General features: G+C 39.3%; 4 protein-coding genes and 2 long non-coding RNA genes across 14 annotated transcripts in view; 2 read left to right on the forward strand and 4 right to left on the reverse strand.

Moving 5' to 3' along the window:
* Positions 1-579: 579 nt before the first annotated feature.
* NR2C2 (nuclear receptor subfamily 2 group C member 2) lies at positions 580-40,057 on the forward strand. Of its 8 annotated transcripts, XM_053989658.1 has the most exons (16): positions 680-854; positions 3,983-4,066; positions 11,858-11,968; positions 12,788-12,988; positions 14,230-14,332; positions 15,372-15,551; positions 17,309-17,456; positions 19,103-19,196; positions 19,605-19,738; positions 23,574-23,751; positions 24,023-24,144; positions 24,668-24,807; positions 27,740-27,877; positions 29,410-29,515; positions 31,703-31,779; positions 33,552-40,057. In XM_053989658.1, exons 2-16 carry the CDS (start codon positions 4,007-4,009, stop codon positions 33,590-33,592), a joined length of 1,833 nt encoding a protein of 610 aa, XP_053845633.1. In that variant the 5' UTR covers positions 680-854; positions 3,983-4,006; the 3' UTR covers positions 33,593-40,057. The 8 variants fall into 8 exon arrangements, with proteins under 8 accessions (XP_053845632.1, XP_053845638.1, XP_053845633.1 ...); XM_053989657.1 differs by lacking the exon at positions 680-854 and adding an exon at positions 580-649 and having other exon boundaries at positions 31,703-40,057; XM_053989655.1 differs by having other exon boundaries at positions 31,703-40,057.
* LOC128814087 (uncharacterized) lies at positions 10,531-13,528 on the reverse strand. Its single transcript, XR_008439261.1, has 3 exons — positions 13,218-13,528; positions 11,609-11,667; positions 10,531-10,731 (listed from the first exon to the last, which is right to left on the reverse strand). It is a non-coding gene; the product is annotated as an uncharacterized LOC128814087 (long non-coding RNA).
* LOC128814088 (uncharacterized) lies at positions 22,598-24,956 on the reverse strand. 2 transcript variants are annotated; one of them, XR_008439263.1, is made up of 3 exons: positions 24,885-24,956; positions 24,719-24,785; positions 22,598-22,640 (listed from the first exon to the last, which is right to left on the reverse strand). It is a non-coding gene; the product is annotated as an uncharacterized LOC128814088 (long non-coding RNA). The 2 variants fall into 2 exon arrangements; XR_008439262.1 differs by lacking the exon at positions 22,598-22,640 and adding an exon at positions 23,554-23,650.
* Positions 40,058-40,526: 469 nt separating the features above from the next.
* On the forward strand, positions 40,527-42,447 carry MRPS25 (mitochondrial ribosomal protein S25). The gene is made up of 4 exons (XM_053989664.1): positions 40,527-40,748; positions 40,868-40,974; positions 41,301-41,388; positions 41,614-42,447. Exons 1-4 carry the CDS (start codon positions 40,615-40,617, stop codon positions 41,798-41,800), a joined length of 516 nt encoding a protein of 171 aa, XP_053845639.1. The 5' UTR covers positions 40,527-40,614; the 3' UTR covers positions 41,801-42,447.
* Positions 42,422-56,138, reverse strand: RBSN (rabenosyn, RAB effector). Its single transcript, XM_053989654.1, has 11 exons — positions 55,839-56,138; positions 54,428-54,568; positions 52,515-52,615; positions 51,846-51,891; positions 51,590-51,751; positions 50,450-50,691; positions 49,562-49,632; positions 47,799-47,885; positions 47,268-47,370; positions 46,761-46,835; positions 42,422-45,874 (listed from the first exon to the last, which is right to left on the reverse strand). The coding sequence occupies exons 1-11, from the start codon at positions 55,999-56,001 to the stop codon at positions 44,795-44,797; spliced, it is 2,271 nt and encodes a 756-aa protein (XP_053845629.1). The 5' UTR covers positions 56,002-56,138; the 3' UTR covers positions 42,422-44,794.
* Positions 56,139-63,349: 7,211 nt separating this feature from the next.
* The window catches only part of TRH (thyrotropin releasing hormone), a 3,909-nt gene continuing 3,172 nt past the window's right edge, over positions 63,350-64,086 (reverse strand). The window contains exon 3 of the mRNA XM_053989377.1: positions 63,350-64,086. This exon is cut by the window's right edge and continues 923 nt beyond it. The gene's annotated coding sequence lies outside the window, so the exon portion shown is untranslated.

Here is a 64,086-nt window from a genome sequence, read left to right on the forward strand (position 1 = left end):
AACCTACTAGAAGCATTAAGATAAGAGTAGGTTAAGAAATAGCTAGTTACGACGGGGTGAACATCTGATAGCCTGTGAGAAGACAAGCACTGAAAGGTGGTAAACTCCTAAACCACCTCAGCTACACCCAAACCTGTTTCGTGCCTATCATTGTGTGTTTGAAGGCACAACATACCTCACAGCCAGCTTTGCCTTAAGAGCCCTAATCAATGACATTGACTTTACAAAATTAAATAAAAACTCGACAGTCTGGCGGCGGCGTTTGTGAGCGCTTGCTCAACTGTGAGCACACCTTTGATTGCATCGTCAGCGAGAATCATACCATACTTCTTCAGCAAGGTACACCTGGAACATCAATACCATCAGCGCAGTGGACAGTCACCGCCAACCCACTACCTCGGGCTTCCAGCTCCTGAGGAGCCTCCCGAGCGAGATGGACAAAGGCGGTGAACGTACCTTCCCCTCGCTGCCCCGGAGGCCAGGTTCCTCCCGGCACTTCCCCGGCCCGGCCGGAGCGGTGCAGGGCTCGGAAGGCCCAGGTAGCCCGGTAGCCCCTCCCCGCCGCCGGCCCCGCCCCGCGGGGGATGGAGGGGCCGCGGCCGGGCTGCCGCTGGAAGAGGAAGCGGGGACGCGCTACCGGGCGGCGGCGGTAGGGTCACGAACTCTGACCTGTCACAGGGCACGGCACACGTAACAAAACACCCCCGACCCCAACACAGCCCCGGCCCCCTCCCCTCCGCGGGCCCCACAGCCCCTTGCAGCCCCCGCGGGGGGAGGGAGGGCCGCTGCTGGGCACCGGCCTGCCCGGGCCCGGTCGGGTCACCGCCACTGCACCTTTGGCGCCCATTCCTGAGGTAAAAAACATTTTTTAAAATTGAAGCGGCCTGGTGGGTTTGTCTCGTGGGGGCCAGGATGAGGGAGGGGGCGCGGGGAGGCGGCAGCGGGCCCTACTCTGGACACCCCCGCGAGGGGAGGGGTGGGGTGACGGTGGGTTTAGGGGAGGGGGATTGCACGGCTCCGGTATTTGTCTGGTAAGCGAGCACCAGCCGTGGTCTGGCCTGGTCTACAGCTCCTGGAGAGAGAGGAAACGACCATTGTGGCGTGCTGGGTCGATCGGCGGGGCAGTCCGGTGCCGGAGCCGCTGGTTGCAGCGTGGGCCGGCTGAGGTCGGGGCTGGTCCGGTCGCGGTGAGCAAAGTCTGCTGTCCAGGGGGTGTAGGGCGATGGTCGCGGCGATAACGAGCGCGGGACGCACAGACACAGAAGATGGAGTCTGAGCGGGCGGAGGCGGCGGCTTGAACCCGACCCTTTTACCTTTGCCACCGGGAGGGCGGAGGGGAGGGGGCGGCGGGTACTTTGCATACGGGGCTGAAACCGCCGCCATCTTACCGGCTGCTTCCTCACTGCCATGCCTAGGCCTCCTCTAGGCGGACACAAGGCTGTACCGGAGGGGAGGGGAAGGGGCCTAATGGCGGCGGCAGCAGCCCCGCCTGGGCTCTGGCGGGCGGCCAGCGCCGCCATCTTGTGCTCAGTGAATCCCCGGGGGGCTCTCCCTCTGTTCGAGGGGCGGTACCGCCGCCATTACAAGCGGGCGGCTAGGCCAATGGGCGATCTGCGGGGGAGCGCTGCGCCTGTCGTGAGGTCATTGGTCGGGCCGGGGGCGTGGTTTGGCGGCGCGCGGCGGGGAGCTGCCGAAGGCTCTTGAGCAGCGGACGGGGCGTGGCACAGCCAATGAGGGCGGGCGGCGCGCGCGGTCAGCCAATGGGGGCGCGGCAGGCCCGGCGCGGCCCGGCCGGGGTGGGAGCGCGGCCGGCGCCGCTCGCGGGGCTCCTGCTCGCTCGGCGGTGTCCGCGTGTGGGCGGGCCTCGTGCCGCCGGGACCATGCACCGGAGACTGCCGGCAGGGCGGTACCTGCTTCTCGCTCGTCCCGCCGATGGCGGCCTGCTGGAGGCCGCTCGGTGTAGCCGAGTCGAGCTCACAGCGTAAAGAACCTCGTTTCATTAAGACAAAGGAACAAATTTCAAGAAGTTTGAATGTGGCCTTTTGCCGTGTCTTGTCAGTAGGGGCATACCCTTGGAACCTCTCAAGTAGAATTTATGACTTGCTTCTGAGGTTGCGCTGCAGCTTAGGGAAAGATTAGTGATTCTACCCAGTGTTTTGGACAGCGTATACTGAGCTGGCTGCCACCCTATTATGCTGAAAATAATTTCCTGGTGCTCAAGGTGCCTCTTACTAGTTTTTTGTTTTTTTTTTAATTTCACCTCTTGTGTTGGTTTGGGGGGGTTTGTTGTGGTTGCCTTACAAACTATTGCTCGGGGCTTTTGCTAGGGAGCTGATTTTGCCTTCTGGGAGTTGACACCATTGAGAAACTTGGCATGGCTGTGTATGGTCTCTGTGCTCAAAGCTGGATTTGATCCGATAGCCTCATCTTGAGGTTCTTTTATGAAAGTCGAAAGTACAAAAAGCCTTGGTGATAACACCAACAACAGAACATATGTCAGACTCATTCTACAGCAAACACTTGCGTTCTGTGTCTTGGAAAAGTACTGTTATGAACAAAGTATCTCATCTGAAGGGCTTCTGTCATCATAAAGTGCTAAGAAAACAGCATATTATGAGCATATGATTATGCTTCTTGTGCTTCTTGCTGAATATTAAAAAAAATAAGAGGAAACACTGAAAAGGAACCATTGAACAACTGAGAAACCATCCATAAGCTGAGTTTGGTGGAAATGGTTCATAGTCTTGATCAAGTGCAATACTTCAATAAAGTAATGACAAGCTGTAAGAGAACCTAGCATAAATACAAATTCCACGGGGATGTCTCAAGTTTGATTATGCATTGTTACAAATAATCTTTACTTGACAGATACAAAATTACTTTCATATTTGTCGCAATATAAGTGAATCCATTTAACGTAATGAATTTTGAATATTTAAGAATGTTAGCTTTGTAGAAGTTACATTTAAATGGGTGCTACAGACATGCATACATTTTTCTGTTACCTGTGTTGCTATTGTTTCCTTTATTTTTAAATTTTATATTAAATGACTGCTTTGCAATTTTAAGGAGGTTTCCAGTGAAACATCAAACGAGCCAGCATTCAGGAATGCCTTTTTACTACCTACACCTGGATCAGAATCTGAAGTCTAGCTCTGTAATTAGCAAGTCACAATTAAAAACTGAATGCATTAATTGAAAATCTTAATTAAATTTACCTTTGAAGAAATACACCCGTAATAACGATAATTAAAAATACATTGGAAATGGTTTTTAATTGTTTGTCTTTGATTTCTTTGTATTTTTTTAACCCCTACAGTTCAAGGTGGAGTTACTTGGAATAGGATAAAATGATTCTGCAGTATTTTCTTCTCATTGTGATAATAGTATCACATTATAATAAAGAAATAGTTTAAAGAATGGAAGATACATTTTTAGATGTAATTGTTCATTTCCCTTATTGTATAAGATTACTCTTATACAATACAAGAATATGGATGAACTTGGTGGTTTGACAGAACGACTCAGTGAAATTTTATGCCAAACAGCATTCTTAGCTTGCTGTTCAGCATGTGGCAAGGTTTCTCTGGCCTGAGCTGAGGAAAGTGTCTTTGAGGTCTATGAGTTGCACAAACTGCATTAGTACTTGACTTTGAAATTAGTCCTTTCTCATTTATGAAATTAACATCTCTTCTTTACAGCTTAAATAAAGGAGTGGAAAAAGTATATTAGAGGCTTAGTAAAGTTAAAAAACAACTGTACCTCAGCAGTTTGAACAGCATGGTTCCAGTATGCATGTCCCATATGTGTATATATGTGTGTATGTATATGTGCACACACACACATCAATGGCATCTTCTTTTATTTGCCAGATATTTCAGAATGGTGAATTTTCAAAAAGTCATAGCAGAGCTTTCTTTAATACTAAGAAAGAACCCAAACTTTTGTGCCTGATAGAAGTTGCTGGCATCTTTCCAAACAGGTTCTCTAATGGTCTTGTTTCACCATGGCAAGCAATATGGAGGTGCTGGCTCAGCAGGTAGTGGAGACTCAGCAGGTGGCTGAGGTGAGTGACAGATGATATCACAAGAGTTGGTATATGAGATTTTGAAATTAAAAACTTATTAGGGAGTCCCTACTGTTTACAATTAAGCATAAATGGAACAGAAGATCTTTAAAGAAAAGTGCTGCTTTACACTTGGGGACAAGTATGAAACCAGTGCATCTGGGACACATTTTGTTCACCCTACTTTGTTCTTGTGGCCCCCATATGAAGAATGCAAGTAGAAAGTTCAACATGAGCTATAGAGAAACTTGGCTGTATTATGAATTGTTTAAAAAATTAATACAGCAAAATTTCTTGTCATTTGATCATTAGATTGACAATTTGGGACATGGAATGCTTCTGCACCTAATTGGAATTGTAATCTAGCTCCACCACAGTATTTGAAGTTACCTGTTTTACTTATGTGCTATGGTGAATTTACAGCAAGGTGGTTAACTTAAATCAGTTTTTATATTTTGTGCCTACACTTAAAAGAAAAAAAGTGCAAAACCTACTTAAAGTGATATTAAGTGATGTCTTGATGCATATTCATTGAAGCTTGTATGCTCAACAGCTAAAAAGTTTAAATCAACTCATAAACACAAACTGCAAGTGTTCATGGCCATAGAAAATAATTTATCTCCCTCACTATGCAAACTTCAGTCAAAAAATAAACTAGATCTTTTGTCCGATTAAAATTATTTGGTTTAGTATCCTTGAAGTTTACTGTGATTTTTCGTATGGTTATGTAATTAAGGGATTTAATAAATAATAAAGGGCAAATGGGCTGAGAGACCTCTGTAGATAAGGCCACTTTTCAGACATTAGTTTGGAGTTTTCTTTCACCTATTGAGCCAAGATTACGCCTGTATATTAAAAATATTTTTAGTTCAATAATAAGTCCTATATAAGAAGAAAATATAAGTTTAATTCTGTTTTTAGAAGTGGATTTGAGATTCCCTACTTAGAAGTACATTTTTAAAAAAGAAATTTCATTCTTTTTAGCATGGAAAATGGCCTGGTGCGTGTCCTGGAATTAACATCTATGGAATAGTTTCAAAAAACTTCCTAAGTTTCACAGTGAAAACCAACAGAGATTTTTCACTCTAGTTTTCTGTACCAGGTATAAATTTGGCAAGCTGCATTTTTTAAAAACACTTCCAAATATACTTGGAAAGAGAAACCTGTAATGGAAATACTGACAAACTTTATACTATTTTGGTATAGGTTGGGTGCTGTAATAACATCTAAAGCACATAAAATATGTGACATTTGTAATTCCTCGTGCAGGAAATGCACCGTGGTAACATAGTGTGATGGTTGTATCATGCCACTGGAGAGATCGCTCCATCTCAAGAGTGTATGAAGCTCTGTGATTTCTTCCTGGCCGGTGGGTAAATAGAGGGCTTCATCTCTTTATAGCATTCAGCTGCTGCTTCAATGACATGCCTGTCCACTGCGTAACACCATGGAAACTTTGTTCATGGAAAACCAGTTGTAAGCAGCATTATCTCGTTAGGAATTCATTAATACTATGACCATGTTAATATTGAATCATTTCTGTATGAATGGCTGGCTGCCTGCTATTTTTGTTTTCTGTCAGATAGTTTTTAATACAGGTAAATACATCACACCGCAACAATACATAACTAGTTTTCTTTAAATATGCTAAAATTCTATATTTGTACTCACCATATCTTAGAGAAAATGTAGAATCAAACTTGGCACTGGCTTCAGAAAATGAGAGACTTTCGGAATATCAATTTTTTGGATGAAAATTAAATGGAAGAAGGGGGTCATTGATGATGCATTGAATTTCAGGTTATGAACTGTAAGAAGTTGCAACTGGATAATCTAATGCGTATATTAGCAGCTTTACCTATATTGGCATCACCTTTTCAACATAACTGCCATGTATGTAGTGCGTGAGTTTATTGAGAGCTGCTATGCCAAGCGCCAAATGGGACTGTCATGCAAGTAGGCTGCATTGTTTCACTTTCTTGAGCAAGAGTTCATCAACGGAATGTTTCACAGAAGTTGCTGAGTGCGCTCCAGTGTTGCATGTATTTTTGTACTTCTTCTATTTTTAGGACTTTTAAAAATTGTTCTTGTAATGGTTTCAAATGGTTTCACTGCTTTTGCTTGCTTCTGCTTTATATAGTGTTGCTTGTTTAAATTTTTTTCCAATTGTGCATTTCTGAACAGATTGGATGAGAGTTCCATTTTTAGTGTTTGAAGTTGCCATTACTTACAGTTCATGAAACTGAAGAACAGAGAGCAGCTAGGGGATTCAGAGGGGATTTCAGCAGTTCCTCCTCATCCTGAGCAGCTTTTGAAAGCAGGAAAAATACTTATGCCTTAATGCAAAAATAAGTAATGCTGTTTTTCTCAAGTATTTATTTAGTACTGTCACTGTGCAATATGCAAGTGGCCTAGGTGCAGTCCCAGCACCAGCTTAGATCTGACTTAAATACTGTTTAAGAAAAATGTTTGTTTTTAAAGTGGAGGTGCATTCCCTGTGTAGTACCTGTGATTTTAGTGCAAAATGTAAAAAAAAATTTAAACAGAGCTGTCATGGGCAGGGTGGGGGAGAGGAAGGGGAGGGAATGGGTGGTGGTGGTGGAAATAAGGTCTATTTCATCTTTCCAAAAGCAGCTCTGGTGTAACCAGGAATCATTTTTAGTAGTTGCTAAAACTGTCCTTGGCCAGCTCTCTGGCAGCCACAAACTATTCCCAGTGCATCCTTTTTCCTGTCAGAGGCTACAGGGAGAGAGTCACATGAAGTGACTGTTGAGCCCTGTTCTTCCTGGATCTTGTTTATGCCAGCTGCATTGCTGGAGAATTTTGAGTTGCTTTTAGTTCCCTCAGTGTCCTGATAGGAAACTATCAAAGTCTGGTGCCTTTTGGAAAGCATGTTTTCCCATGGAGCTCAAAAAATACTGGATATCTTTGTCACATAAGATATTTTTTTGACCCTCTTCAGACATCTCTGACATGTTACATCATAAGTAGTTCTGCAGTTCAGATTTTGGTCCAGATGAAGACAGTGTGCTGGAAAAGGAAAGTGGAAACACTTGTTCTGATGGAACAAGTTTTTACTTTGTTTTAAGAATTAATTAAGTGTGTCATAAGACCCTTTATATTTCATATTTTATTGCTATCATTGGTTACTTGCTCATTTCTGATGATTTTTCAAAGTGGAGTTTTGATGCAAAATCTTCTCAAACAATTTTTGGTTCAAATACAGCTTTTCTCAAGTTCCTGTTAACAGTAAAAGACCTAGACATACCATGAGCCTGAGAGGTATCTCACAGAAAGTGCAAATGGGAGTAAGATCATATCTGGTTTAGGCAGTTTGGCAGCATTTGAACTGAAGACTGTTGCCAGATGTGGCATAGCTGCTGGTGTAATAGAAGTGTGGGGTGTTACATAAGAGGTGGTCTGAGATTTTCTTTAGCATGCAGATGTGCCAATTGCAGTTTCTTCTGTGGTTGTTGCCTTTTTATGTGCTATCCAAGATCTTGCACTGGCATCTTATTAGGGCAGTTAAACTAGAGTTCTTTTAGTGGTGAATTCAACTTTAACTGCCATCCTACAAAGTACCACTTGGGAGAGATCAGGAGAGCTAATTCCAAGGAGAATAATTGAAAAGTTTTTTAGATGTGTCTTTAGCCTGTGAAAGAAATATATCTGGATATACATTTTTTTTGTAACAACCTATTATTAATTTAATAGCTAAAGATACTCATTAGGAAAAATATATATGGAAGAATAAGTCTTTCTGATTTGATTTGAATTGCAGGTGTAAAACTTGGTACCATATTTTTCATTGAAATTCTTCTGTTGTTTTATGTGTGCAGTTAAAAATTTTTGTTCTGTGATTGCTTAATTATGCTTTAATTAATATAGGAAAGAGAATATAAATTATTGTCTCTGAAATTGATTTACACATAATGTATTCAAGTAATACAATTACTTTGGCTTTTACTGGAGTGAATATAGAAAATGTTTTTCTGCTTAAGTTAGAAAATATTAGAGACTTTAAAAATTTCTCTCTATGTGGCCAATGGATTATTCCTTCAATTTATTTCTCAGATATTGCTTTTATAATCAGTGTGGTAGGGGGAAATAAGCTACAGAAAGTATTGAAAATTTGGTTAGTCAGGACGAATATTTATTATATATGTACATATGCTCGTACAAACACACATAGATGCATATGTACATGATGGGCAAATAAGTAAATTACTGTACAAACATGACTATATGCTTATGAAGAAACCTTATTTATTTCTAATGTCATAAAATAAATGCTTGGAGAAACTTAGCTTCAAACTACTGATTTTATATATACATACATATTTTATATATATACACCCATCTACTGGAATTTTAATATGATTTCATCTAAAATTTAGAAACTGAAAAAGTAGAAAAAAATAAGGTAAATATGCAATTATATATATTTATGTTTAAAAGGGGGAAAATTATAATAATTTAAACAGAAAAAAAAGTTTAATTTTGCTAGCCTTCAAAATGCACCTAATTGCCAAATACTTGGTTTTAGTTTAATGATGAAAGAGGTAGATGCATATGTGTTTAAGTGTATTTTTGTATTTCTTGAGCTTTGTGCAGATTTTCTATGTCACTTAAGGCAAATCATTATTAGTTTCTATAAACTTCAGCATATGAAATTGTTGCTAGTGGTGCTAGTGGTACTTACTGGTTTGAGAGCCCAAGCAATTATATTTTAGATACAAGTAATACTTTCTTCTACACTAGATCACAGTTAATTGACCTAACATTTACGGTGTACCCCTGCTGTAAATACACTCCCTTAGATAATTATGTATAGAAACTATTTTTAGAGAGATGTACAATATATGATTATATTTTCTGTCAAGTGCTTAATTTTAATAGTGAGCATATTTCTGTGCTATGGAGTCCTCGAAATTAGAAGAAAATACCAATGCTACTTAGACAAATAAGTTATTCATTTGCTGCAGAATCTTTTGTAGTGGAGGTCCACTGGATTTTGTTGTTTATTGTTGTTAATAAGTTTATTGTTGTAAAACCTGTCAAGTACATGGTCACTGTCTCAAAACTTCATGTACCATAACAAATTTAACTTTTGAAAATCATAAAAATATTTTCTGTTTTCATCCATTTGTCAGCTTTCACTGCAGCCTCATAAAAATGTTTTGTTGTGGAATGAATTTTTAAAGCTAAAGATGCTCTACAGGAAATATAATGGATTTTCCTTTCAATTTTGCTAATTTAAATTAATTTTCCTAAGTGAGATCACATGGCACACACAGGACCAGGGAATCAGGCCTAGCTAGTGTGGGTTTGGGAAAGGCAGGTCCTGCCTGACCAACCTGATCTTGTTTTATGGTGAGGTGACCCACCTCATGGATGAAGTAAAGGCTGTGGATGTGCCTACCTGTATTTCAGCAAAGCCTTTGATGCTGCCTCCCAGCACTGCCTCAGAGAGGCTGCGGCCCATGACTCGGACAGGTGCATCTTTGTGGGGTGTAGAACTGGCTGGATGACTGGGGCCAGAGAGTGCTGGGGAGTGGTGCCACAGCCACTATTCAATCGCTACTGGGGTTCCTCAGGGCTCAGTTTTGGATGACCTGGATGAGGGGATTGAGGCCAAGGCCAACAATGTCAGGTTCAACAAGGCCATGGGTCCTGCTGTTGGGTCACCACAGCCCCACACGGTGCCCCAGGCTTTGGGCAGGGTGGCTGGAAAGCCACTCAACAGGAAAGGACCTGCAGGTGCTGGTCGACAGTGGCTGAATGTGAGCTGGATGTGCCCAGGTCACACAAGAAGGCCAGTGGCATCCTGGTTTGGATCAAGAACAGCATGGCCAGCAGGAACAGGGTAGTGACTGTTACTCAGTACTGGCCACTGGTGATGCCACCAATTCTTGGGGTCAGTTCTGGGCCCTGTGGTGCAAGAAAGACATTGAGGGGCTGAACTGTGTCCAAAAAAGAGCAAAGGAGCTGGCGTGTCAGTCATTGAGGAGTGGCTGAAGGAGTTGGGTCTGATAGGCCTGGAGAAAGGAAGGCTTAGGTGGGACCTTTTCAATCTCTACAACTCCCTGACTGGAGGGTGGAGTCAGGTGGGGGACAAAAGGAAATGGCCTCAAATTGTGCCACATGAGGTTCGGGTTAAACATACTTTGCAAACCCAGAAAACGATGTGGCTGTTCAGTTCCAAAATGTTTAAAGAATTTCCATGCAGGTTCCTTATGTCTCTCTGTCTTTCTCCTTGAACAATATAGAAGAATAGACTATTCTTTTTTTCCAAGCTGCCTGCAGTACATTGTGGTGTAAGGTTTGAACATGCATCAATGAAAGGCTAAGGATTGAACAACTGAACAGCTGTAAAACAACTGTAAAACAACTGAACAACTGTAAAACAGTTTTAAAAGACCACCTTGCTCTAATTTAGATCTTTTAAAGGGCGCATAGCTTTGTTAATAATTTGGCATGGAAGACAAGAAGATCATCAATTAAATGTGTCCTCTAAGAGTCTGGATTTTTGGGGGTCTTTTTCCTCTCCTAGTTATCTTGATTTCTGCAGCTGAAAACTTTGAATCATCCAATAATTAGAAGACGCCTCTTATTTCTACATCTCTCCTGTCTGTTTTCTTCATTTAGCGTGCAACTTTTGTGACCTGTGTATTAAAGATAATTGGAGATTGTATGTTTAATTTAGATTACACTTTTACAGCATGTGGAACTACTTATGGTACAGGCAATAGGGGAGTAAATAGTATGATTTCATTAAGTCTTGTGTATTTTAATACCTCTGCTTCTCCAAAGAGACTGTAGTCCATGTTCCTTGCTATCTAAACTGTTTTTCTTAATGTCATAAATTAACTTTTCTGTCTGTTAAACAAAGATTTTTCAAAGCAAGCTAAAGTTGAAACTGCCCTGTTGTCCAACTGTGGAAATTTAGATAGAATTCCAAGATTGTTTAGAAGAGGATTTGATAAAAACAACTTGTGACCATCCTGGTTTTGGACATGTTACTCCAGATAACAGGTTCACAGAATAGTTTGGGTTGGATGAGACCTTCAAGATTGTCTAATCCACCTTCCTCTATCCCTGGGTGCCCCAAGCCCTATCCAGTCCAGCATTGGACACTTCCAGGGATCCAGGGGCAGCCACAGCTTCTGTGGGCACCCTGGGCAGTGAGGGTAGAAATTCTTCCCAATATCCAATCTAAAGGTTATCATCCATGTTTAATTCAACATTTAACATTTTTTCTCTGAAAACAGCTTTGCAGGGGGTGTTTTTCAGGCTAAGTATTCAGAATTAAATTTGCATTATAGTTTGGTAGTCTAGAAAGATATGGACTAGGACAAGAAACAACATTATTGAGAAGCAGTGTGAAAGTTAATCTGTCATTCATAAGTATTTTGAAATTATTAAAAGGGGAACTCCTTAACATTTTACTTACAGAAGCAAAAAATGAGACAAGTGTATAATCAAAAGTTTAAAAAAAGTATTTCTGCATTTCAGTAAGCTAAAGGATCATACAGTACTTACCCAGTAATTCATTTGAGCAGAGTGGTGGTGGTAGTGGTGGTTTGGTTTTGTCAGGTTCACTCCATTTCCAGAAAAAGAAAATACTCTGATAATTCATTGAAAGCCAATCCAAGGTGGTTAAACGACTGTAACCTTTCCAGTAAATTTAGATTTTAAACTATAGGGCTATCTGATCTTTTATAAATATAGGTATTTTTAAAAGTGCTCAATACCTTAACACTGAATTAAAATTCTGTATGTTATTTACAGGTGCCGACTGTTCAGACTTCGCTACCTGAATCTCCAGTGATGACCAGCCCTTCCCAGCGTATCCAGATAATTTCCACAGACTCTTCTGTAGCTTCACCACAACGCATTCAGGTAAAAATCCATTAATTAACCAACTATCATATATTTTCTTTTTTTCTTCTCCTCCTACTTAGCTTTATACGAAAGCATGCTAAAGACTGTGTAATACTTCCTTTAATTCTTGTGAGATCAGATAATTTTTAGTGAAAATTAGAATTCTTTTTCCCTCAGTATTGATGCTGACTAGATGGCTGTATATAATAGTTAGCCAGTGAGGAGTATTAACACAGGTTAAACCTTGCCTACACAAACAAATTTCCTGAGCCCTGGCCACAGCAAAGGGTGAGATATTGTCAATAGAAATCTTCTGAGATTGTCTCCACTTCCCACTTATTTAGGAGCCAGTAGGAGATTAATCTATTTAGCACAAAGTTGGCCTTCAGGAATGCTGCACAGTGGGACTTTGTTACTGGTAGACAATAAAAAACTGTCATTAATGTATCAGAATGTATTCAATGGCAAATTATATAGGATTTACTAAATTTTAATTAAATACTAGTGCAAATTGATACGGATAACTGTACCAGATAACTGTATCGGAAATAGAAACCTTCCATCATAAGAGAATCTTGAGAATCAGAATGTGAAACAATAAGGCTGCCTGATTCCATCTTTTGTTGATAACTTTAGGGAGTAACATCTTACATAAAATATGTAGGTAAAAAATGCATTGGTAAATGTTAACTGGGGAACATCTCCTTAGTGCCATTTATAAAGAAAAAATTTGAGATAGCTTCTTTGTAATTTTTCACTGATACAATTCTGAGATGGAATGAAAGATTTTAAAACATAAAATGTACTGTGGTCACTAATTTCTTCAATGTTTTACAGATTGTGACAGATCAGCAAACAGGACAGAAAATTCAAATAGTGACAGCAGTGGATTCAGCTGTGTCTCCAAAGCAACAGTTCATTTTAGCTAGTCCAGATGGAAGTGGTGCAGGAAAGGTGATCTTGGCAGCACCTGAGACATCTAATGCCAAGCAGCTTATCTTTACCACCACAGACAACATTGTGCCAGGCAGAATTCAGGTAAATACAGTAATATTTAGATAAACCATGGAATTTTGTTGTGTGGGGTTTTTTTTTGTTTGTTTGTTTTTGGTTTTTTTTGTTGTTGTTGTTGTTTTTGTTTTGTTTTTTTTCTAAATTAAGTCTAAATTGCTTTAAGACCATTTGCAGTAGTTTTCTCATGACATGGATCAGACATATTAATTTTAGGCTTCATTTTTCAATCATAAATCCTTCAGTCTTCACCTACCTCATGTATTCCATTGCACTTATCATCCCTCGTTGTGTGTTCTCGTTCAGGTTCCAAAGACATACGGGAATCTTTAAGATAGTGCTTGTGAGAAGTGCCAGGATTTCTCAGTCTAAGATTCACTGATATGCAGAGATACAACTCACCTGAGCAAATCTACATGAGTTCGTACTTTATATTCAGTATCAAGACATTGCAATAAAGCTCTGTTATGTTATTATTTATGTGGGTCTTGAGCATAATATACATGAACAGAAGCTTTGCAAAGCCAATGATGTAACAATAATCTATGTCTCATGAAATTTCAGATTTTTTCCTAGCATTCTTAAAAAAAAGAATAAAACAAATGAGAAAGTGCATGGTGTCTCTTGTTACTGTTACAATAGAGAATATTTTACAGGAAGAAGAGTAACTTTTACATAAATATTTTTTAAATGTTATTAAACATCTTCTAAAATTAATTTTTCCATGCTAAATAGGATATCTGACATTATAGAGGGGTTGGGTTTTTAAATTTTTCTTGGTTAAATAGAATGTTCAGAACAGAAGTTTTGGGATCCAAGGCCTTTGGAAGCTAAACTGTTTCTATGGTAGATCTGAGCTCCAGGCTATCCCCTCTGAACCATACATCCCTAATAGCTAGAGAAGAGATAGATGGGAACAGCATCTAAAAGCCAACTGTCTTAGGCTAAAATAGAGCAGCTGCTTGAGAGTATTTGCAAGAAGGGAAAAATACTGTTGATTGCACAAGTGAGGAAACATTTGTAATAAACAAAGCTAGCAGTTTTATTTGTAATTTGTTTTGATATGACTGTTTCAAAAGTCTCACTATTGTCAGTAAGAACTCTCATTAAATTGCATTTTACACTACTTAATTTCATTCCACATGCCATACTTACTCATAAATTCAGTCCTCTCTTCCTAGCTGATACACCAATCTTGTTCTATAGGCAAGACTTCTTACCTTTATATCTGGCTAATTACATCTTTTTATTCCGGAATTTTGCTTTAGATAGTGACAGACTCTGCTTCAGTGGAACGTCTACTAGGAAAAACTGATGTTCAGCGGCCCCAGGTAGTAGAATATTGTGTAGTCTGTGGTGATAAAGCATCAGGTAAGGAAGCCTATGAAGTGGTGTTGAAGAAACTTGCTTGAAAAGATGACTGGGATGAAGAGATTATTTTTCATGTGCTTTAACTGATTTTAGTTATGCTCATGGCAAAAGCAATTGTGTTTTTAAATGGAAAAATATATTCTGTATGTATACACAAAAAATAGCTAAACTCTGCTTGGAAGAATATTAGGTTTTCTCCTTGACCATATGATAAATTGGCTTAAATAGAAAATAATGATTAAATTGCTTCTGGTAATTGAAAAAGACTGTTTGAAGCATGTAGTCAAGTTCCCCACAGTGATACGCAACCATCAAATAAACATGTCACCTAAAAATGTCTAACTACTCCAAGAAAATGCTTCTTAGTGCTCTCTAAGGAACTTAACACTTCCTGGTAGATTTTGTTCTTCTACTATCACGAAACAAGGCAAGCAGAGATTATGTGAATCCTCAGTGCTTCAGATTCATGCAGTAACAAGGAGTCTTAAGATAAAATTTTTATATTAGTCAATTTTTATATTAGTTCTGTGCTTTCATCCTAGAGAGAAGACACCCTTCTGTCTTTTTTTCTCACTTTCTTTTACTTCGTCAAGTGTTTATGAAATTAAAACAATACTAGAATTAATATGGACAGAAAATTTAAATTAAGATTGCATTTTAAATTTTGCTGTAAAATTACTTGTTTTCTGAAATTAATTGAGCTCTTAACTGATATAGTCTCTAAATGTATCCTATAGTCTGTAACAGCAGATAGAATTGTATTTGTACTTACACAGAGTGGGAACTACACCTTCATCAACCACACATTCAGAAATAGCCTGAGTCTTCCTCTCTTCTCTCCACTCTCTCACCAAAACCCCTGACAATAGGTAAACCAGAAATATCTTGTGAGACTGTAGTAATTCTTTCATTGTCCAGAATGCTGGCACAAATCCAAAACAAATTTAAAGGGTGACTTACAGTGTTTTGCTTGGTTAAAATGAATATTTCTATGCTAAAATATAAGTAATTTCCAACTCATAATATATATGTTTCCTAGGTCGTCACTATGGTGCTGTCAGTTGTGAGGGATGCAAAGGTTTCTTTAAAAGGAGTGTAAGGAAGAATTTGACCTACAGTTGTCGTAGCAACCAGGACTGTATCATCAATAAACACCATCGGAATCGATGCCAGTTTTGTAGGCTTAAGAAATGTCTAGAGATGGGCATGAAAATGGAATGTGAGTGTTAAGTACTCAATGTGATATTGTGCCTGCCAAATAACAATTATGTGGACTACCACTGGTTAGTGTGTTCTCTCTGTTTTTGTATATGTTGCTTGAAGGAAACAATGTTTTGGGAGCATCTAGTGCACCTTTCTTTCATCACCGTTTTATGTCTGAGGTGCAGTAGTGGTTTGTTTCAGAGACCACGTCTCCGAGTACTGTTGTCTTTGAGGAGCCCAGTTACAGCCTCACTTACAATGCTTGTTCCAAACACAGTGTATGTTTATAATAGAAAATATTTTGACATGGATTGACATGAATCTGAGTCTAATATTCTGTTTTGAGAATCTGCTTTCCTTCTAGTTTATTTTTGCAGTTTTTTCAGACAGTGATAGAAAATAGTTAGTCTTTTTTTCCCCCTCTTTTTAAATTTTTATGTTAATTTGGTAATTTATGGGCAGTGTTTCATGAGGCATTGTATAAACTGCCATATGTTTTAAAATATGTTTTCATGTTTGTATGTAGTATTTCATACATTTGCAGTGCTAGCAGCGAAACACTTGTTTCAATATATTTTTGTTTTCAGTTTATGTCACCTGTTCTTCAATTTAACACTATGTGAAACAATTACAAGGTTGTTTTATGATCTGATCTAAGCAGGGTAAGTTCCAGCCACTGAGCTCAAGGGAGGCAGAACATCAAGCTGTAAATAGGAACATAATTGTTGTATTTGCACTCTGAAACTCCAGACCTGTTGTGATGATTCTACTGCTTTACACACAATGTGCTGAATATAAGATGAGACTTTTGTACAGGAAAAACTGCTGCAGTTCCAGAAAATAAACCTTTCTTATTCCAATATGATTAGGATATATGTTTATTGACTTCACTGGCTTTGGGTCCAGCCTCTGATTAATTTATATGTATTCACCAAGCCAGTAAATTTGATATGCCAAATATCAAATTTGGCATAGCAAGCCAAATGAAGCCCCTAAATTTTGCTAATAGTAACAACAGTACCAAAAATAAAATGAGGAACTAAGTAACTCTTGGTGGTTATGAGGATAACTTTCTGTAATATGGTTAATAATAGTATTTTAATACTATAAAGATGCACTTTTCACTTTCTTTAAAAGCTACAAAGTAACTGCTTCTTGCTATTCTTTTATTTAAAAACTTGCTACACTTGTTCAGTACTTCAGTGACTGAACTTAGTTTCAATTCTCAAATATAAATGTAGATTATGAAAGAGTTAATTTTGGAACACTCTTCCCTAACTGGGAGGAATTAATGGCTCTGAGTGAAGTGTATGTCATGCATGTAGTATCCTCTCAAGGAATTAACCTGCATCTCTCAGGTAACTTGCCTCTCTTGACTTTTTCAGGGTTCCTTCTGGGTTTGCATTGTTTTATGTCATCCAGAAGAGGAATGTGCCTAACATTTAGATATAGCTGTGCCTGTAAAAAAAAAATATGTAAACAAATTGAAATCTGTAGAATCTTCCATCTTATCAAATGCCAAATAAAAGAGCAATATTTTATTCCAGATCAGCAAAACTTGAAGCAAAAGATCAATCTGTGACTTTCTTAGTTAAAAGTACACATACTCACAGATACAGTAGCATAGGAGCCTGCATTTCTTCACTCTTGGTATTAAATTTCCAGTTTTGAACTGAGCCGGTACACTATCATAACTGCAGGAATTTTACTTAGTTTTGTATTTTTCATTTTAATTATTTCCTTTCAAATCGGTGTGTTTCTATCTTTATGTAGCGGTTCAAAGTGAAAGAAAGCCTTTTGATGTGCAACGTGAAAAACCAACCAACTGTGCAGCTTCTACTGAAAAAATCTATATAAGAAAAGATCTTCGAAGCCCTCTAATAGCAACTCCAACATTTGTGGCAGATAAAGATGGGACACGGTGAGTACTTCAGTTCCACGGATCTTCTTTCACGTTATTTGTGCATATTACTTTTCAGTCACACCTTATATTCCTTGTCCCCTCTGCTCTCAGAGGGAACAGAAAAGAACTCTAATGCACACATCATCTGTTTCCATTACCAAGGCCAATGTAGGTTCTGCTTCTCATGAAAGTTTTTATATCTGCATACAGGTACGTGGTTTTCAGTTCAGAGCTGTCTCTTGTCCAGCCAGAGAGCTGGTCAGAGCAATGCAGAGCAAGTGAATGATACTCAAGCAGAAAGCATGTAGGCTAATACTGTGATACATTTGAGTTAGCATTTCTCTGAAATCAGATCTGCAAATGGCAGACTAAGGCTTCCTTCTCCTAAAGACACTAGTTAGGGAGACTCAGTGACTGCTGATTCAAATCCCAAGAGACTGGTTTCAACAACAGCAAAACAGCAGCTTCCTTTTAGTATATGGTGGATACTCCAAGGTGGTTCCTGCACTCTCAGATGTCTCCTTAGGCAATGGGTGGGAAAATGCACATCATTACAAACAAAGGCAAGATTTCTTTTCTTTTCTGAATAGAACAAAAAAAGTCTAGGTTAAATATGACATTTTTATACCTGTAGTTTATGAATGGTTGAGAACTACGTAAAAATTGGATTTTATTATTCAGTTTTCATATGGGGGAAGTGTGTGTGTTTAATTTTTCATATACATATTCCTTGTTGAACAAATGACACTGCAGTTGGAAGTTTGGGCTGCAGGTTTCTTGGAGAATTGTTTTTCAGTGTTCTTGTTTGAAAGAAGTACTCACACAGACATTTGCTTCTTAAAAATTTCCTTGAGCTACAGATCCATTACAGACCTATAAACACTACTATAGTCATGAAGAACCACTCTGTTATTTATGTAGGATTCAGATTTGCATAACGCACGATAATTTGCTGCCTGTGCTTGTTCACAATGATAGCTGTTAGTGTCAGACCCCTTGTACTGTAATGTCCTGCAGCCTTGCACCTGTGTTGTGTGCATTGGTATTGTCTTACGGATACTTGGAGCATCACATAAGTAGCAAGTAAACTTCTTGCTGACTGCAAACACTTTCCACTGTCTCCCTAAATTAGATACAGGAGAGGGGAAGGACATTATTCACAAAGCAGCAAAAGTAAAGGCAGCAGAGATTTTATGCAGGGTTTGATTACAGGACTGTTTCTGACTATGTTTTGGAATGTAAAAAATATTTAAATGACTTTTATTCAGTGCTGGCCATTATGTTGCTTGGAATACAGAGTTATGCCTTCCTTCAAAGTCTAATATAAAACTAGAGCTACTAGGTGACTTCTGAGAGCATGAGATGACAACAGCTTTCCTTAAAGCAGACTAACCCAGAACAAAAAGCAAATTAGAAGATACGCATTTGGGAAGTTGCCAGTGTTTTGCACTGGAAATTATAAGATCTTTCAGTATTTCTGTCTTTCCAGCTACTTTTTGGGAACTGTATCAGAGAGACTTAAGTCCTGTTAAATAAATTGTAAGCTTCACTAAATTGTTTATTTAAAAACTGGTAATTCCTTTTATGCTCTCATAAGTTGTTACACATTCTTCTGATTAATGGAAAATACTATTGACCATCAGATGCCTTACGCTTTTGAACAGGTCAGCCGGTCTTCTTGATCCGGGAATGCTTGTGAATATTCAGCAGCCTTTGATCAGGGATGATGGTACAGTCCTCCTGGCTGCTGATTCCAAGGTATTACTGGCTCACTTCAGCTCTGAGATATCAATTTGTTCAGATTACTTTATCTATTGCACATAGTCTCAAATAGTTGTCGCCCTTGAGAAGATAAGGTTGTGATAAGTGTGAAGAACCGTATGAATGGATGCAATAAATTGATCAATAGGATTGTGGTTTCTTTTGGCAAGCACATTTCTGCAAAAGGTCAGACACAGGTAGTTCTCAATATGATGTCTCATCTGGGACTAGGATTGATAATTAGAATAGAATTAAAGATAATTGAGAGCCATTGTTCTTCCTGGGATTCAGGAAGAAGGAAAAGGTGCATGGGGAAAAAGAACAAAAAGATTGAAAATGGGGGAGAAATTATATATTATATGTTAACTACAATTTCGATTTACTAATACAGTGTTTCCTTTTTAGGCTGAAACAAGCCAGGGTGCCTTAGGAACACTAGCAAATGTTGTAACATCTCTTGCTAATCTCAGTGAGTCACTAAATAATGGAGATACTTCTGAAGTTCAACAAGAAGAGCAATCTGCAAGTGAGATTACCAGGTATGCATTTATATTTACACCTTATTTAGTAATTTGTGTTCTATGTGGTGTACCCTTGCACTCATTCATTAAAAGAATTTGGCATTGTTACAGCTGACACAGTATAGATTGCTAGATTGCCCCTACTTTGAAACTGTTTAAAACAGTTCTTTAGAAATCAGTTTTGGCTCTTGCTCTCTTGTAAAGAACTGTGTCCATTGTTACAAATATAGTGTTCTAAAACTAGAGCACATTTGGTTCTCAGAAAAATAATAAATTACTAGTTTATGACCTTGAAAGACTCTGAGAATAGCAACATTTTAGTGCCATTTTATTTCACAGGTGTGTTTTATGTAAGCTTCTCCTTTGCAATGCTTGTGCCCTAAGCCCTGCTCTTTGGCAGTCTGCATTACTGCGGATTTATTTTTGAGATTGTGCTGCCATAAAATCTCCTGGTAATGTAGATTTAGAAAGAGTTTGAAGTCTTTCCTTTCTTAATGAAAAACATATGAAAAAGGACCATGGAATATTAAAATTTCCAGCACAGCTCGAGATTTGCAAGGCTGGGATATATTTGTTGGATGGTTTTGGTTGTGTCTTTTGGGGGGGAGGCAGGTTGGTTGAATTTAGCAGTATAGGTTAATAAGATAAAATACTTGGACTCAGAACTGTTCACTGTTTCTCAAAAATAAGATTTTTAGGAGCAGCATAACTGTTGGAATCCTGGATGCTGAGAATTTGAAACTTTCTGTGCTTAAAGGCACAGACCTCCAAGAGAACCCTACATTTGATCAGAGGTCATGGAACAGGCTTTTAAAATTGATTAATAGCACTGGGATTACGGGTGTGTAGTTGGTTAGAAGTGTGTAATATCACAGGGTGGAAAATTTAGAGTTTGGGATTTTAGAATATAGAAATACATATGAAGCAAGATGGAGGTTGTAGGGTGGAGACAGGTTGTTCTTTACCTTCTTCCTTCTTCTTTATGGGTTTGGGTGATGTTTTGTGATTGGACAGAAAGGTTCATATTGCGGGCTTTGGGGGATCAGTTACTGGGTTAAAAGGGAAAATAATTTAGGTGTCCTTTCTTAATTGGATAGTTTCGTTTTAAAAGACCTTGTAACAAGAGTTAGCCATTTTGTGCCTTGCTAATGAAAAAGCTGCCAAACTCATGGTTGTGAGACTGTAATATAGATAAGAAATAATAAACACCCGAGTTCAAACATGAAATACCGTCTCAAGTGCCTTCAATCCCGACCCTGAGAAACTGATACTTAACTGTCGTGATTTAGGAATGGTATTCTCCAATTTAATGTTCATACTTAAACTTGCTCCCCCCTCTGTCTCCAGTCAGAGGCACAAAAGACAGAGATCACAGGTTGAAATAGGAACAGCAATCAGACTAGCAAACAAACAGTAACAGCAAAATGAAACAGTAATTGCAACAACATTAATAACAAAAGGTAAAAGAAAAATTATTTACACAGAAAAGCCCCGACAATAAACAAATACCAGACCAGTCTGCCCACTACACCAGCTGGAAAACACCTTGCTGAGGGGAGAGAGAGAAGGACATTAATTAATGTCCATCTGTGCTGGCTGGGTTAAAAGGAAGTAAAATGGATAGTTCCACACATGAGAAAAACAAGATACTGTACCCAGGGAAGGAAAATGCTCCTTTATTTCTTATTAATTAAGGCTCTTAAGTCTTTCATTTGAAATCTTCAAGTGAAGTGAATTAATAGTTTAAAATAGTTGACACTGCAATGTCAGCTTATGTCAACCTCTTACTCCTTCTTTAAAGAAGAAAAAAAATTTATAAAAATACCTCTCCCAAAAAAAATCTTGACAAAAAAATGGCAAAGAAGCACTATACCATAATACTGTCCACTGCTATGAAATTGGAACACAAAATTCTTCTTTACATTTAAGCTCTGTTAATCCGAATAAAATTGACAGTGATCTATTTGGGTAATGATCCAACAACAGCTTGAGTATAAAGAAGACCAGGGACCAGTCTCTCTTGTGTTACTGTCATAAGGCTTTTAAGGCTCTATGTACACTGGGAGATCACACCGCCTGTTGCGGTGTGATTTCATGGTTCCCCCGAACCCTGGTTCTGCCCCCTGAAGTTGTCTTTCCAGGTGTGTCAATCACTCTTCCTTTCCCCACCCTGACCCCTGCTGAACACTGTCACTCCTGGCATTCCAGAAGTCGAGTGATTGGGCAGATTCAAAAGATGCCCTCTGCCTCCGGGGGGGCATTGGGCCATCCAGGTATCCTTTGTCCCTTGAGACTCCTCTCCTGTACCTGGTTGGTGGGCTCCCTATCCCTTCCCCTCCTCCCCTCCCCCAGGTAAAAGAGAGGGGAACCATGTGGTCCGGGCAGTTCTGATGGAGCAGTGACCAGATTCAGAAGTCTGCAGGGGAGTTCCGCTTGGAGCTGTTGCTACAATCAGAGGCCTGCGGGCCAGAATAAAAACTCTGGATTAAACCCTCCATCCGAACCGACTCCTTTCCTTCACCATCGCCTTAAAGGATTCTCCGACAGCGGGAAACCCGAGGAGCAGACCTCTGCGAGAGGAAGCTCCATCCCGCCGCCACCTGAGTCCGGCACGTCTGGGCTTGTCTCCATGTGCCCAGCTGTGACATCCAGTTAGCCAAAGGTGTCTCTGGGGTGGAAACCCACAGTTGCCGCCATTTGGTCCAGCAGCAGGGACCCAGGGACTGGACAAGCCAGGGCACATCCCGTTCTCTATATTGGAGCCACCGGATTTCATCTTAAGGGAAAGAAAATTCAGGCATATTGTCTAGAAGAAAACCATACTGTTCTCCACTGTTCCAAAAAGCTGGAGATCAAGGATGGGGACAAGGACAGGAACTTTATTCTTCAGAATACATCTGGTCTGTAATCCTCACTGAATCTGTGAGAAGGGGGAATAGTGAATACTAAGTGCAAGAGGACTGTTGAGGTTATGCCCAGCAGACAACTAAGCCTCACACAGCTGCTTCCTCAGTCTAGTGGGACTGGGGATAGAATCATAAGAGCAAAAGTGAGAAAACTTGTGGGTTGAGATAAAGACAGTTTATTAGGTGATGCAAAAGCCCCATGCACAAGCAAAGTAAAGGAATTCATTCACTACCTTCCATGGGCAGTCAGGTGTTCAGCCACCTCCAGGACAGCAGGGCTCTAGCATGTGTAACAGTTACTTCCAAAGACAAATGCTATCACTCCAAAGATCCCCCCCACTTCCTCTTTCTTCTCCCTTCTTTATATAAGTGTGATATCACAAAGTATGGAAAAAGCCTTGTATCAGCTGGGGTCAGCTGTCTTGGATGTGTCACCTCCAAACTTCTTATGAACACCCAGCTTCCTCAGTGAAGGGAGGACAAGAAGCCAAAAAGGCCTTTACACTCTGCAAGCACTGCTGTGCATAACAAAAACATCTCTATATTATCAACATTGTTTTCAGTACAAATCCAAAATATAGCCCCATACCAGCTACAGTGAAGAAAATTAGTTCTATCCCAGGCACAACCAGTGCAGCACAAGACCCCTTTACTAGTACAAATACTAGGATAAAACTATCAGAGCAGGATTTACAGTATGAAATCCTTCCCTTACAGGGGAGATCTTTTACCAGCAATATGTGGGCACATCTATCTTTTATTAATGCCCAAAGAATACAGAGGGACCAAATTGCAATGAAAAGTCTGACCGTGTGTCATCCTAAAGATTTCTGGTGTATGTTGACTCTAAGTGGAAATATTTTATGGCATTTAATTTGAGCACTATGAATTTTTTAAGATCTAAGGAAACAGTCTTTCATTGTTTACTTTTTTTTTAAATTTTTTAGGGCATTTGATACTTTGGCTAAAGCACTTAATACCACAGATGGTACAACAGCCCATAACTTGGCAGATGGGATGGATCCTACAGGAGGAGGGAATATTCATGTAATCACTAGAGATCAATCAACACCAATTATTGAAGTGGAAGGTCCCCTACTTACAGATACACATGTCACATTTAAGGTATGTGCTCCTTTAAATGTCCTACTAAATAAACTAATGCTTAAGATGTATGAGCTCCTACATAATTTCTTGTCTTGTATTCTCAATTTGCATTCCTTGCCAGTAGTAATGAGTTATTTAGTACATTTTTTCTTTGACAACTTCTTGTCACACTGTTGATTGTGATGGACTATGAGAGTAGTATGAATGTTTTTGCCAATTATTTCACTGATGATAAAAACTGGTTTATGTCTGAATTATATATGTTGTACTGTACTTTTATTTTTTGCAGCTGACAATGCCCAGTCCGATGCCAGAGTACCTTAATGTACACTACATCTGTGAGTCAGCATCACGACTCCTTTTCCTCTCTATGCACTGGGCTAGGTCCATACCTGCGTTTCAAGCTCTCGGGTAAATGGACATACTCCATTTGAATGGTTTGCTTCTGAATGAATTTAAGCACAGATCTGAATGCTTCCCAGCTGTTTTGAACTGTTTAGTTACGATATTGTTTAATTTTTAATTAATATTTTAAAATATGTGAAGATTATGCAATATTCCCTGTTTTGAAGAATAAAATAGAAGATGGCAGAGGGGAGGGTAACTACAATATCTGATGTTACTGTGGTTACAGAAACTAAAGCCAAATCAAAAACAAACATTAATTTGTAGAAATTAAATGCTTGCTTTTGATACCTTACTAAAGAATTGATGAGCACCATTTCACAGATAACCCAAAATGGTTTCCCATAGTCTATAATTTCTTTTTGCTTCTTGAAATACTTGTAATATACTAATATATGCCTGTTACCAAAATGTTTTGCAGTAGATTAATCCTTATTATGAATTGTTACGCATAACATAATTATACATAGGGCAATACCAAGCTGATATGCAAACTACCTAGCGTTGTTTGATTTTCTGCTGTTTATAGGCAGGACTGTAATACGAGCCTTGTGCGTGCCTGCTGGAATGAACTGTTTACCTTAGGCCTGGCACAGTGTGCACAAGTGATGAGTCTGTCGACTATCCTGGGAGCGATTGTCAACCACCTCCAGAACAGCATACAAGAAGGTATGTTACCAGTACTAGTTACCAGTACTAGTTACCAGTATGTTAACAGTGCTAACAACACCGGGACGTTTGGATACCATTGCTCACAAGGTGTTTCCCCATCATTGGCAGAATTGTTCACCAGGAACCAGGAGAAGGTGAAGCTTTCTCTTGCATAACTACCTTTCCCTTGGTGATCTACGGTTTTGTTGCACTGATGTCACAGAGATATCTGTGGGATAGAAGGGTCTTTAGAGGCAAGGGGGGTCTTCTATGCCTGACTGATATTACAGAGAAAGACAGTGCATCCTAAAATACTCTTTGGATGTGCTCAGAGAATTTTCTTCCCATCCAGATGTATGCATTTTCCTCTTAAAATAATGATATCCTCTTCCAAACCACACCAGACTTTTTCCTTCCGGAACTTTCCTTCTTCTCTTTGCGGTGTAAAAACACAGTGTTTGCCAATTATCACAACAAGCATATTCTTGCATGTGTAATGGTTTTGGATACTACTGTAATGCAATAATGATTAATGTATTTTGAAGTGCCCTTGAAGCATTAAGCAACCTAATTTCTTGACATTCTTAACAAGATGTGTGTAATTTTATGTTATAATTCAATGTTGGTCTGTTGATAATGATGATTGTATCTAGAATGGATGAAAATCTGTTATATTTGCCTTTTTTCCATTCTTTAAAGACACTTCCAATCAATAGGACTGATTATCATGAAAATAATATTAATTTTTAAAAGGAGGAAGAAAACAATACTAGCAGTTTTAAACTCTGCAAACACAGCATAATATATGAAAACTACTTTAAATTTACATGTCTGTTAAAAGCAGTTATAGAATGCAATTTGATACCATTTTAAAATATTTTTAATGGTGTCATTATTGTGCACACAGCAAAAATTAGAAAATAGGTTTTTACTGAGGAGAGTAAAACAGATGTATTTTTCTATAGCTGAAGGATATTAAATATTTTTCCAGCTATCTTCTTTGTATATTTTATAGTTCCACAATCAAGTTTTAATCTACTTTATTCGCTTCATCATGATAAAGTAAATTAGACTGAAATTTGATTCTTAAATGGATAGTATGCTTTAATTGCTTTCATAATGAATATAGAGTTTTTTCTTGTTTTGGTGGTTTTTTTTGGTGGTTGGTTTTGGTTTGTTTTCTCATTTAAGAGAGCCTGGACATGTACCAAAATACAACAGAGTGCTGCTCCTTTCCTGCACAGAGAGGCAAAAGTTGAAAAGATCAGTAGGGAAACCTGTGTATTGGATGTTCTATGCAAAGTTAGGCTTTTATTTTATATTTGTTTCAGAATACAGATATAAAATAAATATAGAGCTGTCTATTCCTCATTCGTTCCAAGCAATGGAGAGGAGTAAGTGGCAGGGCTATTACAGCTATTAATATATATATTAATATATAATATACAGCTATTACAGCTGGTTTCACTTCTGTTCTTATGCATCAATATTGCAAAAAAAAAAAAAAATTCTATAACCTGTACTTGCACTCATACTGCATTTTCTGAGACCAGCCAATAAAAGAGGATCATTAGTGTTATTCATCAATTCTCAAAGTTATCATGTTATATTGTGTATTATACCTTCAAAATTCAAAACAAAGTGAAGAAATCTCAGAACTTTATTTATTTATTTATAAGTGATGAAGCTACTTAGAAACTCTGGAATTCTAATTTGCTTTTCCTGAGTTTCTCTGGACCATATTTTCCCACTTAATACAGGAATGAAAACATTACATCTATCTTCATCCATCTTGAGTAACTAAACATTTGTATCACAATTCATGATTTAAGAAATGTAGATTATGCTTTCATTCTTATTTCAAGACTGTGCAAAAAATGGTTCTTCCATTCATTCAATCTTCTTATTGCAGTTCCAGAAAATAGATCAAATAGTAATGAACTATGTCAAAGATTCAGTTTAAGCCACATGGCGTCTAAGCAATCCTATGCAGTATTAGCTGTATAGAGAAAAATAAGATATTCAAATTAAAATTATATTAAATACTAGCATTGGAGATTATAACTGGAATAAAATTATTCTAATGCGTTTTTCAGTGAAAGGTTTTATCCCTTGTAAACTGACTTACTTCTGAAGTTTGATTATAGTAATTATATATTCAAAAATTTGTCTTAATGTATTCTGCAATGTTTTTATTCCTTGACTAGTTTGTAGATATGCAGTTCAATATAAGGATTTCTATTTACCAAAACAGTACTCTCTACCTTCCTAGTTTAGCAGCTAATACCACTCACTCGTAGTAAATCTATAAATAAAAAACATTTTTAAATTAAAATTTTAAGATAGATTATGAACCCAATATAAGGCATGTGATCTTTCAAATGATAGAAGAATCTCCATACACACTGTGTATATGTATTTCAGTGAATTTACCCTATCAGATGGAAAAAAGACTATTTATCATAGCTAATGAAAAGTTCACTCCTAAAAGTAGAGGAGAAAGTAGCACTGTCATTACTGTTATTGCATTCACTTTTGGAAAGGCTAATTCAATAATATTTGAATTTAAAATTAGGGTTGCATGTTAGCATTTGCTTTGTGCTTCTGTTCATTCCCAGAATCACTCTAGCCATTTGTAGAATAATGCACCATAATTTCTGAATCTTTGCTCAGAACAGTACATCACTGGAAAAAGTTTGGTGTGGCAGATTATGCTATCCTGGCAAAATTACACAGAAGAGTTAACATTCTGTTTGCTAGCTCTGGGTCTGACTCACCTTTATAAATTCACTTTGCTTTCATAATAATTCAGGCCATCCTTACATGTTAAGTGGTTCTAAGACAGCAAAAGACTTGCTAATATCACTTGACTTGGTTTATAAAACTTTATTTGTTAATATATTAGAAATGCTTGAGCTCAGATGAAATAGTAAGCAATATCTTTTTGTAGATAAACTTTCTGGAGACAGAATAAAGCAAGTCATGGAACACATCTGGAAACTTCAGGAGTTCTGTAACAGCATGGCCAAGCTTGATATTGATGGATATGAATATGCATACCTTAAAGCTATAGTCCTTTTTAGCCCTGGTAAGGAATTTAGTAACCGTATCTTTTTAAACAATAAGCCTTAATATGTCGATTCTTTAGCATTTTTAAATGAGACTAATGTCTTGAGATGAGACTCATCTGTTAAGTTGCAGATAAAATTATTGTTTCACTATGATTATCACAATACGTGTTTTAAAATAACTTCAGAGCAACATATCCATGTTATTTACAGTTCCAATCTATCAGGTGTTTCCTGTACATCCACCCTAGAAGATTAGATTCTCAAGTTACCTTCAGCTGAGAATCTATGAGTAGTAAAACATCTGGAATGTATACTAGAACTATCAGTGAGGTAAATGGTGAGGAGGATTATAAGAAAGGCATTCTCCGAAGGACAAAAAGAAATTTGCTTCAATTTTAGTATTTTTAATATACTCATAAGAGGAATAGCTGAAATATGAGCATAAATACCTATTTTATATGAAACTTCCACAAAATCTCAAAAACTGAATGTAAACAGGCTGTCTTCCATTTGTTATGAAAAAATGACAGCAGATGGCTAAAGCAGAGTCTTTAAAGTGTTTCTGAAATACGAAAATTTACTCAAAGAAGACACTTGGGATTTTCTGGAATGATTAGGTAAGGACATTAAAGAAACTGGAAGTGGCAGTCTTTTCAGCAAAGATGGCAAATGTTTCTAGGACACACAAAGGTTAATCTAAAACTGCTGACAGGCTGAGTAAAAGGAAAAGTTTTGCTCAGAAATGCGTATTATTTATTTTAATTCAAAGGTATTTACCACTTTTTATTTAACAGAATACAAAGTAAAAGGATATATTGTTATTGGTGTGCTTGCTTGGGTTTTTTTTTTTTTGCATTGATAACTATTTTTCTCTTTGTAATAAAACTTAATTAGAAGATACTGGTGTCCTGAAATGTTCTTTTTAATTTTTTTGGGAGATTGTCCCATTAGAGTTATGTTTATTAGGGGTTTTGTTCAAGTTGGAAAAGCAAGAAACTATCCAAACTCAAGGTAGCCCTTTTCAAGGGACAAGCAGTTTGGACGCAACAGTGAAGATATTTTGGCATACTAAGAGAAGTGATATTTTGTGGGTTTGCAATTTTTTGCTCTGATCATGTGGCTGTCTGAAGAGCTGAGCCAGCTGGAACTAAAACATGAGACAGACTTAAGAAGATTAAGACATTGATCTGTCAAGAAAATAACCCTAGATACTGCTTAGCCAGTCTAGTTAGAACAAATCACAGAGGTGAACATGTTTACATTTAAAACAAACAAAGTTAAAAACAAATTCTGTGTCGTTGCCTGGCACACACATACAGGCTTAATCTTTGTCCCCTTTCTTATGGATACACACAGCTCTAGAGAGAAAAGTGAACAAGCTAAATTCTGAAGCCAGGAAGCAAATGTTCACCTTTATACAGCTAGCATGTTAAACATCACAATACCAGAGAAATATTTCATTGAAATTAAATGTGAGAGTCTTATAAATACATTTATTTCACAATGTATAGGGAAACAATCGACATACAGAAATGTTTTGTTTCTTTAGATCACCCTGGTCTGACCAGTTCAACTCAAATAGAAAAATTCCAGGAGAAGGCACAGATGGAATTGCAGGACTATGTACAAAAAACCTATCCAGAAGATACTTATAGGTATTTATTGTCTAAAGTACCCAAAGTAATGTTGTGGGCTGTAGCTAACAGAAGTACAAAATAATGTCATTGATGTTTTTGACATCTTGGGTTTGGGGTTTTTTCTGTTGATGAGAAAGAACTAAAATCTAATTCATAAAAGAAAGCAGGTTTGTTTAAAGATACATAGAAACAAGAATAGCTGTCTAGCTTCCTCCATGTAAATTAAATTTATTAGTACTTTCTTGGTTTTTGAGGGGTTTTTTTTGAGACTCTCATAGTTGTGTTCAGAAAAGTAAACGGACTTACTTTTTTTGAAGTTTGGGGGATAACTGCTTCAACTGACTAATTCACACTGCTTTTTTTTTCAAGTTATTATTTTAAAGTCTCTTTGACAACTAAAAGGTGATTATTATCCTTGAAATGTTTTTCAAGTTTCATTTGCAGAAAAATGTTAAAACTGTCAGTTATAGCCCTTGGAAAAACAATGATTACATATAATAAGGAACAATAACCATTTCTCAAACTTCTGTTTATAAGAAATTCCCACATCCTACTTATTTTCTCCTTTGGGTTTGCTTGTTTTGTTTTATTTGTTTGGTTTTTTTTGGTTGTTTTTTTTTTTTTTGTTTTGTTTTTAATTTTCAAGGACTTCTCTGAAATTATCTAGCTTGGTTTTTTTTCACTTCTCAACTATTCTGTTTGTTATGTGCTAGAAGCAATTACAGTATTTTCTAGCAATCTCCATCAAAACTCAGAATTTATCAACACAATGATTCTCTGCACTATCAGGGAACTCACCTCTTTCTCCAAGATATAATAGAACATGTTCTTTTTTACTGTGAAAGGCATCCTCATGTAAAGAAGAAACCTAACCCTAACCCTATACACTTAAGCACTGTCTGAGGGTGGAGTAACTAAAAAGAAGAAAAAAAACCTGTCTGAAAAAGAGAGCTTCTCCCATCTGTTTTCTGCATTGATCTTACAGAATTAACACTGTGGTGCAATGAAAATAGGATTCTCTGCCTCAGAAATATCCTCAAATCCCATATTCTTCCATGTACAATTGAGGCCTTCTTGTTTGATTAGTGAGAGCTGAATATCTACCATAAAACTAAATATAAAATTTGTTCCATATACTTGCTTCTCATAATAGTGTCTCAGGGAAGAAAATCAGAGTTACATTCCCCAAGCAGTGTCTTGTATTTTAACTAATAGTGTCTCTATCTCCATGCTCACCCATAGACAAGTTTAGAGAACAAATCTTATTATTTCTGAGCAACTGAGTGCTGGTAGAAAATGAGATAGGGGACAAGTGTTACAATTTTCATAAAAACAATAGCATAGTATGAATCTTTTTGCCCTGAAGTTTACAAGATGTGGTGTATTAGCAGAATGGACCTTAGGTATTTTCTCCATAAACATTCAAGCATTTTCCAGAGCACCTGTGGTCAGTGCTACCTGAGGTTTGCCATTACATGGTTCTGGTTCAGAAAATTTATTTGGTTTAGCATTTGTGATGCACATCTGCTATATAAATGGCAGCAAAATGCTTTCATCACTGTCCTAAATTTCATATGCATGGGAAGTCTAGCATTTCAATACAGTCACTTCATTGTATTGGATATCTGTTAACATCGTGGTAAATAAAACACCAGGGCAATTTGGGAATATTTATGCTTAACAGTACATTCCCCCAAATTCCTTCTCTCAATAGAAGTGGATTCTCTTTTTTTCTGTTTATATACATCCAGCCCCCTTCCTGCTATCTCATTTGGCATGAAGTTGCTAGGCAACTGATTACTATGCTGTTTATGGCTGAAATTTTAATTAAGCATTGTACTTTTAAAATGGTGCAAATGTTCACACTAATCAACATGAATATTATTAGTCTCAGCATTGTTTGTCCAGAGCTGGGAATTTCAAAAGCAGGCCAAGAAAATTCTGTGTTTGTACATACATGTTCTGTCTACAAAGGGCATTAACATGTCCCTTTCATTGGAAAACTACAAAGCTACTTGGCTTTCATTTTGCTTGCAGGATAGAACAGCAACCATTCTTTTTGTGGTGTAGCCAAATTAGCTTTAATTGCCTCTTTATGCCTATTCATGAATTATGGTAATAATAAAGGCAGATCCAGCTCTTTAGCCACAGAGTATCTTAAACTGGTCTTACATGTATTTATAATCCACTGAACTTCTTTTTCAGGCTAGCCCGGATCCTAGTTCGTCTGCCAGCACTTAGGCTGATGAGCTCTAGCATCACCGAGGAACTGTTTTTCACAGGTCTCATTGGAAATGTTCCCATTGACAGCATAATCCCCTACATTCTCAAAATGGAAACAGCAGAATATAATGGTCAAATAACTGGCACGTCTGCATAGAGGGAACAACGTAATTTGAGGGATTGAAGTACTTTTCACAAAAACCATATAATTATGAAATTAAAAGAGTAGTGTTTTAGTATGTGCAGATAACTCCAACTTGTTATCAGTTTCCTGACAGATTTCTCCTTGTCTTTTTCTGATGCTGACAAAATTTAAAGCAGCTATTAAAAGACCTGCTATAGGACCTTTCCTGCCACAAGGAATATTTTTGATGCCTTTCATTTCAAAGGCCATAGATTACTGAACATACTTTTCACATGCTTTGTATTTAGAAACTATCAGTGGTTAAAAAGAGTTTTATAATATCAGAGTAGTAATTAAATTACTTTAAAAGTAAAAAGAACAGTATGTATATATTTAAAAATATCCTTGGAATGAATGTCTAGTAAATGCCAGGGTATAATACTAGCACTTTGTAATCACTTCTCAGAGCAACAGCATCATCAACATCCTGCTTATGAGTATGGAAAATTTAAAAAAAGCATATGTCCTTAGTCAAAATGCTAGTGATTTTTGTAAAAATGTAGAATGCTAAAGGAGACAATCATTTAATCTACAAAAAGTCACTTGCTGTTATGTTATGCATGAAATATTAATGTGGATTCTTAAATCAGATATCCACATTATATGAAACTATATCTGTTAAATTAGTGCAGTTGTAATACACGGTACAGTGCAGTCCTGGTGACTATTATGTGTACAGGAATTCCCCACACTAAAGAAAAAAAGTGTTTGTCACAATAATGATTAAATATGCAGGTTCCTTAAAGTGTTTATTCAGACAAACACAATCATGACAAATGTTATTCTAAGCAGCAGCCTTTTGACTTTGGGGGAAATCAGTCATTAACTGGATGAGCAGTAATTTTCAAATAGAGCTGTGTGATGCTCTTTGAGTATGCTCTTTGTATGGTCCAAATTTACTCCTCCTCTCTGTACTTTGAACACCCTCATAATGTAGCCATAGGGTGCAATTTAAGATCTGAAGTGTGTAGAATCTCTGGTAGTCAGCAAGAGTTTATTACGAAGCTCTCTCATTTTATTTCTCCCTCCCTCGCTCATGGAACACTCCCAGTTTTGCAGAGTTCTCAACTTTCCTGTCACTCAGTTTGAAACCAAAATATAGTTAGGATTTACTCTCACTCATGTACAATTGCAGTTGATGACTGAGGCACCATGGAGGTATAAAATGAACTACTTTTAATTATCTCGAGTGATGAGCCATCAACATGTTTGCTAGTAGTACTGGCCATTAGCTGCTAGCATAGGTTTCATTTTAGTATAACTTATTATTATGGCTGTATTTTAAAATCAATGATTTTTTTTAAAGTCATAGCAATTAATACCTGCATCTGATCCTGGCATTTTAGATGCATGAATTATTTTAATTATTTGTGTGTTAGAAGCATTCTTACTTTAGTAGATTTATGTGACAAAACTTTTCTAATGCTAAGTTCAGCACTTTGGTTTTTCTTCTGTTATTGATATTTATTTAGAAACATCAACCAGGTTGGTGTTTGTGACTTTTCAGAGTCTGAATTGTGGCCAAAAGACCTTAAGCAGCTTTAGATGAGACTTCTAAAGTAACAAAAAGAACTTGTATCCTTCATGCTTGTTAGGAGGCTGACATTTGTAGCACTTATTGTGACACAAAATACTATTTCATTTTAGGTTCGGGATGCATTCAAGTCTTCTACAGTTACTATTTTTAGCACATTCAGAATCTCCTTTTCTCAGAAAGGTATTACAGAGTCCAGTGTCCATGCAGAGATTTGTCATACTGCAGTTGTATCTCTCTCAGCTTTTGCTATAGCAAATGAAATTGTCATATTGTTCATGTGATGGAAAGTCTGCTCTCTACATGTGAAGTCAGCTGGACTTCAGCTTTTAGTACCAACCATTTGATTGTAGTGTAACTGCTGTGGGATTGTGTCAGCACTTCTGCTGCGCAGTCCTTATGTTAAGGGTATACAACTTAAAAATTAATGGTGATTAATCAGAAACAGTAGCTACCTTGGAAAGAGTAGTGGCTGCTTTTGTTAAAATTTAAAATTTTACTGGGTTATGTCATTTTTCTACAAGAATAATTAATTGAACTATTTTGATTTATTTTAATTGCCAAAAGGATTACAGAACTTAATTTGCTTTCAGAATTTAATAAATATCATTTAGGCAGATAAGAAAGCATTTTAGTAGTAAATGAAATAGTCCTTAGCACAAAAACTAGCCATTGGAATATTTGGTTTTAAATCCCAATACACACCAGGTAGCTTTTTCTTGACTTTTCTTTTTCATTTCAACTTCCAATTTTTCAAGTAAAAGTGCCCCATTTTCTGTGTGAAAATTTGTTTGTAATTTTTATTACTTGTGATCATAACAATTCAGGAAAGAAAGACATTATAGTTTTTTGGGAACAAAGCAATCACATGAAGTAAAATGTCAAATGTGTGCCTTGCATTACATATGTAAATCAAAAACAAAAAATATCATGCAGCTCTGTTTACAAATAAACTACACTCCCCACAAATGCAAGGCCACATAATGAGATCCTTGCTCAAACCCTGGTAGTTACTTACTCTGCAAATAGTTATTAATTAGCTTATTAGTAATAAAATATTAATTTTTGTAAACTGAGTAATAGCCATGCAATCCATAGTTGTGCATGCGTTTAATAGATGAAATGAAGCAGTTCCATCGTTAAGATCTGGATACTACACCTAAAAGCTATAAAGTCCCTCTCTGTGTAGCATCATTAGCATGATTTGCTCGCTTGCAGAGGTGAGAACCAAGCTACTTAGTTCTGATGCCATTAACAAAGAGTACTCTTTCTAACTATACACTGTTTTGATTCCAAGACTAACATTTTGAATTGTAGAAATTTGAACATATGTGCATGCCTGGGCTGTTTCCTCCCCAGGAAAAGGACTTTGTGCTTCCCCTCTCTGAACTTCACATGGTTCCTGTTGGCCCATTTCTCCCCTGTAACAATCCCTCTCAGTGGCAGTAGGACCCTGTGATGCACACAGTACAACTGCACAATCAGGCAAGCTTTGAACCATCTCTGCAGAAAATAGTGCAACACTGACATAGTTCTTGGAATTTCTGAGGTTTGTTCCATCCCTCCTGCAGTGACTGGAAGATGGTAACAGGCTAATCTTAGTAGCTTTACTGGTAAATCAGTTTTGGGTTTTTTTCTCCTTTGAAAGTGCAAACTTTTCCTTATGAATATGGGACAGGAGAGTTTTTTTATATTGTAACAATTATTGAAGAATTATTTCTTGAGTATTAAATATAGAAATAGCTTGTTTTCATAAAGGTGAAATTTAAATGCCAAACTTGTTTTCACAAGAACTTGGAGTCAAACTATCACAGTCACAAAGTGATTCTAGGAGAAGTTCATCTCACTGAAGTTCTACTTAGTGCCAAAATTTATTCTCTTCAGAACTTTTGAAGTTCTATTTCTGCTGCTCTTGAAATGAAAATATTTTAACTTGGCAGAAATACAGTAATAAATTATCTGATTAGATTTATCTGAACCTGAGCAAATGTGTATACTAGTCACAATTCATTCAGACAAATGTTAGAATTCTGTGCTGACTGAGACTGGGGCATGATAATGAGGCAATGTAGGGAATGATAATGAGGCAGTAATGTCCACTGTGCTTCATTTGTTTTCCAACTCTTGCGCAAAGGAACTGGATTTGAATCTTGTAGCTAAAAAGCAGTTGGGACTAGCTTTGTCATAATGATTTTAATTGCATTTGTGACAAATGTAGGAAGGTATACTCTTTTCTCCCTTCTATTTACTTACCTTGGACTGTAGAGTCAGAACTAATACCATATGCAAAAGTAATCTTTCTCTGCCTATTTACATTGCTTATAAATTGGCTGCAATGCTTTTGGTGTCTGTGGAGTTACTCTGGCATGAAACTGGTAGAAGAGGAAAAAATTATTTTCAAGGAGAGATCCTTCTAAGAAGTCATACAAGGCTTTCTTTTAGCTGCCTTACAATGTTAGATCATTAAGAAGGCTTAGTTTTCAGAGCACACTGCAGCAAGAAACTATTGTTGCTCTCCACTGATTAGTTGGCGTCATTTGCCAAGTCTCCTTTCACTATCTTCTGAAGTCCATGGCCCCCCAGACAGCCACAATGCCTCTGGTGAGGAGCTCTGGTTCCGGGTCTGTGTGCAGAATCCAGCAGCTCTGTATCACCATTACAGTTCCTTTTGGCAAAGGGCACATTCTGAGGCTGCCATAGAGAAACCAAGTCGGGGCTGAAGCTCCCAGGTGAAATCAGTTTCCTGACTTTTGTTTCTCCTTTGGCAGAGACTGTAAAACACTTGTGTGGTTTTTTTTATTGTTCTACATTGTACACAGGACTCACAAATTCCTGAATTATTTAGTTCAGGATACTGCAGGTGTCAGTAGATTTTCCTGCCCATTAAAGTTCAGACAGTAGTTAGGATTCTTTCCTGATTACCTGCTGTTTAATTAGTAAAGGACAATTTAAAAAAATTGCACCAAATGGCATGACTAGCAAAGGTTTTCAGGAATACAGTTTAACCAGGAAGACAGAACTGGAAATGAATGGGCTGAGGGTACTGCTCAAGCAGTGACAAAGCAGCTTCCTGCACTAACAGCACCAGTCAGAGCCCTGTTTGAATCAGGAGAATTGAGCAGTAGAACTGGCAGGTCAGTCAGATACACAGGTGTACCAGCACATATCTACTGGATGATACCATCCTGGAAGGAACAAAAATGTTGATTTTCTATTTGAGATACCTCTGTTCCTCCCCAGTTACTCTTAATAGTGCAAAACCAGGGGATGTTGGGGTTTTTTTTTCACCTACTCTTGTCCGTAAGAGCAAAAGCATAAATGCCAGAAAACACAGGCAGATTCCCACCTGTTCCCAGGGTTTGCCACACTAGCCATACAGCAACAGAAGAGCTTTTGCAGTAGTTGGCTTTGGTGATAAGCATGGGCCAGCTGACAACAGCACACAACAGTGTGCAGTCTTAACACCTCCAAACATCCAGGAGGGATCAGCCAAATGAGGGCATGGTCACCCTAGACAGGAAAGTGAGGGGCAGAGGAAGGACAAATTGCCAGCATCTACTGGATCTTGAATTACAGAAAATTAGAAACAGCTTTATATGAAAAATTACTAAGAGGGGATGGCAGAGGAATGAAAGCATTTACTTTTTGCACCTTTTAATTCTAAAGTTGCTGAGTCATTTTAACAGTAAATAGTCCTGAATTAAGTTCAGACTTATTGTTTGATGCCATTAGCCCTTCTTGTTAGATAATGCTGCAACCCTACTTCAGTTGCAATCAGTGTTATCAACATATGAGAAATTATTTGTGAAAAAAAAATTTAGAACATTATTTATACTGGGGTTACAAGTTAAAAGTAAAATTCTTTGTAAAGTTTAGATGCTCTAAGTTTAAGCATCTAAAGTTTAGATGTTTTTTATTGTGAAGTCATGCTACGTTCATCACAGGTAATACTGTTGTGATGTTCCATTAATGCCCACAATCTGTTCAATCCTCTGAGTTACACTAATGCTTTGAAAATGCATTTATTATTGTTAAATTCCTGCCTTTCTTTTAAGGAGTTTGATAGAGTTGTACCTGTCTATTTTGTGCCTCCCACCATTGTGCATTTCTGCATGTTCAGTTCTAGAACTCATTTGAGCAGCTAATGCATATGTACATAGCTGTATGTATGTGTGTATGAATGTATATGTTTATATCTCTCTGTCTAAATATATTCTGTACAGTGTATAGGAAATGTGTAGTGTATGTATATATGTACAGATATGGAGCCATTATTCATCAATTCTATGTGCTAAAGTTTTTTATTCATTTGCTAATCCAGAGCTTCCTAATTTGTTGAATCCTCACAAATTTCAGAGCTTTGCACCTTTCTTCTAAACCAGTCTGAATTCACTATTTGCTGTTCAGAACTGACAAATATATTCCATGAATTTTCTGGCTTTTACATTATTCTCTTTACCTTTTCTTATTTCACCTATAGAGGTCTGTCAGTCAATAGTTAATTGAGCATATAATGCCTTTTAAAAATAATGAATAAATAACTCTAGTCATAGAAAATGCTTCCCTGCTCATTATGCTCATTATACTCATTCTCTTACAGCCTCCTGAGATACTTTTGTAAAGTTGTTTTTTTTGTGAAGCTTGGGAAGAGACTGATTTTTTGGCTTTAAGTCTTCATCTGTGGCTAACTGAAAGTAAACCAAGTTGCCATTTATCACTGAACTGCAGCACACAGAACAGGAGGTAACGGATGCTGTTTAATAAATCAATAGTCATATTGTCATAGCGATCTCATGAAACCAACCTGTGAGTTAGAGACTGTGTGCTCTGGTCAGTGAAACAGCAGCGCTGGTACAATGGTAATTCAATAGCAGGGACATTGCAGGTAGTTTATTTCTTAGCAAGCATCAAGACATCCTCAGGTTTTTCACAATGCATTTCAATTGTATATACACTTCCCAAAGTTTTTATTTTTATTTTCCAGCCTAAACTGAACACAGCTAGTTTCTTAATTTATTTGTCAGACTAATGTCCCTTTCCACATTCTGTCCTCTCCTGGGTCTGCAATCTGTGGAGCTCTTGCACTGCCTGTGACAGTCCCACTGTCCATGTGGGACCTGGGCACACAGCTGGGAAATGAAATGTGGAGTAAGACAATTTCTTATTCATAATGAAGACAAACATTTACATTATCAAAGCATAAACAGGTCTTATTCTTCTTCCCTTTTGATGAAGTTAAAAACAAAGCCTTCCGTAAAGTAAATCTGTTAATTGTGGGTTTTTAAAAAAGCATTTCACAGGGCAGTAGTTCAGCAAGTCTTGTTTCTGTCATTAAAAAGGTGAAATAGAATTTTCTGGGCATTTATTTCCACCTTTTGTGCTCACTGTGGCAAAGACTTGTGTATGTTTAGCCAGATAATAAGACATTAATCAAAATAACATTAACTTTATGCATGCTTAAAGTGAACCACAAGTCTGAGGAAAGTTTGGAAAGTTTGCTATGGAAAATGCTGAGAATGTTCTCTTTCTTGGTGTATTGGTTAGTGAGCATTTGTAAGCTTTTATTTCAAATATAGGAATAAACCTGTAGCATTTCAAAACCTTATTTCTGCGATTTTCAGCAGGAAAAATATGTAAATTAACATCAGGAACCTCTGTGACAGATGTTCCTTCATTGGTGTCTGGACAATTGGTGGTGTTTGAATGCTTGCTTTCCTCTTTAAAGGTGAATAGAAACCTGAAAGTCTGTTAAAGTCACTGTACTGCAGGAACAGTTTTAAAGTTTAGGAAGCCAGTTGGGGCATTAATTCAAGATTGAATCTGTTAAAAAACTCAACTGTGAATTCAGGGGGAAAAAAAAAGCAAAATTCAGTGAAACCAAATGTGTTATATCCACATTTGAATTGTTTGTATTCTGAAGGACAAAATGTGCTCAAATTAAATGGCAATAAAGGCTCTGCAGGTCCGTTTTATGGTATTTTCATGATTGTGGGTTAAAGTAGGACTGAATAAATTTAAAACAAAAAGCACAGTCTTTAAGAAGAAAACATTTTACTTACAGTCTGTATATGTTAAATTTTCCATGTATGGAATCAAGATCAAATGTTGGAATATTTTTAATAATTAATCTGTAATCTGAAATACACTGGAAGCCAGTGTTCATAGTTTCCTAACTGAAAACTGCACACTGTTGTATCTGTATTGGCATACTAGGAAGTGCTGAGCGCCTAAAAAACAGCAAATTTTTATAAAAGGAAACATCTGCTTTCAGTTCCTTGGGATATTTTCTGGAAGTCTCTATTCCTTATAATTTAGAAAACTATTGTTTATTTTTAAAACTGCAAAAGTTTTTAATTTCTCACAGCTTCTTTTGTGAAATCAATATTGTGTGTAATAGCATTTAAAAATAATAGCATGTTCTTTTTTTAAACTAAATTTTATATCCAAACAACGTCTTCAGTCACAAAGAGGAATTTGCATTGTTGTGTTTGTATATAGAGTATTGCAGTGCATGATTTAGCTTATGCATTTTATTAAATGCTGTTGTGACATTATATTGTTGCGGTTAATACTAGTAGCTAAATGAAGTTTCTACCATTAAAGTGAATTACAAATATAACTGCATTCTTGAGTTTTATTTTGAAGTTCATTAAGTTCCTCTTGAACAGGAGCTGTCTAAGCCAAATACGTATTTTACCATCTTTTAGGGAGAAATAGCATTTTGCCTTCACCACAGTGAGTATTTTTACAAGAGATTTAACCGGGCCTGGTATAGAGAAGAAATCCCATGAACTTACTGACTCCAACGAGCTTCTCTAGGAGGAGAGAGGGCTTTTTTTCCTAAGGTTTTAATTCATAGTGAACAGATAAGTTTTGAGTAGCCCCAAAGCTGTCGCTGCTGTGCGCTGCGTCCCTCACGCCCCTCGCCACCCTCACGCCCCTCGCGTCCCTCACGCCCCTCGCCACCCTCGCGTCCCTCGCCACCCTCGCCACCCTCACGCCCCTCGCGTCCCTCGCCACCCTCATGCCCTCGCCACCCTCGCGTCCCTCACGCCGCCAGGCCCGGGCACAGCGCGCGGCCTCTGCGGGCACTGCCGGGGACGGGATCAGCGGGGCGGCGGAGCCTCCGCCAGGGGGCGGGCGGGAACGCCACCTCCCCTTCCGGCCGCCGCCGCGATGCCGATGAAGGGCCGCTTCCCGGTGCGCCGGACCCTGCAGTACCTCAGCCAGGGCGATGTCGTGTTCAAGAGCTCGGTGAAGGTGATGACCGTGAACTACAACACGGCGGGAGAGCTGAGCGAAGGCGCAAGGTGAGCGCGGGGCGCGGCGGGAGCGCGGGCTGCCCCTGCAAAAGACACCGGGGCTTGCGCGGCCCTCCCGCCGCAGAGACAATGGGCCAGCCCTTGTGTGCTTTTCTCTTTTTTTCCAGAAAGTTCGTGTTTTTCAACATCCCCCAGATCCAGTACAGGAACCCCTGGGTGCAGATCATGCTGTTCAGGAACATGACTCCCTCGCCCTTCCTCCGGTTCTACCTGGGTAGGTCCCGCCAGCCGCGGGGGCCGCAGAGTAGTGGCTGGGTCGCAGCGGCAGCGTCGTTACCGCTGCGTTTGTGTCGTTCTCACTCGGCCCTGCTTCGGCCGCTGCGGGGAGAGAAGCTGCTTGACTGGAACAGAGCTTTAGTCGTTGGCAGCTCCCCTAGACTCACCCTCATGGAGATTTTGCTTTTCACTTAGAACATTGCAATACACATTAACTGCAGAAGGGAAGTAGATCCTTCATTCCTGTGCGTTTAAAGCCTCGCTAAACGGCATGCAGAAGGAAGTGGTATCATTTGATACACTGTTATGAATTTTTCTTGACAGACAGTGGAGAACAAGTTTTGGTTGATGTGGAAGATAAAACCAACAAAGAGATAACAGAGCACATTAAAAAAATCCTGGGGAAAAGCAAGTAAGTAGCACGCAGTAAGCTAATATATCATCTAGCATACATATTACATAGTTTTGTGGAATACAGAAGGAAATACCACTTTTCCTGGATCAAACTGACACGAGCGAGGTAACGTCCCCAAGGTAGGAACTGTAAATCCGTCTTTCTCATAACCTGGGTCCAGGGAAGGGAGAGGAAGTATTGCTAGTCAGACTTCTGATAGTAACAAACAGATCTCTTTTCTAGAGAAATGCTTGAAAAAGAAGAAAGAGAAAGGAAAAAACTATCACATCCAGCAACCTTTGGGCCCAAGAAGTATCATCTGCGAGAATGCATGTGTGAGATTGAAGGCCAAGTTCCCTGCCCTGCTTTTGTACCATTGCCCAAAGAGATGAGGGGAAAATACAAAGCTGCTATGAAAAATGAGGCATGAGCCTGACATTTCAAGATCTCAAGTTATGCAGCTGTTTTTCCTCAGGGCTGGACAATGAAGGTGCTTCAGTGAGAGACAAGAGCAAACAGTTCCTGGGAACAGGAACAAGCAAGTTCATTCAATACAGACAACTCTGCCTCATAAGCCTTCTTACATCTACAACTAGAATAATGAAGTGAAAAATAAATAAAAGTTAAAACTGGCACAAAAAAAAAAAGCTGTGGTTATACAAAGTATTGCAAGTCAACACTGGAAAACAAAATTAATATAGTCTTATTTCTTATTCATGCCTGCAGGTAGCCAATTACGGCTATGCCAAGATCATATTTTCTTTGGGCTAGAGAGGCTATCTTAGAAGTAACGCAGAATTCCATATTTTGTAGAAAGTGGTGCAAAAGTCCATATTGTACCAACTGAAAACAGCCAAATGATAATAGAACTCCAGTCTCAATTGAATTTTCCTAATTTATGTAGTTATGAATCAGAAACAGTTCAGAGTCTCATTTCCAGCAAGATACAACTTTTGCAGTTGATACTGCAGCATTTCTGAATTCATGGTTGAATACAAAATTCCACACTGATGCAAGCATCCTGTACAAACTGTCATGGACAAACACAACACAAAATAAACATGTTGTTTTATTTCATCTCTTTTTACAAAGTTTTCATACAGAGTAGTGCATGCAGTTGTAACAAAAGTCAATGCTAATTAGTTATTGAGCTTTATGCTTAAGACATCTTCATTCCCTTGTGCCTTGCAAGCCTCACAGCAGTCCCTATACCAGCAAAGGTCTTCACGTTAGAGACGATTTTAGTATTAGCTGTCTAGTCTATCACAGTTAACACTGACAAAGATCATGAGGTATCCCAGTCTGTTACCTGCTTGTAAAAATAATGTATTACATATACAATGAGAATACTTCAGTTATTAGTGTATTAGCCAGAAAATATAAACAAGGTGGGATAGTTGCAACAAGGAAAAAAACACTTTTTAATGTGAAAGCCGAAGCCACTGAAACATTTTTTCATGTTGATACCTAAAAAAGCATTAGGTTAGAGTGCAGGAAGCAATCCTCCTGAATAGCAACCAAGTCTGTCTTAAATAACTGCCTTATACTATCTCTTAAATAATTCCAGGGATTCTATTTACCTATCAATAGTTTTTGGTGCCTTCATGAATATGGTGTCAAGCACTTATGTTCTGACAAGACCTTTCAGAATCCTGTGTTCTTTCATCTACTTGATGCAAAATAACACTTGGGGACTCAATCTGCTCTAATAAAACATCAGTGTATGAACTTCAGGGTCTTAAGCCAACCTCTTCTGCACACCTTTCAAACCCAGATTCAGGCTACACCAGACAGACCATCGGGTATCCTTGAGTGGCTGGTCTGAATTCAGCCCCTTGCTAGTGGTATTAAGTGAGGATATAGGTGGTTTGGTCTTTTTAAACAACAGTTCCACAAGTCCCTACCTCCACTTACAGCTAGGAACCAGAGTTCCTGCTCTTTAGGTAGCAGAGTTACTTGTCTCTAAAATCTAAGCAGTGTTGGGGTTACAATATCAGAGACAATATGCCAATATCAGAGACATAATTAAAAGATACGTCCCATTCCACAGAACTTCACACTTCTGAGTAAGCCCACTATTGTTAGTGCTATACAGTGTGATCTGCTTGATTTTCCTCTATTTCAGTTTTAAAAAAACCCTTTAAGATTAACTCACCACCACCACTCCTGCAAACAGTGATTCCTGCTGATGTTTCTGTGCCTCTCAAAGATAAAAATCAAAGCTATTAGATTCCATCTTTCTCAAAAACCCTGCATTTGCCGAGCTGTAGGCCCTCCTGCATCACAGGTACTGGCTGTCACCTGGTCATGCCACAGGATCACAAGAGGTCTTCAATCCTTATTTAAAATAGGTATGCCTGATTCTCATAAAAACTGAGGGGAATAATCTAACATGAGAGAGAACTGCCATTTGGCACTATTGCAGCCAGACTTTGTCTCCCAGCTTTCACAAAATTCCAGTGGCATCTCAGCTTTCCATTATAAACCAAATTTTTTGTTGCTTGGGTGCTACAAAATATTCCAGTCTCACAAATACAACAAACATGATCATTCTGTCATCCGGAGGATTTAAAGGAATGTGTAGATTCCACAATGTAATTAGCAATTGGAGGTTCCCCCTTTATATTACAGGTAGAAGTGGTGCTGGCCTGATGCTCCTTTCCCTGGAAATGAGCAAATGCTTGGCTCCCTCATGAGCAGGTCTGAAGCCAGCATGATGCTATGACACCATTGTTTGTGCTCAGAGCAAATGGGAAACCAGAAGTGATGAAAAGAAGCATCCAAATTTTACATGGGTCTCTTTATACAGACACTAAAAAGTTACCCATACTATGGTCAGTTAGAAAGTTTTTTCTCAGTCTGAAGATGCCTTTTATGTATTTATTAGCATTGCATAAACTTGATCTGCAAGCCTGTACATTCAGCACCCCGGAGAATCACAGCAGCTCTTTAACAGCACATTGCCAGAACAGCATTAGCAGTTCAACTACCCTGGGTCAGGACAGGATGAAAAAGTTTTAGAAAAGTTTTCATCTCTAGTCAAAGCCACACTTGAAAGGCCAACACTGCAGCAGAAAGCAGGAAAGAGGGCAAACCAACAGTCCAACCACTTCCACATCATAGTTCCCTATTAGCACTTACTTAACCCCTGGACCAAAATAAGCATTCAATAAGACCAGTTAGCATTAAAAAGTGCTGTAAAAAGTTATTTTAAAATTTCTTACTCTAAGTTTTTGAGACCAGCAGCATTCCTCAGTAATTCTTTCTTCAAGACTGTGTAGTAGTGGCAATGTCTAAATGAAAGTGCTTTAAAGTCAGGATTCTCCCAATTCCCTCTTGTGATCTGTACTCCTGTCTGTAAGTATCTGCTTTACATTCCCATATTTAACAGCAGACTTAATTATTACACAGCCCTATTGCTGCTTCAGCTGTTAGATTTCTCCTTCTGCTTTGCTAATGTGTGTTTCAGTTCCTTTAAGTTCTCTGTCAGTACCTCCACCTCATCCAGTCGTCCACTATGTTTGGCATCAAATATATAAGCTTTAATATTATCTATCTGTTGGAGAAGCAGCTCTTCCTCTATAGCCTCCTCTCCAGAGATCTCACTGCCATCCTCCACTTCAAAGGGATTGTTAGAGGATCCCTCTTCAAATGGATTCCCTGAATTCCAACTGCCCCCAGGCTTTTCAAATGGATTTTCATCCTCTTCAAAGGGGTTTGAAGTACTGCCAGGTGCTCCATTACTTTGTTCTTCCTCCTCCTCACTTTCAAATGGATTATATTCTTTTTTATCACTTTGCTGAGCTGTGTTAGAGAAGGAAGCCACTGGAGAGGTGCCTTTGGCAAATGGATTATCAGGATCTTCTACTTGAGGGGTATCTGCTTCATCCTCAAAGGGGTTTAGACAGGCTGGCTGATCGCGGTCTTTGTCACACTGTGGGACATTCTGGGGTTTGAGTGTGAAGGTTGAATGCTCTTTTGCTGGCAGCTGCTCAACTGCAGGAGTTTCAAAACTCATGTCCCCTTTGATCCAAGTAACATCCAAATGCTGTTTGACTTCTCTGAAGTCTAAGGAGCGTGTCCTTGAATGCTGAGACATGAATTGATGGTGCTCTCTTTCCCACTCCTTTTCACGAAGGACCTGAAGTTCCTCCCTCTGTATCTCCTCCTCTTCTGCCTGTTTTTTAGAAAGCTCAATAGCTTTCAGAGTTTGTTGTTGATCATATTCATCCTGAAGCTGCATCAGGTTCTCTTGCAACATATGGACCTCATCTATCCTATTAGCTGCTTTTGCTTGCTTAATAAAGGATGTGATATTGTCAATCTGCTGAAGAAGTGGGTCTGCTCTCTCGCTCTCTCTTGAAATGCTAGATGTGGGTAACCAGCCTTCAGATTTCTTGACTGTTCCTTTTTTTATGTGAGTTTCATCACCATTAACTACAGATGCAGATATGGAGATAAACTCCTGCTTTTCCTCTTGTTTTCCCTGTGTTTCAAGAGCGACCTAAACCAAAAAACATGTAATAAGAAAACACCACAGGCTTGAAAAATTTCATTCTAAGTATCCATAGGTACAAGTTAGCTGATCTTAAGACATTGTTGGCTGATGCTTAAAGGGATCAGCTGCCATTTTGAGTACTTTGCAGAAGATTCTTACTTTCATACCATTCCTTACATGCTTCCCTTGAGTTTGTGATGATTCTGATGAAAAACCCATGACATCTGCCTCTACAAACCTGAGGGAAAGTAGGAGCAACAATTCTCTTTATAGAGGAAGAAAATGCCTAATGCAGCTGTGCAAAGAGTGGTCTAGATTGATTTGGACATTAATTGTATCACATAGAACATCCGTGTTTAAGGTCACTGATATCACTGGCTTTTAGAGTGGGATTATTCTTATTTCTCAATTTATACCTCAAGATGAAGTTGGCTTTAGTTTATAATTAAAGATATCCTCCCTCCTAAAGGAAAAAAGGGATACCTCCTCCCCTGCAGAGGCATCCTTGTTCTAGTATGTCCTTTCCCACCAACAAAAGAAGTTTCCAAATTCTACTTATGTGAGTGAATTCCTGAACACAATTTTGAAGTCAGTGTAAACTAACACACTCACTTCAGGGCTTGCTCTGCACGCACTGCAGCAGGAACAGCCCGTGCACCCAAATCTCTGCTTTCTAGAAGTGTCCAGCTTTGTGCCCATCTACTTCTGTTCTGGACAGAACAAAGCAGCAGCTAGGCAAATCCCTGGAAAAGGGGATGGGATGATATGGATGAAAAAATAACAAACTGAAATCCTGTGTTGAAGGCAGCTACTCATATCCCCAACACAGCTCCCAGGCTTATATCTATGAGAAAGCCTAATACAAGATGTAACAGATCCCAACCTGTCTTACCATATGCAGTCTTCTCTTCTTCAGTTCTTCATACTGATCCTTAGTTGGCAGGGACATTAGGCCAAGCAGTTTTTCCTGGCAAAAATTGAAATATTTACAATATTGCTTGCAGGTATTCAGCCCATTTTTCAAGTCCTTGAGAAGAGAGATACTACCAGCAGAAACCCCACAAACACATCAAAGATGCTTCTACACTGCAGTCCCTGCTGCAGGTCTCCACACACCTCTGCTGCCACAGCTGCACTGCTGGGTGGGCTGACACCTCAGCAAAAGGAAGAGCCACGGCTCACACACCTCTTGGGTTCCCCAGGCCCAATGCTGCTCTGAGTGAAAGACCTGTGTTCCACACAGCTTATTTAAGGCTATCATAAGTCATTAGGGGAACTACAGAAAATGCAGAAAACATATAGAACTAAGGCCCCTGTCAAAATAGATTCAAACCACAGGGATGCCTGGCAAAGAAGAGAACCCTATGTAAAATGTAAATAGACCACATGCTCTATTTACCTGAACAAAAAGTGTAGCTGAATATCTTATCATTCGCTGAAGTTGTAGTATTTTAGGATGAGGTTGAGGATCTTCGTGCAAGCCCAGACTCAAAATCTTCTTACTGAATCAAAGAAAACATACAGCCTCATCAGTTCAAAAACAAAATCAGGAAAAATTCCACAAAAGCAGAGAGACAATAGTGGATCAAAAACTTCTGATGTTCTTTTATATAAACAGTTTTGGATATTACAATTTGTTACACTTTCCACTCCCAGCCTTAGAAAAACAAAGAAACTCCAAACAAACAATTCCTTTCCCTAAATGGTGCTGCCACTTGTTTCCTCTATACTTACTTATTCCTACTGCAAAGGAATGCATGAATTTTAAGGCTGGAGAAGAAAGTAGAAATTGATAGTGCACAGGAACAGCATCTACCTTTTCAAATGCTCTTTACAACTGAGCAGACAAATTGATCATCCATAGAATCAGTTAAGTCATAACAGAGATACATACATACTGGGGGGAAAAAGGAGAGAGACAATCTTTTACCTTAACGCATCTATAAATTCATACATTTTTTGAATCTCCACCCTCAAGTCATTAGCATGATCAAGGTTGTAGGCTGACTCCCCAGCACTAAAGAATAAACAGAACTTTACTGTAAGTCATGCATTCAATTAACAACATGTACAACACTACTAGTTATCCCAAGATGACCAAGATTCAACAATGGTAACTGCTAACACTAAAGGGCTAAATGATTTTATTTCAAGCTCATGTTTAAAAAACCTTTTTTTGTGACAAAAGTGAAAAATTATACTAATTTTGTGAACATGAACACTTCATAGAAGACAGCTGTATTTGTGATTTAATACATTTAATCATACACATATATGAATTATTATTACTTATATTACTTATATATTATTACTTACTACTCTAGGAGAAACTGTATTCTAACACAAAAATGCCACTCTACAAGTAATATCTAAAATATACATATGCTTAGCAAATATATCTATTTTGTGGGGATTTCTTTCGAGACAACTTGGTGGGAAAAATCTCTGAGTAACTAACTACACTATTAAAGCATAATAGTTACCTCCACTAGCATTTGTCAGAAAGCAAAATACTATGCTGGACAGGGTGTAGTATTTAAAATGCTAGTAAATGACTGTCCACATGGGGACACAATCATTACAGACACTTTACTAGAGTCTCCACTTTATTGATAAAACAAATTAGGACTTAGTGGGGAAAACTCTTCAAAAGTTTTTAGCTTCCCTGTCCTTTTGTATCACAAATATAAATTATAAGAATCCCTTTCTAAAAAGCAACTTCACTATCCATAGGACTCCAATTTCCAGGACACACTACTAGTCAGAAATCTTTAATTTCACCCATAACAAGCCTGTTATTTTCTGACATTTACTTCCATTTTCCAGGACATCTGTATTTTTACTTTTCTCCAGCTGCCAAGCTACATAACCCAATCTTTCATGAATTCATGACAAAAAGCAGTAACACCTTAGCAGATTTTTCACCTTCTGTACTTCTTCCTATTGCAAACAGTGTTTTTACAAAGCACTTTCATTACTAATTTTTCTACAACCATTAGATCTAAAGGACAGGTATAGCAATATTTATTAACTTTAACTCTTCAAAAGGAAATGCTTCCTAGTCAAAGACCAGTGCGTGTATTTCTCTCACTACACGAGCCAAAAGTATAACCTGGCAACCTTTTGCAGATAGAGTTGAAGAGACTTAAGTTACCCCAATGAGAGAATACTACTGCAAGAAATTATGCACAAAACTGAAATACGAGACTGTTGCTTATCCACTGCAGCACAGGGTACCCAGCTACAGTAAGAACAACTGCCAGGTGAAGGTGCTTTACACAGAAGAGAATAGTTCTAATGATCTGCTGCTGCTGGCACTCCTTGGAAGCCAGAGCATCCCAGCTGAGGACAGCAACAGCTTACTGCAGCTGTTTTGAAGAGGCTCATTTACACATGAATTGTAGCCTTGTATTTCCTTTTTTTTGCAAAGATGATGTGTCGAAGTTTGACAGTAGTGCCTCACTGGGAAGTGGCTTTAAAAAATTAACAAATCAAACAACTTCTCTGTATGTTACCATTAATAATTAATTCAGTACTACTTTGTTTGAGCATCCAGAAGACAACAGATAATGAAGCACTGAATTTTCTTTAAATTTACACACTCTTGCAGCCTTAGTATACCATTTCCTTACTACTTCTCACATGTAGAGGAAAAGTACATGTATTCATAACATAGCTAGCAATGGGACTTACTTTAGTGATTCTGCCATCCTTATGTATTCTGGTGCCTTCTGGTCAACCTTCTCCATGCAGAGTCGGAGTTTCTTGTTATAATATTAAAACAAAATGTATAAAAAAAGAACTTACATTAAAATACTAATGCAAGAACATGTTGACATGAATCTTTTCATGCTGCTTGTGCAGATTTGAAGTTAACCATGATGAAAGGCACTTTAACTGTTCAGGATGACAAGACTCTCCAGTTATCTCCAGAACACATGTGGCATTGTCAGGAACAGAGAAAGACTGGCTGTACCCCTGTAATGTGGACTTTGAATCTTGAAGCTGTTTGAATGGCTGACTTGGACAACTTCTAGCCTTACATCTCTTCACCAAGAAGAGCACCAACAAAAACTCCCATTAATACTAACCAGGGGAGTTTGTAGACTCTACTGAAAAGGTATCTGGTGATCATCAGTACGTGCTGCGAAGCATTTGAATGTAATATTGATAGAGATGGTTCAAAAAATGCATTTGCCATGAGTGTAAGGACTGATTGCAACAGTGGTGACATCAAATGCTATGGTTCCAGTGCAGCCCACCAATCAAATGCACAGCATATCACTCACTGGTTTAAACAAGTTCACAATTTTAAGAGAGGCATGTCTGAACTACCAGTTCCAGATGATGAGAATGAAGATGTATTTTAAAAATATGTATGAAGTTAATGTGGGCTATAAATACTATATTGCAACTGATTCCAACATTTCAGATATGTCTTTGCAACATGGCATAAACACCCAACAGTCTCTGCTAACACAAGTCAGTATTAAGTCATAGAGTTGAGTCATGAGGTAACAAGCCAAAAGTCAAGTAGTGACCATTGCAGACATATACACTGTAGCACAGAGCTCGACCTACCTCATAGAGTTTCACAATCTCAGGTGTATATTCTTTCTCATCAATCTGTTGCTCTCTTTTCAACAAGGTGTCTTTGCAGTGCTGACAACAACGGATTCGTTCATCATCCTTCTCATCCAGAACAGAGCTCACACTGCTAATGCTGCTAATGCTGCCACGGCGGGAGCCGTGGACACTGCTTGGTGAGGAGTTCGGGCTCGTATGAGAACCCAAGGCCTCTTTGCTGGCACTAGTGAGTTTGCCTAAAAGTTATACACAGGTAATTTTACAGTAACTGGAGAAGCCAACAGATTTTACCAACACAAACAAACTGCCCTTTAACGGAAACTTTATATTCAGGTGGTACTAAAAAAACAGGTTGAGTCTGCTGAAAGACATGCAAGGACTGCAAAACAACTATGACTGCAAGTCAGAATTTGGGTCTTCACTGCAAATCTTGCTGCATTTAAAACTAGCTAGAGAGCACACTGCTGAGCATCACCTACATTGCTTCTAGGCATAAGCATTCTCATGTTTGAGCCTGCACAGTCACAAAACAATGTGTAGAACAGGTATGATAATGGTGTCCAGGCATTGTGCTTGCACACTCTGAAAGGTGCAGCTAATGTCATTTATCTCCACAGAATGTACAGTCTCCTCTCCTGTGCACCACCTGAGAAAAATAAAAGTTTAAAGTGGTTCTTAAAGACCTAAACATGAATTTCAGTAAATTGTTGTCCCAAGGTCTAGCATTTGGACAACACAGACAAAACTGGAAATATCCACAATATTTTTAAATGTCAGGAACCTTGGCAGTTCCTAAAGTTAATAGCTCCATAGTTATAGTACTCAGTAGAATAAGTAATACCTATATTTATCAGGAGTTACTACTTTTTTACTACTTACTATTTATTTATTTACTATTACTTCTAGTAAATTTTTCAGTGTTATGCAACACTTCCAAATCTGAAGAAGGAACAGAGAAAAAGAATGGAGAAATAATTCCTTGTATTCTGCTTCACAGACAAGTGTCTGCATGAAACGGAATCATAGTTTTCTGCAGAGACAGACTATTACCAGCATATTTTTTTGTAATGGCAAAAAGCCAGGACGCACCCAAAGTGAGCTGAGAAAATGAAGAATTAACTCTGCAGTACTTACTTGCCAAAGGAAGACTGACAAATTCCATGCACTTCTTGCACATAATAGACCCACAAAGGCGGCAGTGGTGACGTCGGTTTCGGATACTGAACTTACTGCCACAGTCTGGGCAAAATGGAACATCCTGATCACTGACCCAAGGCACAACAGACTTCTCTATAGCTGTGAGCAGGAATACATACCGCATGAGTGTTCAATTGATTCCTCAGCTGGTTAAACTATAGGGGCAAATAGTCTCAGGTAAGGTCACACTAACCTCTTATTTTAGCTGACTCAGTGTTTGCTCTGTCAAATGATGTAAGCTGGTTAAAGATAAACAATATATTGAAGAAAATTATACTTTTGTAAGGAAAAAACCCAGCACAACTCAGCCCAACAAGAAAAAGAAACCTGATGTTTTTAAGAGAGAGGAGTTTCAGCTGGTTTTATGCAACTTTCATTTTTTTTTTTTTTCTAATTCCATGTTCATACCACTGCTAAACAATGACTTGTCAAATCTGTACAAATCAGCACATTTTGGACATAATCCTTATTGCAGCCAACATTACTGCATCTGAGCCAAAATGCAGGTGTACCACTGGCAGATTTTGAAGAATGAGAAGCTGAAAGAATCAGGTCAAAAATATTGGGGAGCAATTTAGTAAAGTAAAACATGGAGAAAATAAAACAGGAGAACAGATGGCTCTTGAAGCAAGTGGAAGTAGCATCTTCAGTCTGAAAATGGTGCATAGATCCAGAAATTATAACCATGGCACAAAGTCAAATCATGCGCAGTTCTCAAGGTAATGTGTAAAGAAAGTCATAGTTTAGTATCTTTTATAAAGTATATTCCTAGATAAGTGGGCACACTTCATACCGAATTTTTTTTTTTTTTTAGTCTAGGAAACATTTAGAAGGCTGGAATATTAAGAAGCACCAAATTTACCTTTTCTAACCTGATTATTAACTTATTGACTTCAACTACATAGTGATCAATCCTGGCTGCTCGGTGTTTCTTGAATTCAGAAAGATGGCTTCTCATAGCACCTGCAGGGATAACAGAAAGTTGTCCTGGTCACCCAAGTACTCTGTATGGATTTAAATGCCACTTGAAAGACAAATGTCTCTTCTTTTCACCATTTATTTCTCATGTTCAAATTCGATTTTAAAGACACATTGGAATCCTATATTTTCACAGTGTTGCTGTAAATAAAACGCTAGTTAAAGACTAATATTCAGGCTGGCAATAAACAGTGTTTTACTTCTACTACAGAAAGCAAGCAGCACTATGTTAAAGAGAAAATCTGCAACAAATTTTTTTCTCCATCTTCATTTGTCAGTTACATTTGGTAAGCTGTTACCTACAACAGTATCCTCAAAACCAACTCCCTTTAGTTTCCTGGCTACATATTGAGCAAAGGGAAGAGGCATGCCCAAGGATTACTGGAGGTCTATGTAGCAGCAATTTTGTTTCAGATTTCTGATCATGTGTAAACCTTTAGGGGCTTGAATCAAATCCTCCATGACAGTTTAGATTTGCAGAAAACTGATCACTGAGTATTGAAAAGAACTATACAGCATCTCTAAGACATGTACAATTCATAGTTGATAATGTTGGTTTAAGATTACTCCTTTTCCGAGTAAGGTGGGTGAGGTATTAAAAATCCAAGTTATAGACAAAAAACTAAAGACCTCAAACCAACCAACCAAGCGATAAAATCTTTCTTCCAGCTGGTAGAACTCAAAATCAGACGTTGCTTTTTGATGCAACCTATGTAAATGTAAGAATCGCACTTCTTCGTGCTAATGAAGCAACCAAAAATCTCAAAAGATGCATTCATGGTAGTGAAAGAGTCCCTCTGGGTAACTGATTTAAGCCACTGCTTTGGAGACACAATCCCTTTCAATGATCCATCAAATTACATGCCAAATCCCTATGGTTCATCTTCTCAACGCTCATCAGAAAGCAGTTCTCACTTCTCTAATGTTCATAAACCTTCTCCCTAAATTTATTCTTAGCTAATATTTACACTATGATTGCTGCTCAAATAGTTACAAAGTCAAAAGGAAAGAAATATACAGAACTCAGGCCCTGCAGACCCAAAAGACTCAGTCCTAGTCTGTCAGCACCATAGTGGAAACTTTCCCAGGATCCACAAAAGATGGTGCTGCTTCCTTCTCCAAAAATAACCATGGTATATCAGTTATAGTACAGGCAATTGCCAGTAGCAGTATTTATAATTACAGGCTCAGACAGCGTATCCTTGAAATTCTACAAATGTAGATTTATATTCAGAGGAGTGGAGTTTGTTTGTTGTTTGTTTTTGTCAATTTGGTTTTTTTAAAGTAAGCCCCCTTTTAATAAGAGGTGATCACCACCTCAAATCCAAGGAAAAGCTGACAGTTTAAATTAGTAGATAATGTTTTTGACAAACATGCAAACTAACAGCTACTTTAAGTGTAGCCCAAAAGCTAGAGATTTTATATACTTTTGTAACTTTTAATGAGTGGATTATCTGTTTTGTAAAGTCACAAGATGAAGATACATTTGCACAGAGGTAAACACAAATTAAGCAGATCTCAGCAGGACAGCAACAATGACATGACTAATAACTACCTGAAGGGTAGTTTGGGTACTGATTCTATACGTGTCTTTTCTTCTCCCCATTAACTGTGTTTTCCCCATGCTCCACCCAATGCAGATAGGCTGCCTCAAAGTCAGTGTGCAAACCATAACCCCCTGCTAGCGAACACAGTGCAGCACAGACACAATTCCAAGCCACTTCGGCAATACTGTAGCACTTTCCCAATTCAGATCAAAACTTATCCCCACTGTGTATTGCTTTCTAGCTCTCCTACCTACTTCCTGGGGCTCCCACATGTATGGATCTACTCCACCATAGCTGAATGACTCATATCGTTCCTGAGCTCCAGAATCAGTTCTGTCATCATCTTGTTTCAGCAATTTCTTCTTTGCTCTTTTGGCCTTCTGGACTAGATCTGAAAAAAATAAACCCAAGTTATCTAACATATCAGGTAGTCACCACATATTTGTCATGTGAAGCCAGTATAGAGTAGTCATCTTCTTTTACCAGAAATCTTTCTCCTGGATAAATTTATTCTCAAAACATTCTTAGAACAAAAACGCAGTTTAGAGCAACACACATGACACAAAATGTTCTCTGCTGTCTGTCATAGAGCAGCATGAGGTCCTAAGAACAAGACAGTAGATTAAAACATTCCATTGTCAGACCTCACTGTAAAACAGCAACATGTCTTAAATTATGGGACCTATCTCACTGCACAGAGCATCATAAGGTTTTACCTTAATTCTCATAATTCCCTATTATTTTCTTCAGATTCAAGGACGTCCAACTCATTCCTTGTTTTACTGCACAAGCTACCAATTTCAGTGTGCTTGTACATATAAAGACTTTTAAAAGTACTAAACAGCCCAGTGTTAGGGTTAGGGTTTCACCACGAAAATTGGTTAATACTTCAAAAGTCTATCTCAAGAGAAAAAAAAAAATCAACACTGCGAGGCCAGTACTTCTAGCATACTAAAACCAGAGTTTGCAGGAAACACAGAGAATTATTGCCAGATTTTAAACATTTTAAACATTCTTCTCTCAATATAAAATGACATTGTGTACACTAGGGATTAAAAAAGAGGGAAATATCTTAGTAAAACAAAATTCAAAGAGATTTTCCAAACACTAATGAAGGGTGGAAATCCATAACAGATATGGAACACTCCCAGCATTTCCTGCTAGCTGCACCACCCACATGCTTTTCCATGTTTTTCCAATAACAACCTTTCTTAACTTCACACTTGAACTGCAACCACAGTTTTATCTACTGTCAAAACAAGAGATTAGTGAACTGGAACCTGGCAAGTACCAGAGATTCCCCATAATCTCCACAGTCGTCAAGTAATTCTTGGGTATTCACTGGGTTAGTATAATTTTGAGTTTTCAGATAAAAACAAACAAAAAAGCCAACAAGGTCAATAGTAAAAATCGTGCATAAAATCAGACATTTGAAGAGCAATGTTTTTAGCCCCTACTTTAGAATCAATTTATGGAAAGTATCGGGAAAAGGTAAATACTATGCTTGGCCCAAGGAGATTTACGGAAGAACGGAACTGTATGTCTCGCCTGTAAGTCCCTTCAATTAATATTTTATTACTGTCAGACATTTGGGAGCACTCGAAGTACGAGCAGGGATTTCCCACAGCCAAGACGAACGCGTTTACCGCGGCCGCCCTTACTTCGGAGCTGCGCCCTGACGTCCCGGTCTTCGCCCGGGTGCTGCTCCTCGTAGTGCGCCTGGAGCTGCCGGAACGCCTGGAGATCCTTCAGGCACAGCGGGCACAGGAAGCCCTCGCGCACTTCGGTCGGGTCCCCGAAGGCCGCCGGGCAGCCCGACGCCATGGCGGCCGCGCGTGCTACCCTCACCGGCTGCCGGGATGCGGGGGCCGCATCGTCCTTAGGCACTGCCTGAAACGAACCAGGCCAGGGCCGTGCGACCGGCGGCGCAAGAGGGGGCGGGAAGGGCCCGGGCTGGGCGCGACCCCCTCCACGGGCTCCCCGCCGGGCTCCCCGCCCGGTCCCTCCGCCCGGTCCCTCCGCCGGGCTCCCCGCCGGGCTCCCCGCCCGGTCCCTCCGCCCGGTCCCTCCGCCGGGCTCCCCGCCCGGTCCCTCCGCCCGGTCCCTCCGCCGGGCTCCCCGCCGGGCTCCCCGCCCGGTCCCTCCGCGGCCCCGCGCAGGCCCCGCCCGGGGCAGCCGAGAGGCTACGCAGGGAGATGGGCGGGGCTTGAGGCGCACCGCCCGCCGCGGGAGAGGCCGCTGAGGGCTGCCCCGCCCGCCTGAGGGTCCGTGGCCCAGCGACAGCCCAGGGACGGCCCGGGAAAAGCCCGGGGCAGGGCTCGCTTCACCTCAGCGCCCGGGCGGCCGGCGACTATCTCCAAAGCAGGGCGGCCGCGGCCCGTCCCGGCTGCCGGGAGCGGCAGAGCGCGGCTGAGGGCGGGGCGAGCGCTGAGCCATCGATGAGAGGAAAGGGCGGGGACAAGGCGGGCTCGTCCCACACGGCGGGGAGGCTGCCGAGCGCGGAGCTGTCGATGGCGGTTGGGAGCGGCGGCGGGAGCGGCGGCGGGAGCGGCGGGAGCGGGGCCGGCGGGGCCTGCGGGGCCGGCGGGGCCTGTGGGGCCGGCGGGGCCTGCGGGGCCTGCGGGGCCGGCGCCGCTGGCGCCGCTGGCGCCGCTGGCGCCGCTCGCTGTATCCCGCCGCCTTGCAGTCGGCCCCGGTAACGGGCCCGCAGAGCTGCGGTGACAGAGTCCTCTCCGGGACGAGACGGCGCTGTCACGAAGGGGACGTGCGTCCCGCCGCCGCCCCTTCCCGCCCCGGTGCCCTGGGACCGTTCCCCTAGCGCTGGTGGGTCTGTGCTGTGTGTCCCAACCGCTGGGCACGCTCAAGAGGACCACCGTTGCCAATATCAACACGCTCAACGCTCCCTTTCCCAGCATATCGAATCTTCCTAAAGGAAGTGTCCCAAAACTGCAAACCAGAGCAGCCGGTGACGTACTTAACCACAAACGAAGCCCGGGAATCCTACTACTTGCCTTCTGACAAAGAGCTATGTAAATCAACGGCAGGGCATTTTTCGTGTGCCCATTCTGATGCCAGCTTTTGTTTAGTCTCAGCTGGCAGCAGTCCTCTCACACACTCCCAATCAAATAGAAACAATAGGAGTGCGTAACCACACTTCGGCTTTGTGTGTTAGGATTACAAGCTCTTGGAGGCAGAGATTTTCTTACGTGGCAATGCTATTTACGCTTGAGTCCTGTCCATTTAAAGTGGACTGTGACTCATCATGCCCTGCACTTCTACCTTCCATATTAAGTCCTTTAAAACCTTTTCAGCACGGATCGTGATGGGGTGAGGAGGAAGAGAACCAGCCTGAGGCTCAGTGTCTTCGAAGATTCACGTGCTGTGGTGCCATCCCCCTGGATTTGCTGGAGCCGGGCAGTTTCCTGGCGGTGAGCCATACCTGTGCCACCAAGTAGCAGCACCAGCTGCCTTTGTTGTTCCTTGCTCCTTTTGTCCTCAGTTGAGGCCAGTGAGCTGTAACTCACCGAGCAGTGAAAGAACGCTACAGCGATACACGTGTCTCTAGAAGCACTGCAAGAGCCATGTAGGCGCAGAGCTCTTAGGGAGGTTTCTGTTGGTGTTTCAGTTTTCTGGTTCCTGATTCATGTGTGTGATTTGTCATGAGTGTGTAGGGAACGGGCAGGAAAAGGGGTGGGTGAAGGATGGGAGACGTGGCAGTCACTAGATGGCACAACAAGCACGTCTGAGAGCAGCCGAGGGCCCGCGGCGGCCTCGGCCGTGCGTTTCACAGGCGTTTGCTGTAAGGGTTTTTCTCCTGCCTGTGTGCTGTGAGCGCTGTTGACCCGGGCAGTCCATCCTCTCCTGCCGTTCCCAGGTAGTAAGAATCAGGTGTGTAAGGAAAAGTGAGGCTGTACAGAACAGCAAGCTCGCTCTTCAACCCTGTCTCTCTACAGCTTCAGTAACTGCTCTTTTTCAAAAATAAAGTGTTAAAGGCTAATTAAAGTGATAAATAGAACAATTGAAGTCTGGTAGCCTCCTGTTGGGATACAAACCATGCAATGAGGACTGCCTGCAGTGAGCTGTGAGGAGGTTGATGGCATGCTGGAGTGTGCACAAGAAATCAAACATTTCACTGTATCTTCAGTTAATTGTGCTCCTTTGCATGTTCTACATTTGACCACAGATATGAGAACACATCTCACCAAATTAATTTTTTTCAAATACTGATAAAACACCGTGTAGTGTCAATCACTCTTGAAAAGAGAAATTTCTTTCAACATTTTTAAAGAAAAATGCCACTTGTTTGCCTTTTTCTGAATGTAAGTGGACTTTATCCCTTCCCGAGAAACGCATTCCCCATGAAGTGACTGCACCTGCTTAATATGATTTGGGTCTTTATGAGGGTATTAGACTTACTGGGAATATCTCAGAGACAATTAGAGAACTGATACTACAGAGTTGTGCCAGATGCAGTGATACGTTGAATGGTATCAGTTTGCTCCCAAAGGGAATTTTGAGCTTCTGTGTCTCTTAAGAAATGCTGAGCATGATCTAGTTTTGTGCTGGTGTAAACAAGAAGACTTTGGCTGCTGTTATTTGGTCAGGCTCATCACACTTCCCCATACAGAGGGTGTCCGCAAAGTGAAAACATCCAGATCAGTGTAAAGCAATTCAGTTTACAGTGCTTCAAAAATTAATTTGTTTTCATCCAGCTAGTTGCAGTAGGAAGAGGTGTTTGGGGACAAATTAAACCTTACTGCAATTCTGCAGGGTCTCTTGGGGACTGCATTTGTATCAGTAATGGCTCACAGGGAATCAATGCAAACAAGCAGTAGTGTGGAAGGACTCTCTCCAGCAGTAAAGTCAGACCTGTACTGCCCCATCCTGCTGCTGGGATGTAAAAGCTCAGCTGACAAACCCCCATATTTGTTAGGTAACTCCTCCTCTGCTGCAGTCAAGGTCCTTTGCAAACAGTAAGAAAGTAAGTGGTAAAATATGCTTGTGTGATAACCCTTAACTGTGAATTTTAGGACCTGGTCTGTTGCTAAATTGGTAATTGCTACTGATGTCCAAGAGGAGACATTTTAGTGGGCTGAATTTCGGAATATGGCTGAGAAGGGGGGCCCAGTTGGCCCCGCAGCCATGGCACAGCTCAATAAGAAATATGTTCCAGTTGGGGTCATCTGTGTTCTTCGACTTCTTGTAATACCTTCAGTACCATTTGGAATGTTTAATAAAGGTATCTGACCTCAGCACAGGAGAGGTAAATGCAAATGATGCCTGTCTACTTCTCAGGGTATTCAAGTGGAATGTTTTTCACAAACATAGTGAAAAAAATGTTTAAAGTACCTGAAATTTAACAGCATTGAGTTCAATATAAACTCTCTAAACAGAGTGTAAGCAGAGTGAAAAATCAGACTGTTCTTGGGAAAATCAGAATGTTCTTTGTAAATATTCCCTAAACAAAATGGTCACTTAATTTAATGTTGTTTTCTAAATTTGCCTAAATTCAATTTCAAAATTTAATGATAGATTTTTTAAAAATTAATTTCAAATTTCCTAACATTGAAATGGGTAGCACAAAACTCATCTGATGATGTTAATGATCTTTGATTTTAATTTATCAGAGAAGATGTTTTTGTTTGTTTGTTTAGGTAGATCTAGCATAAAATTTCCTGTATTTTTCATTTTGTTCAGAGAACTAAACTTGTTGCTGTTCATTTTACCAAAGCTCATATATTCAATATACTCAAGTTGCTTATACTAAACATTTTGATACATAACAAATCTGTTTAATTAGTCTGTGTAGACAGGATAGAAGCTACATTTCCATGCCAAATCCATGATTTTTACTGTGTTTGCAATCTCATCAATCCAAACTGACAGCCTCATGGTTTGTGAGAGCGGCAGCTGACTACTTGTTGAGACCTGTTTATCTGATTTGTTGATTAACTGCTTTGGTACCTGCAAGCCAGTCATCATCTCAAGTTTGTTTGGTCCCTTAACACTGCTGAATAATCTGTGTCATTGGTCCTGAGTGCCATGGAGTAGCAGCACTTACATAAAGTAGGTGAATTATAAAGAGGAGAGAGGGGAGGATTCAGAATTCCTTTGCATTTACATTTAATTTAATGGTTTAACTGTAAGAGCCATACACTGTGATGCCTGGATTCCATTCAGGGCTCATTTCAAATGTCAAGTACACCACATTTGGATGCTGTCTCTTCTAGCCTCTCATCTTCTCTTTTGTCTACAGACTTGTGCAGCAACCAATGCCCTTCTAGAAGACAGCATGTCTAAAAGCAATAAATAGAATACCCCCACCAGTTGGTATTTGACAGGGAATGATTTATGATTTTTGTAGGGTTGTTGTTGCTCTCTTTTTCAATACCACTTGCTTCTTCAAAGAGATTGCTTTTTGTCTTGACTGTTTTGGCTCAGAAAACCCTTCAAAAATTCTTACTATATTTTTCATTTGTCTTGACTTTTCTCTTCTTCCTCTTGTTTTTTTTCACAAAGCTTCTTCAGACACCCCACACAGTACCAGCTCCAAAATCAAGAGGGAATTCAAGGTGGAAACATGATTCTCTGTGAAAATTACTTTAAATCAGCAATCATATTTCAGGCAGACTCTTCAGATCACTTCCCTTAGTTTTCTGAGTCATAATGTAACATTTTTCCCTATACTAATCAGTCTATGCTGCATCATATTAATTACCTCCATTATAGAGAGAGGATGGCAGTGAACTAGCTATGGCATGTTGGATCCTCGTTTACCTGCATTCCATTTTGAAGGAGTATTTGTGCAATCTATGAAGTCCAGATTTCCCCTCTTTCCAATGCATATGAACAGGAAGAAAGTGAGGAAACGTTAGCTATAAGTGAGAAAGGTGTTACTTCAGTCAACCCTTCTGTGACATACTGCTGTCTTGTCTGGATCACTGGCTGTCAGTTCAAACCACAGTGTCTGAAATAAGTTCAAGAGCTGATTTCACCTTTTGTCTAGGATCATTCCATTGTATTGGTATCTGACATGCCCCATCTCTGTCAGAAACAGGTATCCTGCTCTAGCATACCAATACAGTTTATGATCTAGTAACTCTCCTTCAACCAGTGCTCCTTCCATCTCGTGGAAGCAGACAAGGTGAATTGGCTGGTGCCTGACAAATGTCCTCTCCTTGGTTTCCTTCTTAGTACTTTTAAGCTGTACTGGTTTCATCAAGGAAACAAAGCACAAATGTCTTCACACAGGTCTAAAAGTAGTCTTAAGGCAGGTACCTTAGCTCATTTTTCTCAAGGAGTTTCCCATCTGGTTTTATTGAAGGTCTCTGTGTCCAGCCTTTCCTCATTACCCTGCAGGGGTGTTCATGCTGTTCTTGGCAGAAGGGGAAGAGAGGCTTCTGCATTCCAATGCTGATAGTCCACATACCCATTTCTTAGAATCAAAAGGATTTCCCTATCTTCATTTTGTGTGTCATGTCTCTGTACAATCAGACCTCACACAGTCTCATCCCTCTTGCATTCTCCCCTTGACTTCTTTCAATCATATTTTTTACTTATAACGACGTCCTGACCTGACCAATGCTTTAAAGTTGCAGCTGACCCTTTAATGTTAACTGAGTGAGTTACCAGGGAGTAGTGGTGATGATGCTGTTTTCAAACTTTCTTCAACTAATGAGCCATTATAAGTAGTAATAAAGGTGTTTGTTGGGGCCACATGTCCCTCGGAAACACTCAGCCCATGCTAATTACAGTGGCTCAGCAAAGAGGTCAAGGCTCATAAGTGTGTGGGAGGGGGCATTGAACAGTAATGGTGAGAGGTATTGAAAATAGTGGCAGGGAATGTTAATTATACAGCTGGTTCACCTGAACTTTCTCCACCATTAAAAGCAAAACTCATTTTGAAGACACTTGCAAAATCTGTGCTTTATGAATCAAGCTCCCTTATGTCTCAGTAACTGGTAATAATACCCAGATATATAAAACTGCAGTGGAATCAACAAAGAACTCATCTGTGCAAGGTGGGTTTAGTCTCAATTAAGAAATAAGATTTTGTGTGACTCTGCTGCCACATTAGAGCCATTGCACAGCTTTGCTCTGTGGATTTAATTCAGATTCTGCAGATTTTGCTACTGACTTCCATGACCTTTGGATCAAGTCTGCTTCTGGTTTGTTCTCATTCCTGAAGAGCCCCAGCCAGTCTGACAGACAGATAGTGCACTTCCTCAGGGACCAGTGTAACTGTAAGCCCTGGTTTTGCAGTTGTTACAGTGTGAGTGACAGATCAAAGCTAGTTACTTGTGGATGTTTGCATGGCTATTAAATTCTCTTAAGTTCTAATAAAAAGTGACAGTGAGGGGAAGGTATACAATAAAAATAAGATGATGAGAGAGAGATGTGCAATTAACTAATTCTTGTGTAATAACTAAACAGTATATATGTATCTGAGTTGTTCATATTGCTAAGATATTGCACTATGTTTACTATTCAAAGAAGCATAGCATTATAGGATAAAAGCTGGCTATTTTCTGCTTAGTTTCTTAGCCAAACCCCAGAGCCAAAAAGCTTTAAAGGTGTAGATAAATCTGACAAATACTTAACTTTGAACCTGTGCTTGTGTGTGCTTCATAGTCACAAAAGTGTGAATTCCCCTGTGGCAGTCAATGCTCTGAGAATGATGTCTGTGGGAGAAAGAGTGTACTTGCCTGTTAGTATGTCTGCAACACTGCAGGATACAGGTTAAGTGTTGATCAGCCTGTGAGCATCTAACTTCAGTGAAACTTGTGAGATGATTAATTATTTTTATTCAGGGCAGCTAAACTGATTTCTGCAAAGCTGATTTCTATAACTGAGGAGGAATTCCAAGTCAGTTAATGTGTCTCGATAATATTGGGGATGAATGTTGAGGGAAAGTATACTCATTTGTTCATAAAAAATAACATTGTAGCAAAATATTGGTGTTCTATAACCTCTTCAAATGTGCAAGAATTTATATAAGTAACCCAGTGTGCTCAGTAAAGGTATATAAATTGCAAAAATCAGTAAATCTATTGTTTAGACCCACAAACAGGAAATCAGCTTCTCATCAAGTTCCCTGTGAAGTGGGTGACACGACTGATGTGAGTTTAGCCCAGATGCATAATTATGTATGTCATACAGGTGGAAGATTTTAAGGGAGTCTATCATCCTTCCACTTCAGTAATGAAATAGTTTTAAGTACAAGCATGTGCTGACCACCAGCATGCAAGGAGATTGTACATAGAAAAATACCCTTTGATGTTATTTTATTTAGCTTGAGTTGGTTGTATGTTTTTCACAGTATTGTAGTGTGTTTGCACAACCAATAAGGACACCAGAGCTGACTATTCTTGTTTATTGAATAATTCATATCAAATAAACACTTTTGGAAGTCTGACCACAGAAAGTAAAAGCATTCCTTTGAGAGAAATCAGAAATCCTCACTGGAAGGGAAGGATCTCTTCTTGCTTTATTATTAAATGTCTGAGGAGAAGGCATGATTTCAAGTGGCATGACTGAAGTGTGGACACACCAGGGTGGGAGTTCTTGTGTGGGCTGTACACAGTCAGAGGGGACACAATGTGTGCTTGGGATGTTCAGGGATGCATTAACCGTTTGCACTCTGTAGCCTCTTAGGTGAGGCGGGTTTTCCTATGCCAGTTCCAAGACAAACTATGAAGTCACTCATTTATTTTGTTCCAGTTGAAACTGTTCCTGTCTCTCTATAGTGCTTACTGTCTGGACAGATTGTAGTGTACAAGGTCTCAGGTGTCCAGGATGTTATCATTTAGAACTGAAAACCTGCTCTATTTAATTTTGAAACAATTGGCATATGTTCTTTTTTCTTCTTCGCTATTTACTGATTTCACTGATGTGAGAGGAAACCATATC

The sequence above is a fragment of the Vidua macroura genome, chromosome 13, assembly GCF_024509145.1.
Source record: "Vidua macroura isolate BioBank_ID:100142 chromosome 13, ASM2450914v1, whole genome shotgun sequence".
NCBI lineage: Eukaryota > Metazoa > Chordata > Aves > Passeriformes > Viduidae > Vidua > Vidua macroura.

Bases quoted from the DNA above. Each gene is read 5' to 3' on its own strand.
- NR2C2 (XM_053989657.1), top strand. From the start codon at position 4,007: ATGGCAAGCAATATGGAGGTGCTGGCTCAGCAGGTAGTGGAGACTCAG. The intron at 14,333-15,371 runs GTAAGGAAGCCT...TATGTTTCCTAG, and splicing joins CTGTGGTGATAAAGCATCAG to GTCGTCACTATGGTGCTGTC. The intron at 19,197-19,604 runs GTATTACTGGCT...TTTCCTTTTTAG, and splicing joins TCCTGGCTGCTGATTCCAAG to GCTGAAACAAGCCAGGGTGC.
- MRPS25 (XM_053989664.1), top strand. From the start codon at position 40,615: ATGCCGATGAAGGGCCGCTTCCCGGTGCGCCGGACCCTGCAGTACCTC. The intron at 40,975-41,300 runs GTAGGTCCCGCC...TTTTCTTGACAG, and splicing joins CTTCCTCCGGTTCTACCTGG to ACAGTGGAGAACAAGTTTTG. The intron at 41,389-41,613 runs GTAAGTAGCACG...TCTCTTTTCTAG, and splicing joins AAAATCCTGGGGAAAAGCAA to AGAAATGCTTGAAAAAGAAG.
- RBSN (XM_053989654.1), bottom strand. From the start codon at position 56,001: ATGGCGTCGGGCTGCCCGGCGGCCTTCGGGGACCCGACCGAAGTGCGC. The intron at 54,569-55,838 runs GTAAGGGCGGCC...TATTTTTTTCAG, and splicing joins CGTCAGGGCGCAGCTCCGAA to ATCTAGTCCAGAAGGCCAAA. The intron at 51,892-52,514 runs GTAAATTTGGTG...ATCTTTAACCAG, and splicing joins TAATAATCAGGTTAGAAAAG to CTTACATCATTTGACAGAGC.